Genomic DNA, 72,089 nt, shown 5'->3' on the forward strand with positions numbered 1-72,089 from the left:
CTGTGGAGAGCTGCCATTTTGAAAGCCCATATTGCATGGAAGCTCTCCATGGGGGCTGCCTTGTTTCTGCTGATGTCTGAACTTTGAGGTGATAGTGTGCTTTATTATCAGGTTTGCCACAGCTGGAAATAGAGTGCCCAGCAATGTGCAATCTGTTAGAATTTCCTCTTATACCTTCTCCAATTTACAGTTTTCTCTTCTCGTCTAAAATATAATGAAGATGGCTCTATAATTTTTTTTCCAGATGTTACACACTGCATGCTGGTACTTGATGCTAATTTTTCATCCAGCAATCTATGGAGTACAGCCCAGTTTGTATCAGATAGAGAAGCCATGCTTAGGCATATAATTTCTTTTGTTTTGCTTCCATGGGAAATGGGAAATCAGAATTAGGTTGTTCAAGCAAGGCAAAACCACTCAAGGCATTTCATCCTAGGTTGATTGAGGGACACATTTTGATATAATTTCTTTCCTAAGCCCAGCTCCATCTTTGCACAAACCCAGTAGAAACTGTTTCTCTTTCCTCTCAATCCTGACATGTCTCCAGCCAGCTTAAAGCTCTGGAGGCAGAACCAGCCCATCACAGGCAGATTGAAACAGCTGAGTTTAGATCAGCTCACGCTGAATTGGCCAAAACCCCCCTGCCTGCCTGGTGGGAAGCTAAGGACAGATAAAGCGTTTTTTTCTATCCCCACACAGAAAATGCAAGAACCTTCCCCTGACGTCACTCGATGTTTGCTCTGCAAGAACATCCACAAGGAGCCTGCTTAGTGCTGTGGCTGAGCTGGCATTCAGAGCCATCTTGAAGCTCTTGTGTATATAATTATTCCCAAGGAGCTGGGTGGCCCAGTGGAGCTCATAGGCACTGTAAGTGTTTGTACAGCCCTGCCTGGCTGTACCCAGGACAGGAAGGCTTCACCAGGATCCCAGCTGCTTTGGCGTTAGTGCCTCAAGGCATGGGGCAGCTGCTCCCTGAAGGGAGCCTGCAGAGCTCTGGGCAGCCACTCAGTACACGAGGAAGAGGGGCTTCTCTGAGAAAAAATAGGGAAGTCAGAACACACAGAAGGCCTAGGTAGGGCTCTGCTGGATTGTCTAGTAGTGCATTGGCACCTCAGAAAGAACTGAGAGCTTTTGTGACCCTCTTCCTAAAAAGGTGGCTCCACATCCTTTAGAAAGCCTCTATTTAGGCTAGGATCTAGACTCCCAGTTCAGGTGGTTCATGAAATGCTTGTTGGAGACAGATCCTGATGAGCAGTCCAAACCTTTGGGCAATCTCTGGCTGAGACATTTAAGGTTTCTCAAGCACTTACTTAATGAAGAATGCAGCTCACATGTATATAGCATTCCACATTTTTCCAGCTCAGCCATTGAGTTTTCAACTCTTTGAAAGTGTAAGCATAGTTAGAACAAGCTGCCATCCTGCAGACAAAGCTTAGCTGGCAAGATGATGTAGTTTATGCAGTATTTATGTTCTCCTGGTAAACAAAGACAAGTAAAATGCTTTACTTGTTAACATCAATTCAAAGGGAAAGCAAATGATGGCACTTGCTGTAATCATGTTCAATGTTCTGAAGGTGTCTGTGTTTTTCACCTTTATTCTAAGCTCTTGTTTATAATTTGCTTCTTCTATTTTAATAGTGTGTGACTGTTTCTGAGAATGCAGCGTACAACTTTGTTTCCAGACTATATTTAAGGAGAAGGGTTCTCTCTGGATTTTACAGTGATAATATTAAGTGCAACAGGAACATTGGTTAAATAAGCAGGAGAGGCCAGAGCTGACTGGTTTGGTGTTCATTTCGTTGTCAGCTGCCATTGGAATAGTGTTCAGATTAATGTGATTACTCTTTGCAGTGCCTGCAAGTTCACAGACCAACTGTGCACTTGTATCAAAGTCATTAGAATGATTTTAGTCCAGGTTTCCTACCAGAATTATTTATATAAAATGCAGTTGTAATTCTATACTGGCCATTTACACGTGAGGATTTCTATTTCAGGAAGCTTTGGAAATAGCCAGGATCTTCAACTGCACCCTTTCCAAAAGATACAAGATCCTTTTAACATTTAATGATGACTGAGAAGGTGCTTAAAAATAACTTAGAAGCACAAAGAACATTAGTGTGGTCCCCACCAGTTATAGGACTGGACTAAAAGTTAAATTTTGGATTCTGTTAGCTTTTCTTGTCCTTTCTTGCTTCATGACCTGAGGTGAATTGCCTAGTTTCTCTTGAAAAATGACCTTAATACTTATCTATTGTCTATATTTACGTTATTACCTTTAGGAGGTGATAGGATCTGAATTCATCTTCTCTAAGGAAAGAACTGGAAAATTCTGTGGTTGTCAGGTAGTATAAAATACATCCTTCTACTTGACTGCACATAGTGTTATCTGCTGTATAATTTGCTGGGTATCAAGTCCATTTTGCATGCAGAAGGTCCCTGGTTAATGATGGTATAAGTTCTTTTGGGAGGGATTATTCCTACATATAGATTTGTAAAACAGTCAATGTAATAGCAAGCTAATCTTGACTGTATCGTTTATGCTTTGCTAAAATTTATACAATATAGGTAATCAATTAGTCCGATTCTCCCGAATGCTGCTAAATGGAACATGAACAGCTCATAATGGGCAGCAGTAAATAGACATTTGTATGTACACAGGTACCCTGAGCAGTGAAAGGGGCATGCAGGAGACAAGGTACTGAACAAAACAGCCCTGCATAAAACCAGGCTTTCATTTAAAGGAAGAAAAATGTTGCTGAAAGCTGCAAGATTATTAGCATTATTATGCATGAGCAGTAGTCAAAAAAGGTGTTACAAGAGGAAGAGAGACATTATTCAAGTGTCTAAGAAGATGGGCCATCATCAGCAGTGGAGAGAGAAAAGGCTTCTAAAGGAATAGCATTGCATTTCAAACATTAAATTATAAGGGGACTGAGGTTTTAAAAGGTATGTTGGAGTTTCTGCATTATTTATAATTTGAGATTGCCTTTCCCCCTGGATGCTTAAGTTTTGTTCCATTCATACAGAACAGAAAAGTCCTTCTCATACGTCTCAGCTTCTGGACACTGAACCAGCTCTAAGTTTTAGGATATAATTTACTCTAAGAGGGCATTGATTACCTACAGTGCTGCACTGGGCTGAAGCTGCTTCTTGGAAAGGTTGGGAAGTGAGGAAAATTTGGCTGCCATTAGTCGGGAGCTTGGGAATGGTGAGCTTGCAGTTCTGTATTATTTTGTAATTTTATTGCATCCATACCTATGAGCTCCAGGCACTGATAGGATTGCACAGTGCTGGGTGCTTTCCTTTCCCCAACACAATTTAAGGTCTTGTGGACACCTTTTTTGAAGCTAGTGCACAACTTCACCGACAGTGCAATCACTCAGAGGGCAGAGGCTTACACTAGGAAAAAAACCTGCAAAAATATACCTTGCATCAATTGCCTGAGCAAAAGAAGCTGTATTGGCAAAAATAAAGGTTTTTTCCCCCTTTTGCTCATATTATATCTGTGTCTACATTAGGGCTTTTGCTGGCATAGCTGAAAAAAAGTCACACTGCTAGCTGACAGGGATATGCTGACAATTTTTTTAAATAGATGATGGATTAGTATGTGTTTCTGTATGTGGGGAAGGGGGAGGGGTGAACCTGATTTAAAATAGACGTTTCTAAAATTGGTTTGCACAGATACCCTTTAAATGGCAAGTACTACCACCCTTGCCAACAACTTCCTGCATCCTGGCCCTCCTTTCCTCCTTGCCATGCTCAGGCTCCAGCCCTGAATTCCCTTTCCCTTGCCCCTTCTCTGCTCCACACCCTGGTGTGCCTGGCTGGGGGCTCTTGCCTGCTGTCCTCAGTTCTCCCCCTGCTTTCTGCCCTGGCGTGTTCCCCCCTCCCTGCAGGCAAACCCCTGTCCTGAGGCTCATCCAGCACCTCTGCACCACCAGCTGCCCTCACTCCCTCAAGTGAGAGGTTCTTGCCTTCCTCCCAAGGCCTCTGCTGGGTTTGAGGGCTCAGGCTTTGCATACAAACAGAAGGGCTCCATGCATGCTGTGAATTGCAAAATGCTTAATTTTCTTCAGCCAAACTGCAAATTAAGGCAGGGAGCAGAGAGAATTTCATATCTAATGAGAAGACAAAGAATTTCCAGAACATCTAGAGACTATTTGGAGGAAGAGATGGAGCTGCCATAAGATCCCAGGTCTAGGGGCGTGAATGTTGGTTTTGCTGCTGCTTCTCCTGACTATGTTTACCTTGTTCCCTCACTCAGGCTGATTGGTCCAAAAGACATATAAAGCCATTTTATGTACTAGCTCCCAGGGAAGGAACTGATCCCAGAATTACTGAGGTATTTCTGTGTTATCTTTGGGCAGAAGTTACTGCTTTGGTGCCTCAGATTCTCTATGTATGACACTTCACAGACATGGGATATGAAACTTAATTTGATCAAATTAGGGTGAGGTCCTGTGATGGTTGAGTCTGCAAGTGCAAGGAGTAGGGATTAGCTGTTTCTCAGATGATTAACACTCCTGTGGAAGCACAACTTTGGAAAATAAGTTGCTAAATAACCTTCATATGGTGTGAGGGAGTGAGGGGAGGAAGGCAATCATGCTCCTGAGCAGAAAACAGCCTGGGCAAATAGGTCCTTGAAGCACTCCCGTGTTAGTATTTATAGCCAGCCCACCCAGAGTCCTTAGTGATGGTTATTGCAGGTAATTCCTAGGTTATGCACCTGGAAATGAGGCATATGTAATATTTTTTTCTAAGAACAGTTTTTAATTTTTTTCTGAATATGAAAGTTTAAGCATTTAAATAGCTTTTAAGTAAGTAACCCAAGCCCATTGGTATCAATTATTTGTTCAGAGTTTAAACTGACATTTCATAAGTATGTTAATTGATACTGCAATAACTTGCTATAGGTATCTTCCTAAGTGCCAATTATCTGCCTCAACATTCCCCACAATTTAAGTTTGTTAGTAAGAAGCTAATTATACTAGTTTATTGCTGATGGAATTACATGAAGAGTAGATTTCACTCTTACATACTTATTAGACCCCAGTAAGTGATCCTTAGCAGTCTGTTGCTATTCAATTAACAAGTAATAACTTACTTAATGAATCTAATTGAAATGCTTATTTCAGTCAGGCACCTCATATAAAGCGCTTTACTTTGAGCACTTTCCTGAGTGCTAGTTCTGTTTACTTAACAAGAACTAAATGGGGCCACTGAGGAGAACTCAGACTGTGATGAGAACTGAACCAGTGTTAGTAAATTCCTGCCAAACATGACCAGAAGTACCTGCCAGGTGATTTCTGTTTTACTGAAATATCACAGAAATAAACCAAGACTTCTGTGTCTCTGAGGATTTAAATCCACAGAGAGGATTCTGCGGCATGAAATTCTCCGAACACATCCTCCTGCAGTGGATGTAAACACACTGGCTGCTCTGCTGGGAGCTGCACAGCCCAGCTCTGCTGCTCTGCTGGGAGCTGCACAGCCCAGCTCTGCTGCTCTGCATGGATGCTGTCACTGAGTTCTTGTTCCAGTTCCACTCTCCTAAAAACTCACTCCTTTTCCCTGGGAGCCTGCATGTTTGGTGTGAGATTGATAGGAGTATGATGATGGGTACATTTAATGATCTAAAGCTATTGGTATAATTACAGCCCAAAAGAGGATACAGCTGAAGGGTTTTATACTGTTCCATGTCCTTCAGTGAGACTGGCACTAAGTCATGGTGAATTTAATCTTAGCTCACAAGCGTGACCTGCACTGAACTGTCTTGAGTGACCACTCCTGGGGTGAGCAAAACACAATTCCTCTGTAGAGACAGGTCCCTAACAGAAGTGTCAAGGGGGTGTGTGCAGGGGATTGGGCTGCACACACCATGCCTGGTGAGCTCTTAGGTGGAGTCTCCTTCATGGAAAGGGCAGAATTCTACTGGGATTTTACAGTCTGGAAAAGGATAACCTGCTGTGCTCATTTATGGCATGGGAAGAGCCATCAATGGTTGGCTTCTGAAGCTGTTTTTTGCTTTAGGATTAAAAGTGTGCTTTCTTCTGTAATGAGGATTTAACAGACAAGACTTGTGTTTGCGGATAAATGCCAGGAAATCTTCCAAAGCAGTGCTAACAAATTATGCCATTTGGCAATATTAGCGTATGGGCAGTAACCTTTTCTCAAGAATTTTTAGCAGATAGATTTAGTGTCAAAAAACCCCATAAAAGCTGAAATATCTTCTCCAGTATATCAGGTTTGTTACCAACCTTTTAATGTATGCCTTCTACTCATTGAATTGAAAGACCTTATTGATCTCGTTGCAGCTGAACTGATTATTGGGGTAAGAGAGAGACTTCCTGAAAGAAGCCAAGAGAAATTATTCATTTAACATATTCTCATTTTAGTAAACTTCCATTTAACCTCCAGGGTTAATTAAAAAAAAAAATTGCTGGTTGGCTGGCATAAATTTATTAAATCAGACAGAAACTGAGTTCAGGCTAGTACATTTAATGTCAACGTTTGTAATAATCTTAGGGGAAAAAGAATTCACATAGACTTATTAGTATTCCAGAACTGCTTTATTTTAAAACAACGGCCACAACAGCAGAACAACCCTGTTTGGAGGAAAGTAGCCTCCAAAATGGAAACAGATTCTGTAACCTTGGATAGCGGGGAATTTCTTAAAAAAGGTATTAAGGACTGTGTAGGTCTGTGGTTATTGGTTGAAATTCTGTTGTCATCAAGAGGCATTAGCAAGGTGGTGTCTGTAGGGCTGGGATTAGGGGATTTGGTGTGTTGTCCAGTGATGCTGTGGGTCTTCCCCATGTCTACAGGGTGAATCACATCTACACATGTGTCTACACATCAGAGCTGGCGTCTTTGTTAATGTCTGGACAGAGAGCAAGGACTAAACAGCTGAGGGGATTTTCAAAGGCATGAGAGGCATTTAGACATGGATCCTCTGCTGGCTTCTGTTGGTTTTCCAAACTTGCTTTCAGCCCCCTGGTTTGGATCTGTTGCCCCACTGCTCTCCCTGACCCTGTTATGGACAAGCTACTTTTGGGTGTTTAATGGAGATTTGGGGAAAAATTTTCAGAGAGACAAATGTCAATACCTGAGTTACACTGATGTGATGGAGGAGCCCATGCTTGACAGGAAGGAGTTAATAGAGAACCATCCTGAAGAAGGTTCTGCCTTGTCACTCATGCTGTGACAAGCTTGGAGGTGAGGCTGGGTGGCATAACAAAGGTGCAGTCTGCCATTTTGAAGCTGGACTGCTCTGATTCTGATTCTGACTTCACTTTGCATCTGAAGAAGAGGGGAGTGGGGCTGGAGTATCCTATGAAGCAGCAGTTCAGGAGAGAAGCCTTCATTGGAAGGACTTTATGAATAAACAAATGACTACTAAAATACTAAAGGGCAGCTTCATGACAGGTTAGTTATCATTCTATGCAGAACAAGTTAGACTATGTCCCAGAGAACACAAGGAGGAATGTAAAATGGTCCAGAACTGGATTTAGATAGAAACAGCTGACATTGTTAGCTGGTTGGGATTTGTGCAAGATTTTATTAGAAGCCAGCATCATAAAGCTGTCCATTCTGTCAACCAGTTTCAGGGCAAATATTTTCTCCTCCCTCCTGCCATCAAATTGAGATGACAAGTTTCTAAATGGTTTTCTTCTGAAATGTGACAAAAAGTATATTTTTGACAACTGATCTTGCTTTGTGTCCTGTGTGATATTTTGTCCCTCCTGGTCTAGAATACCTTTTGTAGTTAGAGCCTTTTGAGGCGTATCCTCTCCCTCAGAGTATGGGGAGCAATTCTACCTGGAGTTCTCTGTTCTTGTGGAAGAGCAAATCCAGTCTTTTACCAAGTACTGCAGTTTAACTGAAGCAGCAGGAGCTAGCAAGGAATGCTTGTAATATGGAACATATCATGTATAGTAAAATGTCATTTTCAAGTACTTTCTGAACTCTCGTCCCAGTAATGAAGCAGCTCTGAAATATCACGTGACTTTCTCAGTGTGTTGCACTCTGTATAACCTTGCCTTTGATCGTGATGTCATTTCAGATGAAAGACTCGCATGGAGAACGGTGTGCTGTGCATTAGGATTGGCAGATATCCTCTGGGATCTCAGCAGAGAAGGACTGTTTGAGATGTGCACTCCGTGCTTGTCAAAGAGAAGTAAGTGCTGCAATAAAAAGAGTAGTTGGATATCTAAACTCCTCTCAGTCTGGGTAGAAGGAGACTTCACCCGTCTGCAAGACCTGCCTAATCTGAAAGGTCTAGAAAGGGTTATAAGGATGAATAATCATTTTCACTGTGATTCAATCTAGGGTCCTAACTCAGGTCAGTGATTTCCTGAACTCTAAGTAAGTACTCTAAGTTTGAGTAGCTCTAAGTAGCCCTGCTTAAGCAGAGGGGCTTGAAACAGATGATCTCCAGAGGTCCCATCCAGCCTCAATCATTCTGTGATTTTGATATTTAGACATGCCTGACTTGAGTGCACCAGTAGAGGTGAAACAAACTCAAGACACCTTCTTCTGCTTCTGTTAGCACCAGCAGTGCCCTCCCAGCAGTCTCAACGAGCTCTCTGGGTACCTTCACCTGGCTTTTCTCTTGTGCCTGGGAGCTCAGCATTTGGCACCTTACATCCTAGTTGAGTCTAATATATGATGGGATTTGCTAGTGAATTTAAATCAGACTTACAGGCACACACACTGTGGTCCAGGGATCAGGAGGACTCCACACACAAAATGTCAGCTGGCACAAGCAAGCCTGTTCAGTTCCCACAGCAGTACCTGCTGGAAAACTCTCCAATGACCAGAATAAGCAAGATATTCTCACAGAGAATCTTTTTTACCTTGAAGCCTTGATCCCCCTTATCAAACACTTGTGGCCAGAGATGATGTTGGGGGCTGCATCCTGTTACAGCAAACGCTTTCCTGCAGATGTGCATCCCATTTTGCTCTGGCCTTGCTCACACCTCCTTAGCATTTGCTTTCTGGGGACGTGAGTGATTGAGGGCCAAGGCCTGGCCCCAAGCAGCTCTGCCATCTCCCTCGATGGAGTCACTATTTCACCTGTGCTAGCAGTGACAGAGACTGAGTGTTAGAGCTGCTTGCACAGGCTTTCACAGAAATCAATTCTCACTTGCAGCATTAATATTGGAAGTGCTTCTCTCACCTAATTGTTGGCCAGGCACGATAACCTGTGACTAATGTATGTTATACAGCATGGCCTGATCATAAACATTTGCCATTAGTCTCTAACAAAAAAAAAAGAAATCTCAGGCTGTTAATTGACTAACATGTATTCCTGAGGAAATCAGAGTAATCACATGGACATTCAGTGCACAGAAAAGGAAGGTGCAGCTAGCTTGTGCAATGCTTTTGTGATTCATCTGCTCTGATCTGCTTTTGATTATTTTTCCTCATGTGAGGCCAGTATTGTAAATCAAAGATTTGAGAAATAGCTCTGTGTTTGAAGTGACCCAAGTTAAAAGCCAGTTGCCACCTTTCTTCCCTTACTAGGCAGCCATCCATTTCTGTGCAGGAACATGTGTTGGAGGCTGTCAGTACTGCTGCAGCAGCAAACCAGTGAGCTCATGGACTGCCTCTGCCAATGGCTAAAGTCAGCTACTGGAAAAAGTTACAAAACAGCTCCTACAGCCAGGTATGATCCTGCAGAAGGGCCTTCATTGAGAACTGGTGTTCTTTGCTCATTTTTGTGCAGTTTAGTGAGACTCTGCTGTGGAAAACAGTTTCTCATTCTCAAAACAAGGACAGCAAGATGTGTGCGGGTCAGTTTGGGGGTTGAGATTTTTTTTTTGGCCATTATGTTTTTCTGTCATAAAATTCCTTTTATTTTGACAAACGGGGATCATTCCTGAAAATGGTCAGGACAGCTTGTCTATGTGGTAGATTTTTTTCTCCTCCCCTACCCTTAAAGCATTACAAGAGCTTGAGCAACGCTTCCTGGCTGACATGAGGGCAGAGGCACCAGTCTGGTAGGGAGGATGCAGGAATTCTCAACCCTTACCTAAACATGGGGACCCTCTGGCACCTCTGCTCTGGTCAGCAGCCTTCACTGTAGGACACAGCCTGGGATCTAGTTACAATTTTTAAGAGAAGAGTTCAGAAAAGTTATTAGTGGCTGTAGGAGAGAAGCAAGCGAGGAGACTATAAATCAGGCCCTCAGATGGATTCAGAACGCACTAATAAAATCAGAGCTTCCAATAAATTTCATTTCAGGCAGAGTAGGAGCAGCTTCTCAGTTGAGAGTTCGGGACAGATTATAATTTCAGATGTGTGTCAGGCTGATGTAATGTGCCTATGAAAATGTTTGCAAGCAGGCAGCAATGGCTGGACCAGAGTCAGGCCCTCACACCAGCTGAACTTCTGTAGGGTTGAATAAAAAGGAGAAAATCTCTACTTCTCTGAGGAAAGCTGAATCTAATTAAATATTTAATGTGGTTTTTTTCCTCCCAAATCCTTTGCTTTCTTGCTCTTTCACACTGTGATATGATGACATTTGAACAACAAATGCAGTCTTGGTACGTTGGTCTCCTGGTAGTGCTTTTTATATGAAAAGCTTGCACATCCCAGCTGAAGTCCAGATGCTGCATTTATGAGGTATTTTGTCGTGATCAATTTTTAAAAAATATTATTCCATGCCATGAAATTAATAGGTACCTGGGGAAATACCAACCAACTCTTCACTACTCCTGCAAATACTAACCTTTCCCAGATGGGAAAGTATTTCTCTTTCCCTTTATTTACCTGCAAGATGTCCTTGCTAGTGCTCAGAATCACAGAGAGAGAAGGAAGCAAAACCCACTGTATTCTGAGGAGCCATTTACTGCATAAACCCTGCATAATCTTCCCAGGGTCACAGAGTGAGTCATTAGCAAGACAGCACTAAGACAGAAGCATCCTGATTTTTCTAACTACTGTGATTACTTTAAGACCCCAATTTAAAAGGCCATAGGTCTGTTCTGGCAGTGCAGTCACAGAGATAACTACTCACGGCTTTACAAATTGGTTTTCTTGCAGTCATCTCGCTAGCACAGGCCTGCAGCCCTTTGGTGTTTTGTCTGTGTTCTGTTCCAAACTATTTTTTTCTACAAAACCCAAAGCTAGCCAGAGCTGAGCAGGAGCCTCTCCTCTGCCCTCCTGTGCCCACAGCTCTCCTGCTCCACATCTCACAGTGCTGGGACCTCCCTTTGCTGGGGTGACCCTGGCCACATCAAGCACCCTTCATGTGCTCCTTTATCAGCTGTGGCTTCGGATTGTTCTTCAAGAGAGACCTTAGGATGCTTAAAACAACTGGCTGAGGAAAGCTTTGGAGGAGAAAAACTCTGTTTTTTTCTTGCTAAGCGTTTTCTTATTGCTGAAGCTCCCTTCAGAATGGGGCTTCTGTAGGTGGCTGCTTTGGCATTATCATTGGATACAAGCCATCTCTGTTAGTAAAGAGAGACTGTTCTTGTACTTATTTTTCTAACAAATCCTTAATATTTATTTGCACAGACTTGTGCAGTGTTTGTGCTCACCATGGCGCCCAGCAGAGCATGTTGGGGGATGATGGCAGCTCCACCCACACAGCCACCACATCACTGGTCAATACAGACCAAACCATGGAGCTCCAGAAGATGTCACCTGACACATTTTAGATAAAATAGAGACATCTTCTGAACAAAAAATATCCCAGGATTTGTGCTGCAGGTGCACATTTACACATCACTAAAACAGCTATTTGTAATTTTCTCATGACCTTTAATGCCTGGCTGAAGATGACTCAGGCAGGTACAGCCCCTCCACAGAGGGAAAGCCTTCAGCCACACTGGTTCAAAGGCACAGTTAATCTGAAAGTGGGAAAGCAGCACGTTCTGAGAGCTGCAAGTGTTTGATGCTTCATCTTATGTATGAAGACATCCAATGAAGAAGCCCCTTACTAATAAAAAAGTAGAAATTTTCTTTGGTACTAGGAAAATATATAGAGAGCTGTTATAGCTTTAGAACTTTTTAAACACCATATTTCTCTTTCCTTTGCAATTCTTTTTTTGTGAGATACAACTAGTGCCATTGTAGTGTTATAATATGCACAGCAATTTCAAATGATTAATACCTTGACAACATAATCTTGTAAAAAATCATTTTTATCCACTAAAATCAACTTTTAATTAAAATAATGTTATATTTGTTTTCTGATACTAAATTACCTTGATTATTTTAAAATTGTGTGGGATGTTGGCACATACTAAATATACAGCATCTATTTTTCTGTTGGGCTGTAACGTCTGCCTGAAATGTGAGTTTTAATTATTAAGCATTAATAAGTGTTTAGGAATGTCCTGCTATGTGAGTCAACAATTAATTTGGCCAGGAATTAGCTCTATCTTTTGTAATCTACACTGTAGAAGGAACACACTACCTTCTTTCAAAAGTGTACTGTATTTGCACAAAATTGGTATTTTTTTGACCTTTATAAGAAAGGTCTGTAGGAACTCGAGCCCAGCTGAAAGCTGGACGGAGCTCCAGGGATCAGCCTCAGTGTCTGGTGCTGGTCTGGTGGGCAGCCCTGGCTCTGTACGAGCTGTGCACTGCGTGCTGCTCACTCTCACTCTGACATTCTGTGTTTCCTCAGGAGGCCCCAAGTGACCGCCAGGCCTGGCTGTGCCCCGGGACCGCGGCTGCAGCAGCTGCAGAGGACACAGGGCCCTGCTGTGCCCCACCCGCGCCCTCCCCGCAGAGCTGCTGGGGGCAGGCACAGATCCTCCCCACGGTAATCCCACAGCACATCTGCACCAACAATGCAATGACACGCTCACTACATGGGAATATTTTATTTTGACTTTACATGCGGTGTTAAAAACCCAAAGAACGTATTATTTACACATCCACAATACAAGTTTACAAGATATCTATACATGTTAAAGTACTCTATAGTAATAGAGCAGCTTCATTTAAGGGTTACTTTTTTTTATGCCGTACCATTAAAAAAGATACAATCTGCGTTTACCTTTGCACAAATGGATAAAGCATCTTTTATTATTAAATTAACAGAATAAGGACTAGGTTGAATGTTAGAAATTTCAACATAAATACTGAGAGAACTCACATTACCATCTACAAGGCAGCACAATGTTACAGGAGGTTATCAGGGTTCACATACATTTATCTTCCGGGTCACACAAGTCTGTATTAATATTTGTAAAGTGAATTCGGATCAGTTTGTGTCTTCTGACAACTGAGTACATTTTAATAGTTATTAATCTGTAGTGTTTTAGTTGCAAGACAGAAGTATTTAGGAAGAAAGATCATTGATTTTTGGATCCAGAGGTCTCAGGAAATAAATGTCCCTTACAGCCTTACAAGAAAAAAAATGACTAGTTCTATCCTTTATTCTTTGTTCTGTAACAGAGATCCAGTTTTTAGTGACTAACCTTTTCTCCCCTTTGAGCACATAATATAAATCTCCACCATCTCTGAAACCCATTGGAGTTATTTGTCCCACTAATTCATGAATATTCCTCTGCCATGGTTATTTCTATAGTTATGTTCAATAAACAATGTGGTAGTGTGTAGTTTGCAAGCTAAAATAGCCATCTGTGTTGAACATCAGCTGCAAGTGGATACTGTAAACCCTACTAAATAGCTTACACAACTTTAGCAGGTGTTCCATTACCCTGGAAACCTCATTTGATTTCACATTATAACTGTTTGATCCTTCAGAGAGCTGGAGTGGAATGTTTATCATGGTAAGGTGATTTAATGCTGCTGTCTTCTTGGATTGTAGGCTGCCTTTAGTTACCATTAATTATTCTTGCATTTTCTTTTCTTTTTTTTTTTTGGGTGCTGTTGAGAGGTTTTACAACTGGCACTCGGGAGATATGTGCTATAGTGAGAACACTTGACAGATTTAATTTTTTTTTTAGTACTTTTATCATTTGCATGAATAAGGCACAAAATGCACAGATTCAGGTAAACTCACACATAATATTTACAGAATATTGTCATTACCTGCATGACTTTGGAAAAAAACAAACCTTACTTTACACAACAAAAACAAATTGATTGCACTACTGTTGAGTTTTCACAGACTGCTTCTGCCAGGCCAATTAGTGTTTCTCCTTTTCTATTGACAAGAGTCTATCAGTGTGTAGGGCATTATTAAATGCAACAAAAACGTGACCTTCTCCAGTTACACAGGCGTTTGCCAAGTGAACTGACTATTAGCTGCCCTCAGCGAGAAGTACAGGGGCTCAAGTTCACAGTGGCCAGGTATTGGCTGGAGGCACTGTGGAAACACAGTGAAACTCCCCCTTTCCAGCCCAGAACACTAGATTTGAAATGCACAGCTCTGAATCAGTAGCAGCATAACGGAGTTGTGACGAATTAAACCTGTCTGCACTCTGTGACTGGGTGACTGTGATGCAGGCGTTGCCCTCAGAAGAGGCTGTCAGAGATGCGCAGTTCATCCTCAGCTGGCTCCGAGCTGAACCCAGCGGGCTGCAGAAGGCAGAGTCATCTGTTTGTTCAGTCATGCTCAATGTAAACAATTCCATAGCATAAAAGATGCAATGGGAATCTAAGTACATCCTAGTGTGTACAGTACACACACACACACATCCACACACACGCACAGCTTTATCTGTGGCAAAAACAAAATGCCACACACATGGAGAGAAAAAAATAATGCTACAGTTGGGCCAGAGACTTAATTCCAGCAAATTGATTATTAACCCAGCTACTCATTGAGACATTACCATTTTCTGACATTTGTGCAAGAGGCAAGGTGAATGCATACATAGTAATATGTTCACATTTAATGGGAATGACCACACTTAATGGCAGTCTAAAATGGAACCCATTTTTCAAGTATTTGCTTTCTGATTTTTTCCCAACAACTGTTTAGCTATTTAGAACAGTAACGTAGCCCCCACCCCATTGTGCTACACGTCTCCTTAGCTCCAAACAAAAGAAATGTAATGACCAGCACTTTCCTTTGTTTTTTTTTTCTTTTTGTGTTTGCTTGTAGCAAGCACACAAAGTCTTGCTACAGCTACATGTGGCAAGACACAGATGTTGCTCAGGTACAGACAGTTTCTTTGGCCACTTTGTTCTCCTTAGTAACAAGCAAGTCTCTGCCTTTTGTGTCTACCACAACATCTTTTCACAACCTGTACAGGTCAACGCCACGCTCATTTTAGCACAGACATGTCCTAGTAGCTGTATTTGTTCAGTGGTCTGACTGACGTTGTCTGAGGGACGAATGAGGGTTTTGGTGGCACGTCGGGTTTTAGGGAGGGTGTCCTCTTTATTCCTGTACGAGGCAGGGTGCCGTTGCTCGTGTAGCTGCTTTGCCTGGACAAGGAAGGCTGGAGGTGAACGCTGACAGGCGTCCCTTGCATGTAGTCCATCTTTGTGCCTGCCGTGGGAGCCATGTACCCCCCACGATTAATACTTGGCTGTCTGGATAACAAAACACCATTTGGTGAGTTCAAGTTTTTAGGAAGGGCAGATATTGAGTGCCTCTGTGAAGAATTTTTGTGATAACCCCTCTGCCTTTCCAAAGAGGTCATTGGTACTGCAGGAGTGGTGGGAACGTCCACTCGTTTTGTGGGGCTGTTTCTCGGCAGAGTCGATGGAGGAGAGTATAAAGACGCCTCCCTGTTGGGAACCTTAGGTGGGATCTCAGACATATTGCCCATTGGATCCAGCATTAAAGTCTGGTGGGCCACTTGAATATCTCCCATAATTGCTTTGGGATTATTAGTAGTTTCATTTAAGTGTTTCAGAAAATCATTCAGGGTGTTCCTGGAATCAACAGATCTCCTGTGGTCTCTTTTGCTGGATGATTTTGTTAATGGATGATCCATATGCTGCATCTTTTTGTCTGCCTTGTGCGCATTAGAATTTGAGAAAGATGTGTTGTAGTCATGGGTAGCGTTGGGAAGGACAATAGCACTGGGAATATGTCCATGGCTGAGAGGAGAGTGGGGTGGAGGACTAGAAGGAAAAAATTGAGGGCTTTTTAGTGGGGTTTCCTTTCGTGAAGCATTGAGGTTACCATGCGCCTTGTCCGACTGACTTTTCATAGCCTGCAGAGTCTTTTGTTGCAGAACCGGTGTAGATTCAGGAGTTGGAAGTGCAGCTAATTCTGGAGGCTGTCCCCTGTGGTCCATCATCATGGACTTGGTATCACCGTTTGGAGGCAGCTCCTTTCTGCTGGTGAGCAGGTTTGTGTACAGTTTGGGTGAATCCATGTTCTGCTGATACTCCTTGACAGGGCTGTCAAACAGCCCATTCAGTTTGGCAAAGCTCCCGCTGGAGTCCGTGCAGGACTGAGCCGATTCTGCATCTTTGTGTATTTTCCTGGATTTCCGTACAAATATATCCCGGTAACAGTAAACGGCCACTCCCGCGATAAAGGCTCCCAGGACAAAAGCGGCAAAGACACAAGTGATGAGGACATTCATGTGCACCATTTGGTTGGACTCTCCTGATTGTACTTCCCACCTCACACCTGCAAAAGACAGGCAGGATATCATAAATCCACAGGTATTTCATACTGACACATTTCAGAAGGCAGCCTTCCTCACAGAAGTGTCTATTAAGTGTTCTCAAGTGCTCTGGCTGTGGTGTTGGTGTAACTCAGTAAGATCCTGCAATCTACTCCCCTGGTGAATGCAAACAATTTTATAAAAATTATAAAATGACTGTGTGTGTGCTGACAAGGCTAAATGAAGACAGTCCATTTTCTGTGATAATGAGGAATGCTTGTTGTGGATTCTCTCCTTATATTTTGTTTAGCCGGTCCCCAAATTTCCTTTAAGGCTCACAAATAGTGGCCTTATGTTATTAACATTAATGATTTCTGCTGGAAAATTGAGGTTAGAAGGTCCTACTAGGCCAGACAGCAATTAATAACTTGTGGATGGATTTCTCTCTAACTTTCCTGCCCAACTCATAAATCAGAATCAAAAGAGAGACAGGATTATGCAAATGTTGTGTAAAAATGTATAACATATATACTGCATTGTTACAGCTAATGGAATACAGTAAAAAACTTGTAAACTATTTCACTCCCAGGCTGCTAGTCCTGGAGTGGTGCCTGCTGTCCTGCCATGTCCAAGTTTGAAGATAATGTGATCCTGTCAGAGCACTTTTATTTTTTACCAGAAACAAACATAAATACTTGCATAATATTATTATAAAAATAACTTAGGTTAAGTTATTAGAGGATGTTAAAATTTAGAAACTTTTAAGGCTTAGACCAAGAAATTGAATATTTGATTAATTTTTTATTTGGGTATTAACAAGCTCCCTTTGATTTTTTAGATTCTTTAAAGCAACCACAGACATCTTGCAGCTAAGACAATGTTAGTTTTTAATGAAAATAATTCTGTTGCTATCCCAGGAGATGTTAAAATGAAAGAGCAAGAGGGAAGGAACGGAGCCACTTTTTGTTAGAGGCAAGGCCTTTGAATATTGTTAATGTTCAGGGTTACAGGTTTTAATGGTACCGTGCAGAAGCAGAAGGAAAACATGAGTAAAGTTCACTAATAGCTATGACACAAAATGTGATTCAGAACCAAGAGCAGATGATGATAAAAACTTAAAGCTAAACAGAAAATAACTGCAACAAATTAAAATGACAAATGCACGGCCATAATGGCTGATAGGAAACCTGATATGTTTTGGTGAATGGTAATAAAACAGAAATGGTTTTTGGCTGGTGAGATTTTTCAGTAAATACAGAATTGTGCAAACATGTCTGTCACCTTGCTGTGCTATGCACTGAGAGAGACTTGTGTTAAATTTGGGTTATGGGAATGGAAGCTTCTCGATTCTGTGGTTGACTGCAAAAGTCAGTTACCAAAAGAGCTGATCAAAGGTTCACTTAGCTGAAAGAATGGCTAGAGAAAGATGAACTACAGGCAGAATAGGTTTCTTGTTGTGTTCAGCTTAAAACCTCTGCATGTCTCAGTATGTACTGAGATCACCTCTAGACTGATGCTCATATCCAGAGGATAAAAATTCACACTTGACCCTTGTTCTTCAAGAACATGTTCCATGCAAGCAGAGGTTGGGATTTGCCCCATTAACACATGGATTGCTCATGGAGCTTTTTGTTGTGTTCTGTTTTGCCACCACCCCCAACCCAAATGGAAAAACCCCCAAACACAGGCAACCATTTATGAGGACTAACAATGTAAGCCAAACTAGACTGGATTGAAAACTATAAACAGAGGTGCAGAGAGGTCTTGAAGGTAATTTTATTAATGTACCCAGAACTGCCATTGATTTCAATGGGAGTTTTGGACCACTCCAGGATTAAAAGACTGATCTTATTATCAGTGTTTCCCATTAGAAGCTCTAAGGAGCATTTTGTCCATGGGATAAGTAGGTATGAAAAACATGATTGCACTGTCTGCATATTCACAGGAAATGGGTGTAAAATAGAGCCCAACAATCACGGCTGTTACATTTAAGCCTTAGACAATGTGGAGACTATCAGGTTTCCATTCAGCTGCAATGTATTCCCTGGTAAGGCCTTACCCTTTGGGACACCTGATAATGGATCAGAATAATCAGAAGTGTTTGGGTCATCTTGAACTACAAATTTCCGAGAGCCAGTCACTTTAGGTTTCCAGGAACCAATCACTTTAGGTGATATAACTGGGATACTTGCCATTGTGGTAATGGAAGCTGAGGAGAACTCCATGTCTGTGGTGGCAAACAGATTTTTATTAATGTGTTTCATGGCACATCTAAGCTATAGCTGGACACAGTATTTTATGGGAGTTACATGTCAGAGCAAAATGTGACCCCCCCCTACACTCTGCAGAAGTACAGATGGCTGATTAAAATCAATTACTTCAAAACTGGAAGTATGAAAACAGTATATTTACTCTTCAACAGCTGCTAGCCAAAAAGTCAGAGAAGTCAACTGTGAAAGCAGTACAAAAGTTAAAGCAAGCAACTGTGGGGGTGAAAAGCACAACTTAGTCTACTTAATTGCTATATTCTTTGCTGGAGACAACACACTTGGCTGCCTTTTAAACATCTTAAAAAAAAAAAAAAAAGAAGTTACTTGGAATGGTACACACTCATGACAGGTTATGCCTGAGAAACCAGATCAGCACCATTACTGCTATTATGGTATACCAGGAACTGCTGAATGAGCCATTTCTGCAGGTGGGGATAAAAGGAATGTTTTTAACCCCTATTTTGTAATGGTTCCTAAGGAACAATCCTGCAGAGATTCTGGCTCCTCTGTAATATGCTTGCTGAACAGACCCACCACAGCCTACATGAAAATGCTCAGAGGAGGAAACTCATCAAATTGAGTTTACAGTTCAGTCTCATTTACACCCTTGAGTATTTTGTGTTCACTGTCCCAGTAGGTTTAGGCAGGAAGGTCTATAGCTCGAGATCAGACTTGAGAAATATACTTCAAAAGCACACTCATTCAGGACTTGAAAATAAGGTTCAATTGCATCTGTGTCATAAAATATTACTTTGAAAATTCAGTTGATAAACACTCATAAAGCCAGGCAGCATTTCTGTGTGACAGTTTTGTTTCCTTAAGTGAGTCTCTAACTTGCATTGTAGTTAGATAGATCTGGAAAATATTTGTCTCAAACATTACTTCTTGTCAAGTTACAGAAGTGAAAATGTCAGAAACCAAACCACAAATAATGTTCTTGTTGCACTTGTATGAATTTAACATACAAACAGATTATTGTCCAATTTGTCAGTCAGAAATGTGCCCTTGATTTGAAAGCAAAGACCCAAGTTCCAAAAGCAAAGACTGGAAAGTAAGGGCTGAGTCTTGCTCCTGTTGAAGTCAACACAGGTTCTGCTCTTGAGTTCAACAGAGGAGCACTGGGTGTCCCTGAACCCCAGGGGCTGGTGGTGAACACATTATTAGAAAAATCACTGGAGGAGAAAAGGGTGCAAAAGTCCATCTGACAACAATGCACAACATTTTTTCTAAGCCACTTTTGTCTACACAATTTCTCATTCAGCTACACAGTTTGTGATGTTAAATTTTTTTCCATTAGCATAAACTACTTAAAGCATTTCAAAAATAAAGAAATACACATTTTAGAAAATGTGTATTTGTGCAAAAAGCTTGCTGGGAAAGAAGGAAAAGAGAAAGGAGAGGTAAGGAGGAGGATGATGAAGTTCTGCCATTCATCTACTAGAGATGACCAAGAGGGGCATTCACAAATGCATGGCTGGGGATCGAGAGTAAAGCTCAGTGGACTTCGTGCAGTGAAGATGTCATCTATGTTAATCAGGCTCTTTAATAAAAGATGTCTCCATAAATAATGAGCTGTTAACATGCGGCTACACAGGGTGAAGTGCTGAGTGAGAAGAGTCTGACTATCTTTACCATCAGTGGGAACATGAGTAAAAGCACAAAAATGGAGGATTGCCAACTGTGCAAAAGGAAGGAAAAAAGGGCTGAAAATGCTGAACTGAAGGAAAGTAAAGGTCATTAATTCAAAAAAATTAAAAAAAACTAACCAGATGTTGGGTCGCCAAATATTTTGTAATCTGGTGTAGCTGTAGTAGGCAAAATTTCTAAAAGAATTAAAGGAACAAGTAATCAGTAAAAAGTAACGAAAAGAAAGCAAAAGATCTCAAACCTGAGTAATGGAAAATAAAAACTAAAATATCACTGGTTACAAAAAATAAATTCTTCAATACTTTGCTGTAGACCCCAAATAGCTGTAAACTGGTGAAGGAGAGAGAAAAACTCTGCCACCCAGGACTAGAAAGCTCAGCTTTGTGAACATTCACAGTAACACGGGTGACGTGTTCATCATGTTACTGAAAAGCTCATCAGAAATTTAACATCCACAGTGAGGTGTGGCCACAGACTATGGTGAGACATTCCAAAGGAGCAGCAGTGACTGTGCCTTACCGTGGCAGTCCCCAAGCTGTGCCGTGTTGCCGTATTCGACATCTTGGACGTATCCTCCAGTGCTGTGGTTGTATGAAACAAACAAAGAGAACCTGCAATTAACAGTATTAGTAAGGATACAAATGGAGATTTTTATTTTTCTGGAAGCAGCAGATGGAAACATACACAACAGCCAGTGTATGGCCCAGAGGATTGTACAAAATGTACACGATAGTCCAGCTTTAGAACTATCTCTATGTGCTTATGCCAGGAAATAGAAGAAAAACAATCCCTTTTTTTTAGCAACTACGTCATGTCTTCTTCATTGGGCATGCTCTTGGGTTTAGATACAACCATCCAATTATACCAGTTAAAGTTTGCACTGGCCTGCTACAAAGGCCTCTTTTTAAGATACAGCTGCTAGTGCACCATATATTACAGACTTGATTTGTGCAAAATGCCTTTGGTATGCATATATAACACCCCAGCTCCAGTGCAGAGACACAACCTTGCTCTTCCCACTGTGAATCCTGTGCTTTCATATCTGTAATTGCCTGTGCCCTGACCATGAGCATGCCTGGGAGGGGATACTGTGTCCTCTTGGAGCTGCTCAGGTTTGCATGCTGCAATTGCTTGCCTTCCTGCTTCCAACTGCTCTTCCTACAGGTCTGCCTGTCCTCCTACACATGTAAAACTCCCACTGAAAGCAAGTCTTCACCCAGAGGTTGCAGAATTAGGCCAGACTTTAGCATTCTGTTCTCTTACATATACAGTGCACTGAAAAAAATCTTTAAAAAACCAGATTTAGTAACTGTGTGCAAGGGAAGAGGCACAGGGCATGAGCTCATGGGGTCTGTAAAGCATATTTAGAGATGCTGAAAAGGAGTACTTACAACATGCCTGGTGTCACTCTTCCACATGCCTCATGGTCTAACCAGCCACAGTACGGGTCCCGTGAAGCAATACATGCCCTTGCAAGAGAAAAACCCAAACAAATCATGCATTTTATCCTTCCTTCCTAAGAAACATTGGTGCCCGTGCTTTAAGGGGGAGTTCAGGAGTGGAGCCGTACTTTTTGCATGACCCGTGACGCTCACACCGGCTCAGGGGAATTCTGACGACGCAGCTGGAGAACGCCACGAACAGAGCATGGTGGTCTCTGTCCAGCTGGAGGGAGATGACTCTTCTGTCTTCCTCGCTTTCTGCATTACACCTGGTCAGCAAACACAAGGGCAGGCCACTGCTTCAGACACTGTAGTACTCTGAGCAGTAAACATTTCATTTATTGTCTCTGTAGCTACTGAACAGAAGCTTTTCACATACATAAATGTAACCTGTGCTACTCTTTGCTGAGGCATTGCTAAACAAACCCCTGAGTTATCAAATGCTGGCTTCTGGCTCCTGCTAACAGCTAGGTGAGAAGTTGACTGAACGATGTAGGAAAAAAAAAATCCAAATCCACTTTCTTTGTTCTCTCAATCAGCATAAATATTGTGAGAGAGAAGAAGAGGAATCCTGTACTGGATGCCTGTAGAGTCTAATTGGAATGCTTCCACTCCCATTTTTTTTTGTGCCAAAAAATAAACAAGTTTAAAGTGATCAGATACAGGTTATACACTATCGGCCACTCTTGAGCAACCCTCAAGATAAGCACAGATCATTTCTTTTTAACATCAGCAAATCCTTCTGACGTTTCAGAAGTATTTGTGGGAGACTTCAACTGTGTCACTGACGTCACTGGAGTGGAATTAGGCTGTTCATTCAGCCCATGAAAAATGGCAAGTGACCAAATACTTTCAGGTTATTCAACATGAGGAACACTATGAAATGATCAACAAGTGATGATGTTGGTGATAATGAGCTGGTTTACCATAATCTTTTTTAACTGCGTACCAAGGACTAGATGAAGAGCCTGGATGTTCTAGTAATACTTACTTTGCAGGATTATATGCTTCAATCTCTTCCAGTAATATGCTGTCATTCAAAGAAAAAGGCCTGGTCTTTGCCAAGATTTTAAGTACTACTCCTGCTTCGGAGCCAACAAATATGACTGTGTAGTTCTGGTAGGGTCCAGCGGCGTGGTCTACAGCAATTGCTGTCAATCTGTATCTAGCAAGACAGAAGGTACATCATTAACAGCCAGATTTCTTGTTTTCCTTTTCACAGGTGTTACTTTTGAACTGTCATACCTGACACGTGTTTTGGTAAACCAGGGCTCCTCAGTGACTGAGGGAACAGCTGAGTCCATCAAAGGATGAGATTTGATGAAGGAGAGCGTTTCGTCTGGGAAATCAATGGAGGTTTTGTAAGCCTCTGCTAGGCCATGTTTTGCACAGCAGCCAGGTCTGAAATGAGAACAATATTGTTTTCCTCTTGATATTTTAGCTAATGAGAGAAGGCAGCCCGTTAATGAGCATCCCTATGGCTGAAGTGGCAAGCTCTGCTTTGGGTATTACCCAAAAAGGCACTCAAGAGTGCAGTTGATTTAAGACAGCTCTTTACAGGGACAATGCTATGACATCATGAGTGAGAACCTTTTACCTTGGCTTTGGTACTTTGTCTTCAGGTACAGCTGTCCAAACAGAGTCAGGAGTCTTTTGTTCTTTAAATCTGCCTTTGAAGACTTTCTCAATGTCATCCATACTGAAAGCACACACTGCTGAGCCAGGGATGCTGTAAAATTCAAAACAGTTTCAAGAACTCAGATTACAATGTCAGTGCAAGAGAGAACCCAAGATCTGCCTTTGCTGAAAGGCTGCTCATCTCTTACCTGTTGAGTTGTGTGGTGAATACACCCACAACAGTGGGCACTCCATTGATTTCTATTATGTCTGTGATGGACTGCAGAACATCAAAGTAGAAGAATGAATCCCCAGGAACTGAGCAGTTGAGCCGAGCTTTCAGAAAGGATGTCCAATGCTTTTCCAGGACCCTTTGGGAGCCCCCCATGTCATTTTTGCAGATGCGTGCCACACGGGAATACACAGCCTGTGAAAGGCAAAAAGAAACAAGGGAGAGAGGCTTGAGAGATGTCAGGGAAATGGTGCTTGTTTCTGAGCCCTTAATAAAACACCAAGATAATGTTGTTAACAGGAAGCTGCCATTTACCTGCACAGAGAAGATGAAAGCAAATGGTGTTCAGCTTGTAGTGCACAGGCATCTTAATGTATCACCAAGCAAATGCATCTCCACAGTTTGCTCCCACCCTTTTTGCCTTCAAAATTATATTGTTAGTGAGATTTAAAGACTTTAATTAACCATGTGTAAGGGATTTAATAATTTATTGTAGAATATCCTTCCATGGTGAGGCACGAGTATTATACTGTATACTGGCATGACTGAATTATTCAATATCCAGGGACATTAGAGAAACTTCTTTGAAACTCTCCTTTTGTGTTGTTTTCTTTTGTTTCTTTAATAAGCATGAATACACCCTCAGCTTTTCCATTACTTGGTGCAAGAGTTAAGGCAACAGCAGCACTAAGCCAACAGCACATTGAAAGACACCTGTAGTGAGGCCTGGAGAACAGAAACAGCTTTCTGGCTGAAGAATGCACTGCTCTAGTTCTTTTTCTCCCCTCCCTGTAAATTATAACCATGGTAAAACTGTGCAAGCTTTGTCCTAGTTTCTCCTTCATCTTGTGAACTGTGCTAGCTCCTGATGCTGTTTTAGGATGAGCTCTTTCTGCTATGACTCAACGCTCACGGTGACGATACCGACCTTGCCTAAAGTGTTGTGCTCTACAGCAATTTCTCGGAAGAAGAAATAGACGTAGTTTCCATATTCTATGGCATGGAGGAAGTGTGGTTCTGTAAGAAAGATCAAGGAGAAGTTACTTCAAAGAACTGCTCAATGGGCACACTCAATGGGCAGTGACACTGTGAGACCTGGCGGCTCCTCCCCAGCTCCACAGCAGCCCATGTGAGCTCCAGTGTACTTTAGGACGTCCAAATACAGATGCACTGGAGATTAAATGAACTTGAAGTCTTTAGCATTGGCTAATGGACTGTAAAAAGGCCCCACAGAAACTGTATTTCAATGAAGGTATTTTGTTACTGCAAATTCATTTATTGAAGCATTTAACAAAAATTTTGTCTGTTTTTTCTTCTTTTTTTCTCATTATGCAGCTTTTTAATATTCTGAAAGCCTCATGCATGCTGACATTGTAGCATATGTGTAAACCAGGCTGGCTGTGAATAACCTGACCTTCTGTGCCACTGCAATTACATTTGCCATGTGTATGGGAAAATACTTCCCAAATTACCTTTTATCCATTTGGAGTCATACTTTATTGTTCTTAAGGCAGATCCATCCCCCATGCTGCGATAAATAACAGCATCACTTGCCAGGAAATCTGCTACTGTTGCCGAATACAATTTTCCATCTAAAATGGAAGTTGAAAACATGGTATTAAGAGGCCTTTAATAATCTAGAGAATTCTGACTAGCCTGTATTTGTCCCCATTTCTTTACTGTCACATTTCCCCAAACTGCTGTAACCTATTTATTAACAGGTCAGCTTCTAATCCTTTGGAGGCCCTTTAAAAATTTTAAGAGCAGGGGCACCATGACACCTTTAGTTTTCCTGTACTTGCTTTAAAAGCTCTCTGTCTCCTTTGGTGTCATTAATCATTTAGACTCATTACAAGTAAAAGTTCTTACCAGCAAAGAGGGCGACATTGGTTTGTCTGGCATCAAATGGGCATCTTGCCAAACCACTAATTTCCTCCCCATCATACTCTAATGTATTCAACTAGAGAAGAAAAATAAATGGGTGATAGTGTCATTTCTATTTTGTGCACTGGCACAAAAGCAAAACATTGTCTTTCCACAAATCTTAATTCAGCACATTGGCTTCTGTCTGTTTTTATTTCACCTTGAAGCATTTTCCAGGCACACTGGATGTATTTGCTATGGCATAACCAGTGCAAGCAAAACCAGTAACAGATCAATGACACCTGCAGGACTCTTACCTGATAGTATCTGCACATGGGGTTAAATGCATTTGTTCCACAGACAAACACCATCTCATCATTTCTTGGAACAAAGACTTTAATGAAGTTGTGGCATTCATCCTGAAAAGAGAGCAAGATGTATTAATCACAAACTCCATGTATATAATAAATACTAGTGTCATTTTTCTGTAATGTGCTAAACTTACTTTATGTTTGCCTTTCATAGCACAGTTCTCTCTGTCCTGCTGCTTTGATCTCCACGTTAATTTCTGTTAAATCAGACCAGAAAGGAACATTTGAATTCCTTGCCACAGCAAATTCTTGAAAAAAAAAATTAAAACCAAAGAAAACACCTTTTCCTTCCCAGCATGCATCTGCTTACCTTGCTTGGGATAACTTCTGATTTTGGAACTTCATTTAAGTTTACAGTGTAAACCTGGTCCCTGTTTGCAGAGTAAAAAAACAGCAGTAAAGTCATTAATTCTGTGCCTCTTTAAGGCATAAAATAAGGTAAATCTATTTTCAGAATGTTATGTTAGACCAGCCACCTCTATGCTTATTTCTGTGTTTAATGCAAATGGGAGAAGGTTGTTCATGGGTAGCAGGGGTGGCTTTGATTTTTCTTGGTGTGGTTCTGAGATAACACCTGCAGGGTCCAGCTGTCCATGCCTGTCTGTCCATTCTGCTGAGGACTAACCCGGGCTGTAAATGTGCAAGTCTGTGTTATCCTCACTTCCTACAGCCCTGACGTGTCAGTCCAAGTTTAAAATGATCAGGAGAGGTTTTTATCAGGCAGGGTAGTAATATAAAAGAGGGAAAAGAGCATTTGATCATTGGTTTAAGTTTAACTACAGTAACTGCAGCCTTCAAATCCAATTTTCATGCACTGGCCATTGATATGGTATATTTCTCTGGGAAATTCTGCCCCAATTCTAATTTTTATCACATTCTGCACATTTTTCTAAATGAATTTTACACATAAATGCAAAACCAGAAGAGAAAAGAATTTTAATCTAATGAACTGAGTGAAGGAAAATTACCTGCCAGTGATATAAAGTGTGTCTCGAATTTTCAACATTAGCTGGAAGTCCAGTCTGTGCTGAGATTCATTGCCTGAAGGGCGTCCTCTAAATACTGGATATTGCCTTGAATCTGCAAGTAAAAATGGGCTACACCATCACTCAGGATTATAGAGCTAAAGAATCAATATATGGCATTGATTAGCTGTATATACTAGGTGTAGAAGGGTTTAAACTAAATTCCTTGAGTAATGTCTTGAATATAAATGAGGAAAAGATGGCTAATGTCAGCAAATGTTCTTTTTCCTGAAGTTATTGCTGTATTTCTGATTGCTTTTTTAAGAAAATGATTAAGTGTTCTATTAAAGATACAAAGCCAGTAAACACATTTCAATTTGAAAGGAATCAGATTTTTTTTTTTAATTTCCTATGGAGGGGCAAGGAAGAAGGAAAAACAAGAACAACATTAGAACTTTTCCCTGGTGCTCAGCAGCCCTTGCAGGTTACTCACAGTGGTAATCCACAACGTTGATGGGGTCCTCGTCTTCGGGGAAGCTGACGGCGCGGCAGCGGGACAGGCTCAGCAGCGTCACCAAGGCACAGAGCACGGGCAGCCTCATGGCTGGGGACAGGGGACAGCGCGGCGCCACTACCTGTGGGACAGGGACACGGCGGTGAGGCTGGCAGCACCGGATTTGAGCACTGGCAGCAGGGGACACTGATGGGAAACTGCTGCGTGACACAGCCCTGCCCGAAGCTGCTGGAAACATATTGATGTTTGCTAATTTCTAGCTGGATTTACGGGCATTTCCGAAGGAGCTGACGACTGTCAGCCCATTTAATTCACACAATCAGAAATAGAATATACAGGCTGCTGGCCTGGCAAGAAAAATTGTCAAACTTGGGATTAGAATTTTAATTAAACTGCAATCTCTTTCCATCCCCTCAATCACCGAATGTCATCCAGCACAAACCCTTTTCCCATAAAGTACCTAAATCTCATCCACAAAACGTCATGACGCACACAGTGTGTCTGAACATCCACGCAGTGTTTTAATGTCATTGCTTGTGTCCAGGCTGGGCCACCACAGTACTCAGCCCAATGTGCCCTTGTCACAGACCTGCTGCCCAGGAGCAGGCACCTGATGCTTTGCCTTGTGCGGGGACTTACACACGTGCAAAGGAAATGCCAAATGCTGCCCCTGCAGTGTGACAGCGTTGTCACACACTTCGCAGGGGTGGCAAGAGACTCAGCTGGGGATGCAATGTTGAACCACCTTCCCGAGATGCCATTTCCCCCTCGTTCTATTTCCTACTGTCGAAGGCTTCAGAGGCTTTCACCTGGGGTTGTGTGTGTGTGCTCTGTAGATCAGACAGCACAGATCACAACAGCACCACGACATCATACAACAAAGCTTTTAAGAGGGGAAGGGAAACAACTTCTTCAATTAAACCACAGGGATATTTTAGTGAGCAGAATGTAACTACTCAAGTTGCAATTTGGGTAGGATGCAAGAAAACACATCTCAAAGTGAAATGTGATCCTTAATGACTGCAAGTGGACTGGGCAGGGGTCATATTTCTCATTAGAAACCTGGCAAATGTAGTATTATTCCCTCCTCCAACCTTTTGGAGGCCTTCATTCAGCCCCGACTCACAGGTCAGAGCTCTGAGTCATCAGCTCAGTGCCTTGTAGTTGCTGAAATTGGTTATTAAATGCTTTGTCCAAACAGAAAAAAAGAGAAACCTTTCCATTTAATGTTTCAAGATTTTCAGTGAGAAGAACATGTTGCCAACACAAAGTGCCAGACCTGATCCAGCAAAGCACAAAAGTATTAATCATTTAATAATTTGAAAAGCAATTAAAGAAACCCCTTCACAACAACACTTAACCTTTCAGTAATGCTTATGGGGGATGAAAATGCTGTATTTGTTAATTGATGCTATGGCTGGCTAGGGGCAGGGCTTCCTCCTTGCAGAGGCTGCTGAGCTGTCAGCTGGGGCTGGGCTGCGAGGAGAGCAGCTGAAAGGCTGGGAACACTTGGGGTGGGGGTGGGGATGTTGTCTGGATGCCTGCCCATTACAGACTGACCTGGAAAGAAGCATTTTCCAGTGTTAATGATATTTCTGTATCTCAGTCCACCAGTCCAGAACGAATGGGCCGTGCTCTTAGTCAAGATTGATGAGTGCAGTGGTTAATAAACACTAATGATTCCTGGCACTTTCCCTCTGCTCTTCCTTGTCCTGACATGGCCTCTTCAGCTGAAGCATCTTGCGTTAAATTACTAATGAGCAAACTTAAAACAAACTGGAATTAATAAAGTTAGTCAAATTAGTTCTTTCTTGTGAAAGCACCATTAGAGCACAGTCCTGCAGCACTGTGGCTCCCAGACACAATAACAAATCATTAATGCTTGCACAATCTTTTTTTTTCCCGGCTTTTGTAAGGAAAAGCAGGCTCCAAATATCCAGCCCACTCCTTTTCCAGTGACAGAGAAAGGGGAAATGCATAAACTGCACGTTGAGTTGATGCACAGTAACATCTATAAGGTGCTTAGTAAAAGTCCTCCCTGAAGCCCTGTTTTCTTGGAGAACAAATGAATACAAATTGCCAAAGAGCAAGAAGCTCTCCCAGACATGTAGGCTGCAGTCAGCATAGAAGATGAGGCTGCTTGTGGCCCACATCATGACTCAAAGGGACCCTGGCCCGGCTTCAAATTGCACACAACTTGCAAACTGTACAAGTCCCACCTGTACTGAGCAGGGGCTTGTAACAGGAAGTTTCTTTTTCCTTCCATCTGGGAAGAACTGACTGGGGTGACAATTACAGAACTTCCGTGTCACCTGCCTTACACAGGCAGATACTGATTTCTGAACTCCAGGAAATGGCTGCGTTAAAAAGGGCAACTTGTTTTTGTTTTTAGGTCACGATTGCAAAGGGCAACTTGTTTTTAGGTCATGATTATCATGGCCAATATGCAGCAAACTGTCACAAAAGCAAACAGGAAACAACTGAAATGCCAGGTAAACAGAGTATCAGTTCTCTCAAACAGATTCAGATTTCAGGCTGGGTATCAAACTCCCTAAAAGAATGTGAAGTTTTGTAAATGTAAATCCAGAGGATGTGTTTTCCCAGAGACTGCATTCAGAGTGGAAACAAACTCACATTTACGTCTTCCCCAAAAACCCCTCAAGCATCTCAGGATACCCCAGAGATGAATCCCAAGGACATACAGGGCAGCAACAGTTATGTTCAGCAAACTTTTCTAGCTAAACATCATCTGTCACAAATCTCTATCAAAGAAAATACCGACATGAAGCACAGACCTTTGTCAAGAAAAGACAGAAAAGCAGACAGCTGCACTGGATCAGCAAACCACAGGTAATCACTTCTCACCAGCCAGGCAACAGGTACAGATTTCTTTGTTATTTTGCTTGTCAAATTATTAAAAGAATATTAACAGTAGCTCTGCTTTCCAGCTACATATGAAAAGAAAATGCACCTGCTTCAAGAGGCTCTTGAATACAGCTTTTATCTGGTTGGACACAGGCTTGAGATCAGAACCACTGAAGAGAGAATAAACTGGGAAGAACAGCTGTTTCCTGGGTAATCACAAAAATGGGCTCCATCTAGCCCTTGGAGCAGGGCTTTATGACAGCCAGGTGTGGCCTTCTGGTAGACACAGATAGACTGGTGTGAAAGTCGTAATTCCTGCCACATTCAAACCTTTTAGTGGAGGCCACTACTGGGGACTACAAATAACCATGCTGAAATATCTGTTAGGCCTGCAATAGCTGATTATGAAATGCTGGCAATGTCTACCTTCAAGAAAATGCAGAAAACATTCATACTCTGCGTTTGATTATTTTCCCCTGCCAGGATTCAGCCCAGTCTTTGATTAATTTCTCTTACAAATTGCATTCCTAGCATTTCTGCTAGAAAACAATCCATGGCAAGTGCAATGTTTGGAAATTACCATATTGCTATCCTTGTTTTGCAGCTGGGGAATTGAGGCACAGATCAAGGCTGAATTTGTGACCGGGGCCAACCACCAAAAAGCCTTTTCAAAGGTCCTGAGCTGCTTGGGGTCAGATGTGCTCCTTCCCTGCAGCACTGACCAGTGTCCCTCAGGTGAAAAGCTGCTCACAGATCAGAGCTCCTCTGGCCACGTGGCCTGTGCCATAATGAGTTGTGTCTGCCAGGAGAATGAACCAGAGGTGTAAATGTTAACTGGTGGCAAAAATCCACCTTGTTAAGGCAAGTAACCTGCCTAAAACAGGCCTCGGGGAGATGCTGTTGGTCAAATGGGAGGCAGGCAGTTGTCCCAAGTAATAAACTGGCTCTTTGTGGCTGCCACCACCTTTCAATCTCAGCTAGAAATCCCATCCTTCAATTCCTGATTGGGGGAATCCAGAGAAGCAGGATATAATTTCTGTTAAAATATGAGCCTGCCTTCAAACAATCACACACGAAGGGGAACAGGCTGGTGTTTCTTGCCCATTAATCTATTCCAGCCTTTGACAACGTGCTGGTGACGCTCCATCAATCATCTTTCCGTGCACTGCCACGTAAAAGAGAAGGGGGAAGGGAAAGGGCATTCAGCCAGCTGGGGAAAAGCAGCATCTAAAATGGCTTCAAACCAGACTGATGCAATATCTTCTACTTACTGAAAAAAGAATTCTTAAAAATTTTCCTAACACAATAAATGCTTCTCAAAATGCTAAGCACAGACAGGAGTGCAGTACAGCAAATCCAGGCTCAAGTTCAAGACAGGTCACAACAAAACATACATCCTAAAAGTTAGCTCACTTGTGGAGAGTTTGGCAAGGAAAGGAGGAAAGAGTTGCAATAATAAAAGGTGAGTAAATGACTACATCACCTTCCTCCTCCACCAGACTCAGGCTGTTTGGTGAGACCAAGGATCCCCTCTGTGCTTGGAAGTACAAGCTGGCCATAATGTTGAGGGAGACAGGCAGAATTGGTTAGTAATATACTGAGCCCAGTCAATTCATGTTGATGTGCTTTCCCACAATCTCAGCTGACTGGACTCGGACAAATGAGGAAATCCCTGCTGTCCTCTGCTTCTTCCTGCATGCAAATGGCTCCCTGAGGGCACTAATTAGTGCAAAGGCACTGACTGGTGTCTTTCTCAGTTGGTACCTTCTGAAATTTGAGCATGAAACCACTCCAATAATAAAAGTAAAGCCAAAACAAAACAATCTTTTACTGGTGCTTGTTCACAGATGTTCAACAAGTTTCTCAGGGCCTACAGCTGAGACTTCAGACACAGAGCAAGGCTGATCCTGTGCAAACCCCAGCAGCTTCCACCGAGCCCCTGAGACCAGCCCTGCTGGGGGGCACAGGGCACCCTTGGACAGCAGCTCCAGGGCCGAGCCCTTGCCTTGAAGCTCTTTAACCAGAACAACACTCAAGCAACAAAGATCTGTTGGCCAGGCTAGAGCAAGTCACAGGTTCCACCTGCACCCAAGTAAAGGCTGAATAGGAAGTTGTGTTTAGCACCTCTCCCCCCCCTCTTTTTTTTTTTTTTTTTAATGCAAAGGACTAGCATAGAAAGGTTAAAAATCTTGTTTACTGCAGCCTCAGGGATTATCTTTTGATGTACAAATCACTTATGGTCTACTAGCAGCAGTTAAAAAACACTACCTGAAAAGAGTAGGGTCCAAATTCTGGGTTTCATGAAGTTAAAAGCCTGCTGGGAGTGACTCCACTTTGGGGGGCTAAGGATTTGCACCTGAATTTACTTGCTGATGGTAACTGCTGCCAGGTGGGACAAGTTCAACTTCTTGAGGCAGCTGCAGAGAGAACACAGCTCGCCAGCCAGTGCACAGTACTGAGAGGGGGAGTGTTGCTCAATTTCGGTTTGTGGACCAGGTCAATCTTTTCAGAAGATAAAACACCCAGAAGAAAATATATGAAGGTGGTACAGGCTGCCTTCAGGGGTGCCATAGACTTGTAGAAATGTACATATTGGCAACTACAGATGCACCAGAACAGTCACCCAGAATAGCACCTCATCCCTGCTGTGACTGGAATAAAATACCTCCAGAGCAGAGCCCCACACTGGGAGGAACCAGACCAAAGTGTGTTTTGATAATCAAAATCTGCAAATGGATCCTTTTTGTACCATCTGAGTCAAAATATAAGACCAGTATGGCCCAGGGCCTGGTGCCTCAGACTCTAGAGGGGGAGCCAACATTTCTTTTCCCTATCTCCATTTTTTGGTCTTTTTTTTCTGTCTTACTGTGTGAAATGTGTATGATGAGTCATTTGCTTACAAGCCAGAAAGTATTCCACACAGAATGCAACATTTGCCTTAAAAATCTGTATCAGTATCTGGGATATGAAAGGCAGGGAATTGGATGCCCATTTTAGGTCATATCTATACATAGGTTTTCCAATGATGCAACTGCATTATAGGGTGTAAGTCCTTCCCAAACAGGGATACAATAGCCAGCATCAATGCAAGTGTGATTTTCTTTATAATTCTTTTTAATGTCATTCCAGTGTGTGTTTCTTCTAATGAAGACTGACTTCAGTAAAGTTCCTGAAGGCAATGCCTGACACAGAGGTTTACTGTACATTCAAATCTTAGAGATTCTCTATGATGTGATAAATCCATGTTGTGGAATTTGGTGACAGATTGTTCCAGCTAATTATCAAATAACACAGGAAAATATTTGTGGCTATGATGAAAGAAAGGTACTTAATTTTTGCAGTCCCTTTTAGGAAGATGAAGCATGATTTTGTATGAATGAATAGGTAATAAAAACTCCTTCTGTCCTATAAATGTACACCCAAACGTAAACTTGCAGTATGCAGCCATCCTTACTTTTTATAACAACTTTAAAGTCTTCAGCTCTGAAGAAAAAAATTTAGGATATTTAGAGCTGAGATATTAATTGAGCATGAAAGTGCAAATAACAGGTCTGTTATTTTAAGATAATACTTGACTTCTTTTAAGGATTCTGCATTAACACCTCTTGATCTATGCCTAAGTAAAAAAAGATAGTTTAATATTAAAGTGATGAAACCCTACCAGTGAGTATCACAGCTTTCATCTTAATTGGCTTATGGCACTGCCAGCCACACTTCAGTTGTTTGCAGGCTTTGAACGTTGCAGCAAGCGCACCCCTCTTGCTCTAGAACGAGCTGACAGAACTTGCTAAATGGATGGGGTGACTTTTAATGATGCAAGCGTTTAGTGCTTGATTAGAAACACTTTGAGGGCTAAATTCTCCTGTGATCAGAAATTCACTTGAACACCAGATAGTTCCAGCAGGAAAGGAAATAAAATGCTGAGCAAACTGCAAGTGATTGCCTCAATTATGGTTATTTTAAGTTAATTTTTGAGATTGAATGTTAACTACCTTCCCTTATAAGGGTGACATGAAAGTCCTGCACCTGAAACCAACCTTTGCTTTCAGCTCACATCTATGGTCAAATCTGTTCTGTTTTGCAAAGCTCCTGCAGGACATGCTTTCCCTGCAAGTTTGCCAGGGCTGGGCTATCAGTGATGGAGTGCAAGGTGCTTTAACTTAAGCAGTGCTCTGGATTTACCATTTCAGCAGATCTGCATTTCATTAATTCAAACTGCTCATGCCCAACTGGGACTGCTCTAGGATATACTAAATTTATTTGTGGAAGTGGCCATGGACTGGTGCAGAGAATGTCAGTACAGTGACATTTATTCCACACTCTGGGCACTGATCCTCCATTAATTCCTGGTAGCAGGAGCTCCTACCCTGCCCTGACCCCAGCATGGGGAAAGCACAGCCACCCTGCTGTGGGGAGCAGCTGTGGCTCACCAGGGTGAAGTCCTGAGCACCTCCAGCTCCCAGTTGTGTCAGAGGTGTCTGATGCTTTTGATTAATGTGTTTTAGACCAAGACACTTTTATCCTGGAAACCAGGGAGAACCCTTAAACCATAATGGCAAAGACCTAATTACCCCCTGAAGTACATACAGGCTTGGATGTAGGTTCAGTAAGATCCAAACTGCCCCCTTTGGCCTGAAACACAAACCTAAAACCTAGATCAAAGTATCACTTTTCCTTCCTCTGGGAGGGCTGGCTACAAGGGTGGGTCAGTGCTGGAAGTGAAGGAAGTCAGAGTTCTTCCTGGAAGCCTGCAGAACATGATTTACACAGCAAAACTGCCACTTATTGCAGCATGATTAAACATCATCTGATAAGGAAACTCTGAGACAGGTATAAACCAGTACTTGCAGGTGAGCACATAATGAAGGTCTCAGGCATAACTTGCACAAGTCCAGCTGACGCCACAGCCAAGGGAGTTGCTGGCAGCACCCCGGGCCTGCTGTCCCAGCCCTGCTGTCTGCCAGCCCTGCAGAAAGCAGCCTAAGCAGCCTTCCCCCTGAGCAGGGCTGCAGCCCTGATCCTGAGATAAGTGCTGCCATTTGAGCCCTGGCTGGAGCCCAGGAGGTCAGGGTTTGCCTACTGGATGAAGTGAATGGGATGTTTTGAAATGGAAGGGAGCTTTGGGGGAAGGAATATGCCCCAACAAGCAGGGCAGACAGAGAAAAAAGGGATTTGCACAGTGGAAAGGGCACATCTGCTGTTCAACAGGCTGTACCTCAGACAATGTTGCTGTCAACCTCACTCCAGAAAGCATCACTTCTTTCCACCCACTGCTCTCCCCTGCTACAAACATCCCTCCAGCAGCTCATCACTGCCTTGCTGGAGCATTCTGGCTTGAGCTGCTGCTGCTGGGGAAAAGGCTGCTGCATGTCACTGCTCTCACTTCAGAGAGAAAGTAAATGGCTGCGGAAAATGCAAAGGGAGAGAAGGAGAGGACTCAACTGGCAAGAAGCACATGAGATCTTAAACACTGCGCTGGTGTTCTCAGGATGCCATTCTCAGGGCTGGAAGGGTCAGCCAGCCCTGCCTGCAGGAATACTGCCTGCAGAGACTAGGGAACAACACGTTTTTAACTAGTCTTGTTTTTTCTTCACGGACAAATCTGGTAGCTGACCACCCAGTTACCTATTTGTGCATGCAAAGCATGTGCCCTGCCCCTTTCCTGGGCACCATCAATTACACGTACAAAACACAGGCATGAAAACCTGGAGGAACCTCGAGCTCAAAGTTAACAATTACTACTATCTTGTTACGATTAAAGATTAACTATGCCAGTAAAACGGATGTGTTATGAAACGTTTTTCCCAGGCTGACAGTAAATAGAGTTTTGTTTTCTTGGTTTTAGTTTGTTTCTTTTTTTTAATCTCAAAGTCTTCTCAGGATTTGGAGTAGTTGCTTAAACTGCTGCTTTTATTTACCATAATACCAAAATGTTGTCATTTGCCACGTGACTGCTCATACTTTCATTTGAGATGTCGTGCAGAAACACATGGAAATCTGGTGAAGGCAAACCAATTTTAGAACATGTTCCGAGCAATTGTTTTGCAGCACTGCCCTACAGTATGAAGTCTCTTCCATTTCTTAAATTGCTTAATCAAATGCAGACTCTGTTCCAGTCACGCTAAATTTTCACATAATGGCAGAAAAATACTTCTTTCTAGCCTAGCACTGAACAGTTGGATCACATTATCACATTTGCTGCCTTTGTAGTCTCCAAGTGTGTATTTGTAAAAGTATGTATATACATATTCACAGGGGAGAGGGGGGAACACCGGTGCTCATGCTGTGAGACCCTGGGGATGGTCAGAGGGACAGAGATTTGCCTTGAGAGGTACCTGAGCTGAGGGTCTTTTGGGGGGGACCTGGCTTACCAGAAATGCAGAGCAGTGGTAAAAAACTTATTTTTATTTATTTAGAAGTCAGATGTATTAGTGCAGCATTTGATCTGGCTGATTGCTGGCCCTGCAGTCTGTTGAAGTTATTAAACTGATATAAATGCAGCAAGGTAAACTACACCTATTCATTGCCAGCTTGGGGCTGGAGACAGGAGAGGTGAAATGTGCAGCCTTGGCTCTCCCTGCTCCGGGTCTCAGGCTTGGGCACATCCCTGTGTTGATTTGGAGAGCTCTGCACCATAGGACTGCCCACTTTGCACAGAGCAAACACAACCTGCAGAGCCCAGCCAGGCAATGTTTGCAGCTGGATGCAGCCATGCTGGGCACCAGCTCTCCCTCCCCTCTCTTTTCCTTGGGCTCCATCACCTCCCAACATTCACTCTGCAAGACAGGGAAACACTGGCATCACAACACTTTGGCATTTTGACTAGTGAGCCACAGAGAAGTCACAGATCAGACCTTTCAGAGTAAAATTTAAAAAAAATATTCAAATCAGTAACATATGGACTGCAAGTGCTTGAATCAAGGTCAGAAGGAAATCTGTGCCAAATCGGGGAATGAGACTTAGGGCTTTAAAGCTTTCTATTACAGCCTGTCCCATTCTCTCCCACACCAGCCTCCCCAGATCCCCAATACAATTACAATGTTTCCTTAAATCCTTGGGTTGTCACTGGTAATATTGGCCAGTGTAACAACATGACAAGATAATCATACCTATCCCCCACAGTATTTACATCTGCAGGTCTATTTTTCTTACCCATCTGTACCAAACATTTAGGTTTGTGCTGGCACAGCTTGCTGCTGAAGACCACCGTTTAGTCATGAGCAGTGTTACGTTTTTGGTGAGGATGAAAACCTGATGCTTTAGGGGGAGGAAAAGCCATAATCCACTCTCACAGTAAAACCTGTATAGTGGTACGCAAGACAAAAAAATTTCTATCCATACCCTTGCAGGAAATCAGATTAATCCCCAAAGCATGAGATTTGATTATTTTTGTCTGAGGTTATCATCAGGGAAAAAACCTACATAATGCTAAAAATATCCACACAGCATTTACTTTATGAAGAAAATATGATTTACTGAGCAAAACAAATTACTGACTTTTCGGTGTTAATCTTTGATAAACACGTGCTGGGTTAAAGAAACTGTCACAGAGAGAAGTTTGCAAATTGAAAGAAACCATTCAACTCTGCAAGATTATTCCCCCCTCCCTTTATTACTGCTTTCATGAGACACCTGGGGACATTGTTCACACACTGTTGACAGCTTCCCCACTACTGCCTCTCCTCTGTTATCCGCTCCCTTCTCCTCGGCACTCGTCCCCAGGTGGCGATACACAAAGGGGCTATATTTGCCAGGGGTGCCAAAGCTGGCTCTTGGACAGCTGTCAGAGAGCCAGCGGGCCCTCTCCTGCCTGCCAGGTTGGTTGGTTGAAGTTGTTTCCACGGGGCACTGACCCCAGGCAGTGCTCTGGTATTCACTCCTGGGAGCTGCTCAGGAAACGCGCACTGCCTGCACAGCCCCTTCTTGCTTTAGCTACCATCACACCCACAGGCAGGGCCACGCTCCCTCATGCTGGGCTATGTTCAAGTGCCACCTAAAATTTCAATACTGCAGCCTTAACCATACATGGACGTTTTTGTAAATGAAATATGCATTTTTCTTCTCAGTGGTCTCCCAAAACACGATGCCTACACAGCCCAGTGGGACACGTAGGGGTTCACACAACATGGGAAGGGGGTACCTAAACAGAGGCACAGCATAAACAAGGGCTTGATATACAAGAGTGAAGATTTTCTTTTGACCCCAAAGTGCATCTGTCGTAATAGACACTGAAATAGCAGCCACACTTTGTGCTGGTGCTGCAGTCCCTGCCCACCGCACATACACACGCCTGGGAAGCCAGGCAGCAGCACTCGGGGGAAATACCTTTTGTTTCACACCACAATAAAGCTCTGAGGAAGGCCCTCATAGGTGTGAGCTGGTACTTTACCACTGCTTGAGAAAGCAGAGTCCCAGCTGCCATGACCATTTGGTAAAAAAAAAGATGAACTATGTAGCTCACATTAAGGAAGCCCATTATTGCAGTTAATAGCTGAATGACCAGCTGATCAGCTCTCATCTCTTCTGAGGCTTCACTCCCACCGCTGGTGGGCAGCCAGTCTGTGATGCTGGTCCCCACCACTCACTCGTTGCCTTTCCAGATGAGCAACTCCGTGTTTGCCTCCCTGCTGTCCCTCACAGACTTGAGGAGCCCCCTAGCACGAATCTGCCAATTAACTCCTCATTCTCACCCCAGGCCCTCTTCAAAGCTCCCCTTTGCCTGTGATGCCAAACTCTGCGTGCCCCTGTCCCTGACACTCGGAGCTCAGCTGTGTTTAGGTGCCTTGTGCCCCAGCACAGCTGCTGATTGTGCAGGTCAACACAGTCCTCCTGCTCCTAGAGGCCACTGCCCGGCTGTACCCGTCTGCCATGGTTCTTTTAAACCATCCACTGTGGGAACAGCATCCATCCCTTCCATTCTGTGTTTTTCCAGTGCACATCCAATTAGAAAGCTGGGCTACAATTTGGCACTTAGATGTAAGAGTTAAAAAAAAGAAAAAAAGTAATGGCAACAACAATCCTTTTTACACCAAGAGTCTCTGTGTGCAAATACGACCTCTGTTATGTTACCAAGGTCAGGCAGAGCAAGGCCATTCTGCTGTGTGAGAATATAAATCAAAGCTGTCCAGGGACTGATTTAGTTTACAAGGTTTGTAACCATTCTGGACAGAAGAAACGTCGCTTGCTTGCCTGAGCTCCTTGCTCCTCCTCTTCCACCACCACTTCTTTGCTCCTCCACTCCCACCAAGCCCCTCCCTTCCCACTAATACCTCTTGACCTCCTTTGCTCTTGAAAGCAAAAGTTCTCTTCTTGCAAGCAAGCAGTGGCTCACACATGACAGACAGCCATGCTAGGCCAATTTATTTAAATTATGCAAGAATCTCAACAAGTAAAATTAGCAGAGAGTCACAAGTACATTCACCTGCTGGTTACCTGCCATTCACAGCACACGTCAGAATTAAAACAACAAATCCTGTAACAACTTCTTTCCTACTGCATTCATAGATCTGCAAAACAAACCAAGGAAAGCATCTGTAGCAAGTATTAGAGTCTGGGCACAGATCCTGTGAAATCACATGGTTTCCGTTGTGGAACTAAAAAGGCTTCTACAAGAATGTGTGAAATACACAGCCGAAATCCTCCATTTCTTTCTGTGCTCCTTGGCAGTTTGTGTGGCTGAAGTTAAAGTGGCAAGTTCTGTTTCTGTGGCTGGCGCTTCCCAAGCACACCCCGATCTGCACCCCGAGCACACACAGGATTCAGCCAGCAGGCTCCCTCTCACGCATGGACACAGTTAATGCCATCCCACTCCACACAACAGGTTGCTGTCTCCAAGCTGGAGCCGTGCAAAGCAGGAGTCCAGCAGTTGCCTCACTCCTTGCAGCTATTTTGCAGCCCTTCCTTCTGCAGGTGTGCACACCGAGCTGCAGCGGGGCTGGGCAGGGGGGGCAGAATGAAAGAAACTTCACGTTCTGGATGTTAACTTTAGTTACCATAGCCAGACAATGCTGCCAGTGGTGTGGAAGAAAAAATTGCTGTAGCCAGCTGTGCTGTTCACAGTCGGGTGGTTTCTGTGTAGCTCCAAATGGTTATGGAGCCAGTAGCCTGTTGTGGCCAAGGACAGGATGATGGATGGTCTACACACACTGTCCAAGCAGGGAGAATGGCAGAAGTTCACTTCAGGGTTGTTAAAATGCTAATCTGGGTTAGTTAACAAAAGCCGAATGGAATAGAAACGTTAGGGAAATAAATACTACTCATATGTTGTATATATGCACTACGGATTTGATCTCTGTGGTTAATGCAAACATTTGACTTTGGAAGTGGGACAATTCAACAGTGTTCCTGCCTGAATAAACGGAACCAATTTCTGATATTAGCTGTACTCTAATTATTGTCAAGCCACGGTGAGAGAAAGCAGGCTATGGCAGCCAACACAGAGCTCCACTGACAGCATCGGAAGGGAAATTCTCACTGCACACCTCTTCCATGTGACATGGGAACAAATCAGAACCCACTTTCTTTTGAACTTAAGGCTGGCAGCTATTCACAGAACAAGTAACAGCTTAATAAAATGGCTTAGATGGATTTTAACAGTAACTGCAGTAGCTTATCGGATGCATAAGAAGGGATCATCTGTTCGAGCAGCAGTTTTGACGAAGGCGACATTTGAACTGTTTTAATTACATACAGAGTCGCTAAGACTGAAAATAACTTGTACTACCCAATGCCAGTAATATGCTTTATTCCATCTTTTCTTAATTACTTGTGAAGCAAATTATTACTTTATCAAGTGGAAAGGTATCTGATTTTATCAATCTGGAATTAGAGGTATGTTTAACACGTAAGTATGTAATCAACCACCATCTCTGTTCAGTAAGCAAACACAGTCTGAGCCTTGAAAAATATCAGCCACTGCAACATAAGTAAGCTCCACTTCAGCTTATACAGGCACAGAAGTAACTGTTTCCTTTGTCTGTCTTACAAAGAAAGACTAGAACTGAAACAGTCTCAGTCATACCACTTTTCTACACCTGATGAAAACTGACCGTATTCACCCCTGATCTCCACTTGACTTCAGATTTCAAATTGCTTTTTATTTTTCAGAAGAACAAACAAACATAGCATTTCAACATTTCCATGCAGGTTCTGTCCATCTAAGCGGGCTAACCTGGCTTCAGGGGATTCCAAGTCCTGTGTTAACTGCTCTAATGTTTTAAAAAGAATTTAAAACACATAAAAATCCAGAACTGAAATCTGAATGTGATCAACTGTAGTAAGACCAGAAGATACATTATTACAGATGCCTGAAATACACTTAAAACTGAACTTCCACGGTGGACTTTTCCTTCACACACCTCTCATGACAGGACCGATTGGATCAAAGATCAACTTAGGGTGAAGTGCATCTATAATTAAGCATCCCGTCTAAATGTGTGCTCTTCACAAACAGACAGCAAAGTTCTGGCGGCTCCAGGGGCTGAAGTGTCTGCTCTGCCAGGCAGCTCAGCCCAGCCATCCCAGAAACGTTCAGATGTCCAGCTCAAAGGGCGCGAGAGGCTGGGGGGAAATCCCGCAGCCGTCCAGCTGGTTTGTGCAGCTCTGACAGGGCCATCACTGTATTCCTGGCACACGCTCCTGCATCACACAAAGCACAGCTAAAAATGATGTTATCTCTGTTGCATCTCACCATAAAGGAGAGCAGGTAGTGACAGACTGCAGGATATGGGGGAGGAAGGTTCACTGTAACTAAAGGTGCAGATGAAAGTGAAGCTGGTTAAATAAACCAATGTAGAGCCTCTGGGATATACTTTTTTGGCTGCCTTACTGAAAACAAATCTGAGCTACATAATTCAGAATCCTAATAAATTCTTACTACAAACTTTTTCCTCCTGATTGAAAAAAACCCCCAAGCTTTATATTAGTTACATGAAAATTGTTGAAGTTTGTAATTATATAGAGAAGAACTCAGAGCACTAAGCTGGCAATTTGTTTTTATCTAAGCCAGAGCAAATGTTTATACAATATCTGCCAACATAACAAAATATGCCCGTCATTTACTACATTAAACGTGATACCATACAGCTTAATTTACTGAAAGGAACTGAAGTAGACTTTAGAGGTGCACAGAATTTTATAGCATGAATAAAGCAGGAAAAACGTCTATTCTCTTTTGCCACAAAAGTAATTGCAAAGCTTTACAATGAGCTTCCTGTTGGACTTGGAAAAAGGAGAGAACCTCAGAAAATTCTCTGTGAAAGTATTTGTATGTGAGAGCAACAGACCAGCAGCAAACGCCTCTAAGACAGTAGGAAGCTGTTTCTTCAAATAATATTTAGGGAACATTAATAAGACCAACAACTTGAAGCACAAAGGTATCCCAACAAAGATGCATGCTTTTTTCCCCCCCAAAGGAAATAACTAGGAGAAAAAAATGCCACACATTTACAGAGCACTGAACAGTATTCTGGAGGAAGTTTGCTGTAATTCCTGCACATTATGTGTGAAGCGTGTGTGTGTGTGTACATGGATAAGCTACAATACCATCTGTACAGCAAGTGCCACATATGTGAGCATTATGAACCATCATTGCTGCTGCTATGCTCAGAAGTAAATGTATTCTAAGCCACACACACACACAAATACAAATGACTACACACAGGGCTGAATTTTGCTCAGATTACTCACAGGCTAATGCCTGTGATACCGACATAATCTTGACCAGAACTAAGAAACAACTGAGAGGTTGGCAGAAACCCACTAATTTAAGACTAGTTATATTCATGCTAACAAGTGGGATATCCACCGGAACTGCAATTTTTTCAACACATCAACCTAAAGCAGTTAATTGCGTTTTTCAACTCACAAGATAAAACACAACAACCATAAAAAAAAAACCCAAACCCTCCCCAACCACCCCACAGCCCTTTAAAACACAGACGTAACAGGCACCTAGATATGCCTGTTTGACCTTTCATTTCCATCCATTCTTATAAATAATAAACAAGGCTTTAAACCCTTTCTAATTACTCCTTGAAAGCAGCTGTATCGGTTTTTGCAGTGATGAAATTCCCCCACCCCCTCAGAAAAAAAAAAGTTTCCCCGCTCTGCACCTGAGCATTGTTTTCGGCAGGAGGGCGGGCGCGGAGCTGCTACGGGGATAATTCAGAACTGACTCCAGTATTTGTTTCCATCCATAATTGATGGGGAGCTGGAAGCGCGGCTCCTCTGGCTCCCAGCGCCCGGCTGCAGCCGGGGAGCCCGTAAATCACGCCTCGCCAGGCTCCCGCCCCGCCGGCAGCGCCGAGCCCCGCGCCGGGCCGCCTCAGCCCCCGACGCGGCGCCAGCCCCAACTCACCCCAAGCGCCCGGGGGCGACTTCGCCGGGGATAAACGCGACAGCTCCGCTTCGGCTGCCCCGTCTGCGGCCGGCGCCGGCTCCCGCCCGCTGCGCTCGGCAGCGCCGCCGCGCTCCCGCCGCTCTCCCCGGTACCTGCAGCCGCCGCGCCGCTGCCCGCGGCCGCCGCCCGCCGGCGGGGCCCGCTCCGCCCGCTGTCCCCCGCCGGGCGCCCCATCTCTGGCTGCGCCGGGGCCGGGGCGGCGCGGGGGAGGCGCGCCCGGCAGAGCCCACCCCTGCCTCCACCTCCCGCGGGTGGGTTTATTCTCGCCCGTCCCTCGCCGCGGCCCCGGCCCGCGCCCCGCCGCTACCGCGGACAACTTTTGGGTCTCACCGCAGCGGGAGCGCGGCCCGCGGCCGCCGGCGGAGCTCGGCCAGTCGCGCCATGGCGGGGCGGGGGCGGACCGGCCCCGGCACCGCCCCGGCCGCGGCCCCCGCCTCCGCCTCCCCCGCCGCGGGCAGCGCCGGGCGCCGCCCCGGCACCGGCACCGGCACCGGCACCGACCTCGGCCCCGGCCCCGGCCGGCTGCGCGGAGCGCGGGCAAACTTCGCCCGTAGTTTACCCCTGCCAGCCCACCTGGGCAAACCTGCCCCCGCCCCGCCCGCCCCGCGGCCGCGGAGGTGAACAGCTGGGGCGAAGCCATCGAGAATTTGTTTTGTTCATCGCCGACGCCACCTTCGCTCCTTAAGACAGAAATTTTCATTTCTATTTGAAAGAAAAAGTCATCGCGAGCAATGCAATTTTGCAGGCTAATGAGACTCGATTTTGCAGACGAGTACTTCGCGTGTGGTGCTGGGGGGGATGTCCTTGAAATGACATCTTTTTAAATGCCTGTCCAAAATCCCCTCAGATATTCCAGAAACAAAGGGTTTAATCCCAGAAATGAAGTCCAGGAAATAGCTGTCACTAATTCATTTTTCTTCACATGAAAGATAAATTAATTAAGGCTTAAAGTACCACAGAGTATTTTGGATGCCCCTGCAACGGGAAAAAAAGAAAAAAAAAAAAAGAAAAAAAAAGGCATTACTTGCCAAACTGTTTCATCTGTGTTTGTTTTATGGGAAATAAGAAAAAATCCAAGTAAAAGTAGCTTAGAGATTTTTGCTGGGGAATATATCCTTCATTCGTGCGCAGTTCCCACATTTCTGCCCCTTAGCTGAGCACTGTCTCCACAGCAAAGCCTGGGGCTGGTCGCTTCCCACAGCCCTCGTGGCCCTCTGGAAGACAAGCACTCGATACTCCCAGGCAGTATTTTGGGCTGATCTGGCAGGTTTTTACGCACGCACCACTCGCAGCGGGAGCGTTGCCTCTTGAGAACTGATTCATCTAAGTAAGGGCGCCAGGATTTGGCCCATAGTAAATTCTCTTTAGAGATGATGCCAACAAAATCTCCCAGCCATGGGAATAGGACGTTTTTGGCAACTCAGTCCCTTGGCTGTCTCTCTCTGATGTTTCCTAGTGGTGACAGGCTAAAGGCAAGATCATTATGGGCTTCCTCACAGCGAACACAGCACAGCTATGTGGCACCCCAGGAGCTGCTGCCTGGTTAAAGGTGTAAGGACATTATTTGCTCTTTCTCGTGAACAGCCCTAATCTGAAAAGCATCAAAATTTGCACAGTGCGTGAAAATGCTGCGATAGAGACAACTCGCTTGGTTGGGAATTGAATCGCAACCTCAGGAGAAAAAAGCTGAAAGTGCTTCCAAAAGAAGCATTTGTTTCACAGAATGGCTTGGTGGCCTTTGCGCTGGAAGTGAGACTCTCGGAGCAGACCCACTGTGGTGGGGATTTATGCTGGGGACGGATGGATGACAAGGAGCAGGCTACCCAAACCAGGGCATAAAAAATGTGGGATTTTCTTCTCGACTTTTGAAACTCCTGATGGTAGTGCCAGCCAGGAATACTGCAGTACTGGAAGAGCCACTCATATTTTCATTTAATACACCCCTTAGGTGACTGGCATGTAGAAATTACCCCTCGATGTGGCTCGGTTATCCCTGCCATGGGGCATGGGATGCCCAGCCCTTGGCACTGCCTGGGCTGTGGCTGTGTGCTCCCCTCTGCTCTGAGAAGGGCAGCCTGTGGGAAGGGACCTTTCTTCCCTGCTACACCTCCCACCCACAAGCTGACTCAAGGTTTCCATATATCAGGATGAAGGATTAATATGGTTTAAATCTCCTTCTGCTTCAATTAGGCAGGTGAAGCTATGTTGAGAATCAGATCGCGTTCCCGTTGGGCAAAGGGTTTCAGCTAGAAGTGCAGCATTTTAGGGGATTTTGGTACAGCCAAGACTAATATCTTGTGTCTGCACTTAAATATGGTAGTTTATTATCATTTCCAAATTTGCTGCATGGCTAGGAACCACTTTATGTAAGGATTTAAAGTATGTGCATTTACAATATGTGTGCAGTCAGGGAATTACACAGCCACAGGTTCTTAAACACAAGTATATGCAGGCTCCTATTGATATGATAAACTATCAGTAACATGTGCTGCAAAGCTTCTTAAATCCTCATTGACACAACAGACCACTACTGTGTCAATAGTGTGCAGATTAATGGGGTATTGTCAGGCTATTTTAGGCCTCAACTTTCATTTATCCTAAAACTTGTTCTTCATTGTAACTCTTAACCTTTGGATTCTGCCAACACATTTCTTGTCACAAATATACTAATGGAATTAAAAGAAACCTGGCTTTTAAATGTTAATTACCCCTAGAATGATTGATTTGCAAAAGAAACACATCAGCAGATTCTGAAAGTACAGAGGCAGGGTAAAATGGCCTGAGTGTCAGCCCAAGCACCAGGAGTGCCTGAGGACCAGCTCTGGCCTCAGTGAGACCCTCCCTGTGTCCCAGGTGGTAACGGGAGCACTTCCCCAGCCTGTCTCATGGGTAGGGTGGACGGGTTATTCCTACTGTCCAAAGGACTCTTCACCCTCTGAATGCTTTACAGACTTGAGCAACACTTGTTCGTGAATTTGAAAATAGAAGCAAAGTATTAAAAATTAACATACTGGTAACAGAAACCACCCTCTGTTAGAACAACCTATTGAGTTTTTTGTTCATTAAAATATGGATAATACTGAACTGTTTTTAAACCAGACATTTCATTCTGCTTGAATGCCTCCAATGGGTTTATAACCAAAGCTGAACTGATTTCAGCAAGTAGCTGTGTTGATTGACATCACCACTTCAGCCACGTGGTGATTTGGTAAGGAAGTGCCAGTGCACACAGTGCAGGGCAATTTGGGAAACCACCTTCAGATCATGGTAGCTCAGGAAAAGTTAGCTGAAATGGCACATCCTTAGAAAATACTGAGGGCAATGGAATTGATGGTTTACCCCTGGCTGAACCAGAGCTCCGTCAGTGACTCAGCATGCAAAGGCACGGACACAATGGTTTCTGAATGAAACATCAAACTTATATTTTAAGGACACATTCATTTAAGCTGTGTCATTTCCAATTAAAACAGCAAATGTCATTTACAGACATTACAGGGATGGTCAAATCACAGCAGTGCCAAGAAGTGATGATGTTATATCCTAAGAGTCATTTTTTTTAGCTAAATATTTTCCTCCCTTCTCCTTTTTGCCAGTGCATACAGACATCTGCCTACTGCAAGGCATTGCATAGAGAAACTGCTAGGTAATTTAATATGGATCGATACATAATTCCTGATGAAGTAGACATGCAGTTTTTATATTCACTGTCCTTAAATCTAAATTGCAAAGTGCGATGTTATGACTTACCTTGACTGTAATTAAGTTTGATAGTAAAAGAGAATAGAATTTATTTATTATGAGTGCATAAAATTAGTTGGACAATTTAAGGTGCTATTCAATGAGTAATGCTCCCATAGAAGGGGTAAACATTTGTCTGCCTGATAATAGTAGTTTGTATTAACAACCTAGAAAAGTTATTTTCATACAGCTCTGGTTTTATGTGTCTTGTCTTCTCAGTATCCTGGGAGCCATTGCACAGGGCAGGGCGGGCATGTATAATACGTGAATAAAAGTAGAACAATTTCCAAGAAAAACAGGCTTTTTATCTCTATTGATTGGTGAAGAATTCTCTCCTTTGGACTTTTAAGAACATAAATGTAGAAAATAGGAAGATCAAGGTGTAATGCCTGACAGCTTGTGACCAGAGCAGGGTTAAAGCCACATAAGCTGAAACAGATAGCTCATTATGGTGTCAGCCTGCACAATGCAGAATTCCATGTTTTCTAGTGCTCACCTCTGTTGGAGGGATGCCGACCATTCCTGGCATTAGCACCCGTCTCCATGAACCCTTTCTGTAGGTGTTGCCCTTCTTTAGCCACTCATTCTTCCCCATTCCCCGTGGTTTAGATCCCAAGAAGATGGGTCTTCAATCTGCCTGGAGTGCATCTCAATCATATCCCTGTTCAGTCACCTTGTTGCCAGGGGGAATATTGGTGAAAATCCCAATGTTTGGCTGGCAAAACAATAAAGCTGAGCCAACCTTTTTCCTTCTTCAAGTCCTGAGCTTGTGGCAGTATCAGTGCAAGTCAGAAGTGAGACATTTCAGAACGTTGTTGCTCATGATTTACACCAACTAGCTAAAAATAGCACATTGCTAATACAAAAAGCCTGTGCGGTGTTGATACAGACAAATAATTGTTTATAAGTCAAGTATTATTTAAAGAGGGGTAAGTTTAAGAAAAGATGTCATAAATTTATCCCTGTAAATAGTATCCAAGGTATCATATGAGCATAGTCCTTTATAATGCTTAAAGGAGAGAAGATAATTTTCTCATATTTTCCAAATGATGGGATACTCTTCTTTTTACCCTTGACAGCTGTCAGAAAATTATGTGAGGTGCTTTTAAGCAATTACAATTTTGTAAAATATAGGGAGGAGAGAAAACAATTCTAACACTTTTTCATGGCATCTTCTTGGATGCTGTGTTGAGAGTTGTGTTTAAGGTATTTCTGACTGTCCAGAATTCACTTTAACATAGAATCATTTAGGTTAGAAAAGACCTTTAAGATCATTGAGTCCAACCATTAGCAACATCACTGTTCCCTTTTTTATATTTTTCTAATCTCCTCCTCATTTAGAGGGATGTGCAGAAATCTCAGGCTGTGTGCCTGTCACTTGAAGGTGTAGTGACAATTTTTTTGCCAATACTGATGCTGGGCTATGTACCCCAACCTTGCCCATCCTCTGTAAAGGATCAGCACGTGCATGTGCTTTCATTCCAGTGATTCAGCTTTCTGCCTGGTGTAAGAAATGGGTGCACACTGATATTCATGGCCACCCACCATCACCTGACATCAGTTTGCCTTGAGAAGCCCACAGAACTCTCTTTATTGAATATTTAAGTGATAAATCTAATAGCTGCTCTCAGGCAAAGGTCCGGCTGAAATTCAATATGTTGGCTCTCCAGTTCCCCCATCTATACTCTGCAGTGGCAGATGTGCCAGAAATGAATAAAAATAACTGGAAAACAAATAAATGTTTTAAAGCTTTGCCAGGATACTGCATGGGGTCCTGCCCAGATGAACCCGAGACAGTGGAAAGGCAGAAATTCCTTCTCTGCTGAGGCTGTGGGGCTGGCAGGGATAACCCCACGTCGGCAAAGGCAGAAGAGACATAGACACAACGTTTGCAATGTGTTGTCCTGTGCATTTTACAACTTGAAATGCGCCTAGAGTGAAATCTGGATGAAATCTGCTTGGAGTGAAGTCTGGATGACTGTATGTCAGAACTAATAAAAGGGATTCTAGCAATAAACATAACAGGGCACAGTCCTGTAAAACTGGTCTTTCCTGCCTGTAAGCTCCCCATCAGGCTTAGCTTTGAAAAACCAACTCTTTTAGGCCAGTGGTTCTGGCCATGGCACTTTCGAGCAATGGTCACTGCAATAGTAAAACAGGATTAATTCCTGGTCCTTGCAAAAGAATCATCTTGTAAAATAATCCCAGTGAGAGACAGCTGTACAGAGCACAGAGCTGGCAACACCAAAGCCAAGGTGAAGGTATTGCCATGGGGCCCTTTGGGTCCAGGTATAGAGCAGTAGGTATTGCTCACTCCCCTCAGCACTTTAAATGTCTGTAGGAATGATTGAAAGCAAAAAAACCTCCATTTTCTGTACAATTATTAGCTTTTCAGTTTGGTGTATTACAGCACCCATCTTTTGATGGGGGAATTAATTCAAAACATCTAAGGTAATATCATCAAAACACTGTAATTAGATTTAATGGCACACTTCCAAGATTATTAGGTGATCTTCCTCACAGCCTACAATTTTAATTTCCAAAATTTCATTTGTCATACTGCTACTCAGTACAGATTCACCACCACAGTGTTTACCTACATTTTTCCTCACTAGTAGTAAAATGTGCTGCCTTTTTCAGGCATAGACAGATGAAAAGATGTATTAATAACAAATCTGTGTTCATGGCATATAATCACAAGATGACAAGACACTTAATGTTATCTATTTATATATTATGTATAGCAACTTCTGTTACAAAAAATCACTTTTCGGTCCCATTTTAGGGCATTACCTAATCCTGTAATTGATTCTGTATGATGAGTCCCTGTTGTCCTGTGGAGACCCATTGACCTTCAGAACAGAAACAGGCCTGAAAACATTCCAGCATTTCACTGTTTTTTTATGTGTAAATTACAAGAAAATGTAGGATGAGAGCAGATGATGTTATCTGTCTATTTACTTCACTGGGCTCAGAATTCTAAGTGTTTTATGACTTGACCAAGAAGAATTACTCCCTATCAGTAAGAATGACCAAAGACATGACTGATGTTTTCTTTAAGGTAAATCAAATATTCCCATAGAAATGTAGCCAATCACACACATTCTCAAACAGCTGGGAGCTACAGTAAAGCTTCTTTCTACTGTAACTGTCACATCTCAGGACTTGCAAAGGGATGAAGCAATTGCTCACTGGTTATAAATACCAGCAGATTAGTTTATCTATAGATCTGTATCATGTTACTCATTCCAGAGTCCATGAAATCCAACATGAATCAGCTTGACTTCGTCCACAAACAATCACATCCTATACAAAGGTGAGTCCACAGGTAGCAGCTGATGGCATTTTATAGTCATGGAGGTTTTAGTATTACAGAAAACAATACTATGGACATGTGTGCATGTGCAGACAGACACACACACAGACACATAAACCTTGCTCCTTCACTGTCCCACCAAATATAACTCCACAGATTAAGGCCTTAAATCAGTCTCTAAGAATGTAATTTAGTACAGTCTGAATCCCCCTCGGGCAAGCCTGAGGTAGCTCCTTGGGCTGTCACAGCTAAGCAGCTGTCCAGCCTAACACTGACTCAGGAGCCAAAACCCTGCCTCATTTGGGTGACAGCGAAACAGTTGTAAAGGATCAGACAGACGTTATTCATGGATGATGCAGGGAGGGTGCTCAGAAAATAGTAAATACCAGTAATTACTGAGAATAGAAAGGTAAACAAACTGCTTGCAAATTTGTAGCTGAATGAATTCTGAAGTAAAGCCTTACCACATGGTATTCCTATCCAGCAAGAGGGTAGACTCTTCTGCTAGGTTAGAGGAAAGATGATCAAACTCTACTTTTACCTCTGTGACACACACAATAAAGTCCACGGCCCACACACAATCAGTAATGACAGGAGCTGCTGCCTTTGGCATATTACCTTGAGTTTCTGTTTAGTCAGTGCCCCTTACATCTCAGTATCTGACTTCAGCCAAGGATATTTTGTTCTTGAGACATAGGTGATTACCTTTAATTAGTCTTTCGACACTTATGGCCTTATCTACCTTTGATGTACCTTTGATGTGTCCTTCTTGTGTGCCAGCTGTGGGCTGCAAAATCCTTTCTGTTGAGTAGTGGTAACAGAGCCATCCAGGAAATGCTTCCAAACCTCTGTTCTGTGCTTTGCATGTTAGTGCAGAAGAACATTTTCCACTTATGGAAGGTGAGCACACACGATTACTGTTCTCTATATATTATATAGTCTCTCTATATGTTCTCTATTCCACTATTCTCCATAGTAAGAGGCAGAAGTGTGTGCAGATTGTTTGATCCTTTGGAGTTGCTCCTTCTTCCATCAACATTTGAAATGTGCACTGCCTGGAAGCCACTGATCCAGGGACATGTCCTACTGCTTTCCTTAGGAGAATGCAAGATGACACATCTTCACCTTTGAGGTGACAGGAGGTGACAATGAGATAGGTGGCCCATTTCAGCCCCACATTGTCTCACTGATCACAGTATGCCAGCTGCTGTATGACTGTGCATGTCAGCCCACTAATCTTAAGTGATGCAAAGCTCCACAGAGTGTGGGGAAATACCATTGTCTGTGACAACTCATGCAGGAAACAGCCATGCAAAGGAGCTGTCAGGGGAGGAGGCTTGGCCTAGGAGAGGGGGGTGTGTGGGGTCAAAAGTGTAGAAAGCACTTTGGATCCAAGGCAATATAAATTAGCCATGGCACCTATTCTATCCTACAAAATCTACTATTTGCATCACATGCTGGAAAAATTAACATCGCAAAAATGTACAATAAAGCAACAACCAGTAATGATGAAGTTTTAACTAAATACCCTGGATGGTGCTTGACTTGGAAAAACAGGCTCAGGTAGGAATGCTAACACTATTATCTGACATAGCTGGAAAAAAGAGTAAGCCGTGACATCTCCATTCCTGGCAAATCACAGAGACTGCTGCAGGCACTGTGTTCCCTCTGCTGCTTGGAGTGATGCAGCCGTAGCTGCTGTCGCTGCTAGCTACAGATCTCTTCTCTTCTGTGTCTTTGTGGGGAAGAGGAGGGCATGAAAAGTGGTTCACTACTTGGGAAGCAATAGAAGAAACAGTATTTGTGGTTCCAGTCAAAGTTTTCCAGCTCCTTTTATAGGTTTGACTTTTTTTAATTAGTTGCATAACAGGGTGCCAGGATTTTAGCAGCCATGTTATAGCAAATAAATCATTTTATAATAAAGTCTCTACTGTCCAATAGCCAAAGATAACTACAGGTTATTCTCAGCTTTCTTATCAAAAGCTGTTTCAGACTTGGATATTTTATCTGAGTATTTCAGATGCTGCCTGACTAACTTTCCACGTTCAGAAGAGGCTCAGTGATTGTTTATTTTGTGCACATGTACTTTGCATGCTGGCAGAGAATTCCTAGTTGGTAATTTCTCTCCCTGCCATTATTACCCATGTGTGTGCACCAGGCCAAGAGCTCAGCACCAAAGCAGAGAGGGATGGAGAGGTCTGCACCTGTCATGTAGCCAGAGCGCACAGAAACGCTCTCCATATGTGGAGACCAGCTGCACAGGGCACAGGCTTGGCAGGCTCCTGCCACCTGGCCAGCCCTGCACTGCCCCAGGCCCGTGCTCTGCCAGGGGAGAGGAGAGGGGAGTCAGGGGGACACAGTGAAGGGGGAGTGGGAGAACGCAGACTGTCCACTGCCCAGCCAGCTGCCTGGGGCTTTGGAGAGCAGACCAGGGCCGTGGTCAGCCTTGGACTCCCATCACATCACATGGCCAGGACTCAAGCACAGATGAGCTTTGGACACATCAGAAGAGCCCACATGACTTCTTACTACAGACCCAAGCAAGGAGCTCTCTGCAAGGTGGATCATCTGTCAGTCCTGCCCATCAGTAATGTCATGGCACTGATGTCAGGCTGACAATTTAGATTCAAAAATCCTTCCTAGAAGGATCAGGATAGCACGTGTGCATGTGTTCCTGGGGTTGCTGGCCATCTGGGCTGCTCTTACAGCCATGTGGTTTTACACCCTGCCCACGTTTCAGGCGTCCTGTATCCAGAATGAACTCGGGAGAGCTGCATGTGTTAACTTGCTCTCTGATCTACACCCCTTCGTGAACTTTTGACAGTGACTAAGTCTGTGTTTTCCCTAGGATCTTTAAAAACCTTTCAGACAGACCTGATGACAGAAAGCCTGTTGATTTTTTGTTGGGACTGAGTGAAGATCCCTCTTTTCTCTCAGGTGCCAAAAAAAAAAGTGAACTATACTTTTCAAATGTCATCCTGGGGAGCCAACCCTCAAATTCTTCCTCACATATAAATTGTCCTGGCAGGATTACCATATAATATCCATTGCAGCAGTGGAAAATATCAGAGGATCACGGCTTAAAATTAAACAAAGCAGCACCCTTTCTTGTCTCAAAAGCAATACACTGTTCCTCTCCCTCTTTTTCCCTTCTCACCTGCAAATTGCCATGTAGTTCAGTAAAGTAAGATTAAGTACCCACAATAAACACTCCCATGTGAGGCTAGCAAGAGCAAATGGAAGCAATGGCTTTACTTTTTAGCCCAAACCTTCTGTTACTGTATGAAATGAGATTTTTTTTTTGCAGCTGACTAGCAGAAACTGATTTAGGCCCTTTGCACTTGCTGCCAGCAAGTGTTCCCACTCCAAAAATAGCCTATTGAAGAAAGAAGTGTCAGTTGCTGTCTTCAACAGGCTGCTTTCTAAACCCATTGTTAGAGGACACCTACTTCAAATGAAACCTGGCATGTCACCATGCTGTGGGCAAAGTGCCATTCCAGCAGATGGGCAGGGGGCAGGCAGTGCCAGCAATCCAGTCTGTATATCAACCTTGAGTAACAAGGTTGTATTCCCATCTGAGGATGTCAGAGCCTGGAGCTGTGCTCTACCTTAACCTGTGTCCTTACACACGTTGTGCTCACACACATCTGTGCAGTATTTGAAAGGTTTCTGTTTGATTTGCAGCCCATCCTGCTCTGTTTCACTGGCCCCAGGGTTGAGTTTGGGATGGGTGAGCCTGGCCTGCCAAGCTCTGCAGTTCAGGTGTGGGCAGGAGCACGTGAGCAGCGCTCGGCTTTCAGTGCCTCCCTCCCCACTGTGGCATTTGGTAGCAAATATGTGGGAAAACACCTCAGGGTGCTGCAGCCGAGGCAAAAGCTTCCAGAAACACTCAACAGCTGTGGAACAGTGAAGAACCACAATGTAGGCACCTCGGAATGGAGCTGGAGTCCAGCAGAGGTTAATCTCAGTGCTCAAGTCCCCCTACGTTTGGAGTAAACACGTGCCCCAGTGTCGGGTGGTGCAGCAGCCCTGCAGCCTCATCCTGCTCTGGTGTCACAAATGCCCTCTCTCTCTTGAGTGCCTCACAACAGCATCAGGCCTCGATGAACTGGGATTGGTATGCCACAGCCTAATGTGAGACTAATGTGACACTGAAATCTCTACCTTTCTGTGTGTCTTGGACAAAAACCCCAAATTTCCAGTGAAATGCCAGCCTGTGTGGGGAGACTTTATCTAGGGTCTTCTGTACCTTTCTTCTACCTGTTTTTGTTATATGGCTTACAGAGTCTCAAATTAATGCATGTAAACTTTACCTGCATCTTTTCAAAATCTCATCTTATATGTCCCATGAAACTATTAGTTTAGCTATCACTAGGTATTAAAATTTAAAAGGGTCACTAAATGCATACTGCTAGAAGGGAACAACATTAGTTACACATTACCAGAACAAAACTAAATTAAGAAACAGCTCATTTCCTTTGTACCATCAATATTTTACTCAGCCATAGCCTGGATGCTTGTACTCACAAAAAGGAATTAATCATTCATGTGCTAATGTACCTCCATTTTTTAAAATCATCACTTAAGTAATCATTTTTGTGTGTGCTCAGATGTGTGATGCCTGCTTATGAAAGTGCAGGAAAAATCAATACAAATTAAATAAAATTTAAAAGGTGGATATCAGTGAAACAAATGCAAAAGAGTCCTCCATGCAGTAAAATTGTAATCAAATTGCTGTAAAATTTTGTTAGTGAGTCATAATTTGAAAAAGATACCAGTCTAATGCTAAACTTATTTATTTGCTGTGCTACTCTCTTTATTTTGGTGCAAGCATACACAATGCGGTTCATCACAGATTTAGTCTTAAAACATGCATAAAACTGAAACAACAAAATCTTTATTGCCATTTAATTGGGTACTGCCATTTCCCAAGAGTTTATTTACTGAGAATCACAGTGCTCATATTGCAGCCTCATCTGTGTCTGCACATCTGGGAGGTTCCCAAACCCTTCTCGAAGTGAGGTGCAGGGAGTCTCTGGAAATGCTCCCACCTGGGGCAGGCACAGGGTCCCTGCCTGGTGTTCCCTGTCACACTCCAGGGGTGGGAAATGAGGCACCCTATGGCTCAGCAAAACCAAAATTCTCCTCTCCTGCAAAGAGTCACACAGCCTGCAACCTCTACCCAGTAGAGATCACAATAATCAAAGTTTCATTTCCCCAGCTCCCTGAAAAGAACTAACTGTATCTCCTGGGCTGGATTTGCTGCTGCCTTGAGCTTGTCATTTACACCCATGGAAAGTGCTCCAAATCAAGAGCCCTGCTTTGCTCAGATATAAATTACAGCCACTTTACTCAGCCATAAATGCCTGTCTAAGGTTAAAAGTAGCAAAGAACAGCAGTTAGTGCTGGCTGCATATAAAAAGAGTTAAGATGGTCTTGCCAGATTGGAGCCCACAGTCCCATGGAAATTAAATCAATTTTTGCTAAAGGTGTGATTGCCTCTTTTGGACTACCTACATCAGTGAAAGAATATGGCAAAGCTGTTAGATTCCTGCAAGAACAATGAATTTCACACAGCACAGTACTTGAAGTAGAATTTGGTGTAGCACTACTGTAGTCTTTTTCTTCTATTGCTTCAGTAATTTTATGGTGATATGTTTTGATGACATTTACAGAATCTCTGTGTTTATGAGACAATAGCACAACCTGCAAAATAAACTCCAAGGCCAAGTTGTCTATTAACATATGGTATGGCTTCTTGTGAATGACTAGAGATGAGCTGGAACAATGCTCAGGAAAAAGAAGAGAATGTGTACCTTGACTTCAAGATGTGAAGACTTGTGTTCCTTTTCAGCTAAGACCTGACATTCTGTCTGTGAAATGGAGAAAATGATCCAGCAGGCAATACTTCTATTTTGACTTCAGAGAAACTAACTATGGATTCCCACTCATCTTTCCACCAAAAGCCACGCTTTTGGGTATTTAATTTCGAACAAAGGACATTTTCTTTTTTTCTTTTTCTCTTTCCCTTGTTACTAGATCCAAATCTTTTCCAGCTGAAGCTTTTGTGATAACCACTGTGTCCCTCTGAACTGTTTCTCCCTCACATCATACTTGCAGCCATCTCATCTGCAAATGTCACCGAGTACATGGCAGAAAAAAGTACATGGCACTTACTGCTAGTGGATAACAGGAGCAGCACGAACTGACCATGATCTGGAGGTGTATCATGGACGGCTGTATTTTAGACTGCAAGGAACTGAGAATTTAGCTTTTCCTTAGGAGAAGTTCCCGGTGAAGCTGGGTTTGGCCACAGCTTAGGAACTCCCTGCAAAGCCAGCAGGAGCTCCGTACACGCTGCATAGGCACCAAACCAAGCACACAATTCACATCCCCTGGCAGTGCAAAGCAACCTGTTACTACAGTCCAGTACACAGATAGGAGTCCGCAACCTTGGAGAATTGGATTGGCTCTGTTTATTTGATTTTAACCCAATTAAGGGACAATGCATCATGAGCAGTGTATGAGGCAAAAAAAGATTTGCCAGATGAAGCATCCACCAGGTCTGGAAGCCAGTTAAATGTGCAGGACAAGCACTTTTGCAATTACACAAACAGTTAAATATATGGATTTAAAATTTCTCATTTTTATCAAATTCAGCTGTGGACAAGACCTCAGCCAGAGGGAGGATGGGGAATGAGAGGGCAGTGAGCTTCTCAAGCTGCAGGTGTGCCACCTGCATGGCAGGAGGAAGGGCCCTTTCCTAAAGGACATACATTGGGTTATACTGGAGGTGACATAGATTCTTTGCATGAGCTGTCTGCATGGACCTACCTGACTGCTAGACACTGAACTGCTCATAAGAATGTGAAGTTTGACCTATGATAATTTCTTTTTCTGGGTGTCTGATGGGCTAAGTGGGTTTTTTCCCAGTTCAGAAGCTGCAGGTGGGCTGGGGATCATTTAAGAGCAATTCAGCCCTGAACTCCACCACCCCCTGTGCAGAGGAGAGTCAGTCCCTGCAGAGAAACCAGTGGGAGTTTGCACAGGTGTAGAGACTTGCCCCACATCTATGTGTGTGCCTCCACTATCTCAAAACACATACACATGTGCCTTTTTTTGCCCTTGCTTAAATTTAGCAAAGTGTCCTGAAATGCACTTCATAGGATTTGAAAGATAAAAATGTCCCTGTCTTACTTGTGCCAGTTTATTGCTAATGTGGGCAGGTGATTCATCAATGGATGAAATGAGATTTTCAAGTTGTTTTAAAATGATGAGGTAGTTTTCAGAGCTTATGCAGTTTGTTACTAGATACACGATTTATTAATACATTTGTCAAATAATGTATCTGACAAGTTTTAAAAACATTTCTGGCTAATTACTTTTATAACTCATCAATCTTAAAAGGAGAGTAGCAAGATAAGATTATATTTTATAATCCATATTTTTCTAGTCTCTCCTTTATCATAGCCCAGTGAAAGGGATGGAAATGTAAACACTGGGTACATGCTTCCCCATGATTTTTCTTTGGTTTACTGTTGATTTTTTTTGTTCAGCATAGACTCAACCTTGCAAGTTAAACTAGACAGGGAGATCGGACAGTTTCAAATTTCATACTACATTGGTGTAACTGTGATTGCTTTCAGCACCATGGGACCATTTTTTGGTTTGATTTCACTCTAAACCATACCTAAATGTCCATCTATTCTTTACTGAGTCCTATTCAGAAATATAATTTTCAGGATTACATTTGCCTATTAAAGACTTGATTGAAAGATGGATTCAGGGCTCAGACACATGCTCACTAAACAAAGCAGACGCAGCCATTTCCTCAAGCTGCTTGTTTCCACCTGCTAGTCAGACCCTGTATCCCACCAAGCAGTGGGTGGAGCAGGGTGTGTGAGCCTTTTGTGGCTTCTTCAGCAGAAAGTCCTGTGGTCAGCAGAGTTCCCTGGACATTTTCCCTTCCATCTGCAGATGGAGGCCTTGGAGATGCACTCAAGGACCACTGGCACAGACTGAGCAGTTTTCCTCACTGAGAGCAGAGCTTCCAGTCCTCTGATGAGATCAGCCAGAGGATTTCCCAGAGTGTGCTGGGCAGCACTGAGGTTCTGCTGGGGCAGAGGAGTCTGCCAGTGCCAGGGCAGGCCCAGGAGCTCAGGCTGAGCACACACATTCCCTCCCATGTGCTGATGCTCATTTCCAGGCCCAGCTGCTTTTTACTGCCCCTCTGCCAAGCAATTGCTCCCCATAACTGCTGGCAGAACACAGCACGTGCCTCTCCCCTGTGCTCCCTGGGCAGTGTCAGGCAGGCAGCTTAACCACCTGCTAAACTATTTAGACCTAATGTAGTTTTAAAGCCATAAAAGCCTAGCAGAAAAACAGGGACAAGTCTTGGAGACCATTCTGCTGAATAAATGTGGGGAAATTTCTGACACTCGAGTGCTAGCTGGGAAAAGTAAAGCAGTGATGCCTTAACCGCAGTGAGGGTTTGTTAACCAACATTGTGGTTCACAACCACTTCTCTGAGGCTGCTGGGCAAGGGAGGAAGAGGAATATGGGTTACACTCAGATGTAAATCTCTGCAAGATCAGCATGCACACACCCTTCACAAACCTGCTCATGCAGCTTGCGCATAAGCCTACAAGGAGCTGCTGATTCAGGGCTTTCTTAATAACAAAAACATATTTTTTGGAATTTAAGTTTTGGAACACGATGCAGCCTGCTAAACTCTCTTTTATTAAAAAATATACTAGAGCAACATAAAAAGCATAGCACCAGCCAGTGCTGGGAAGTCAGACTATTATATTGAGAGCAAGAGCATGTACATTGAATAAACTTCATTTCTGAGATGTGCCATACTCAGACCTAACCCTGCAAACACACTCCCAGCAGGTTCACTGGCACGGGACAAAGACACTGCATGAACCAGTCCTTACAGATAAGGTCCTTCCATGGCAAGAGCTGTGTTCCCACCACTCTTTCTTAGTATTTCTCAGTAATATTCAATAGCTAGCTTTATTTGATTTGTGGCATAGTACGTTTTTGTGCTTTTACATACATTTAAAAGTAATCTTTGTCTTTAGCTGTGGTATTGTCAGCCGAACAGCTCAGAAACACAATCTGCAGCAGGAAGGGTGAACAGAGGCACTTCAGGAGCTGATGAGAGTGGGGCAATCTGCATATTGAGAGCAGGAGCTGCACACACAAACCAAGCCCCCGCCACCAATGGGTGAGCTGATGGCTGTTTATTTGAGGGGAGAGTTCCAGGAGTTCTCCGAGTTCTAACTGGCTAAGGCACTTTTGTTATCGTGAAATGCATATTTGGCTACAGTAAATGGCTTCACATCAGAAAAGTGACATTTTTGTGCTGGCTGTTTATAAACAGGATGTAGTTAGTGTAAGGCCCCCACAGCTGCAGTGGCTGCAGATTTTCAAGGCCAGACTCAAATGTATCATACTTTATCATTATTTTTCTCATATTTGCTATAGTCAAGGCCTTGCAGTTTTATAGGAAGCCAAGAAAATAACTTGTCTGGTTGGTTGGCACTTAATATTGTATGGCAGTTTATTGTTTTCAAGTGAGTTTGTATTTTCACCTGAAACTTTAATCACAGCACCACAGGCCCAGCCCTGTTTTTGATAGTCAATGTCAGTGTCATGAGCACAACTGAATTCAATTAAACAGAAACCCGGGGAACCTCTTCAGTACTGAGAGTGAGTTTAGCTGAGATGAGAGTCAGGAGCTCAGAGGCTGTTGCTGACTGCCTGACCCTGCTGGCATGGCACGTGGGAATGGGCAAGGACAGAGGCAGCAATAAGACAATGGGACAGCATCACAGGTAGAGCTTTTTGGAAAGACAGAGGTAGCTTCAATCCTGATGTCTTCCTAACACTCATGATAAAGTTGGTGGGAGTGGTTTGAGGAAAACACCTTTTAAAATTATTATTTCTTGCACCAATGTGTAACAGTAATTCTTGTTTCTTACAAGAAAAACATTGTGGAGACGAGTGGCTTTCCAGGGGGAAAAAACCCCCAAAGATGTGGCACTATAGTGAGACCTGTAAGCAGTTGCTAGAAGTTGTTCTCCAAACTGGAACACACACAGTTTGCTTTTGACTCCAGTAATAACTAAAGCAACTTATCTTCTGCCAGAAAAACACATTTCTTTCCAACAGAAAACTGCAATAGGAGTGCTGTGGTCTTCATCATTCTCCAACTTCCCCTCTGTGGACAACATTGAAAAGGCCAGCTTTTCTCAGTTGTTTTGGTTTGTTTTTCTTCCCTGTATCTGTCAGTGACAGTACTAATAAGTTTTGAAACAAAAGGACAATTTGTTACTTTAGAATTAGCACCATGACTGCTCTTTATATGGAAATAAGGTTATTCTGCTCTAATGAAATTGCTGAGCTGAATGCACAGTTTGAAGTTCATGACCCATTGAAATGATGATTTATGGAACTTCCTTGCAAATTACCTGTGTTAACATCATCTGTGATGTATTTTTATCACTAGACCTTTGGAAAGAGTTTTCTTTTGCAAGATTCGTCTTGTTTGTTGGGAATACTTTAGTTCCCTCAATACTGTCCCATAGGAAGGTTTGAATTTTACAGGGCACTAGAAACCCCTATCTGCTTTCAGATAAATGCTTGGCAGTGTCCAGGCTCAGTCCACTTGTATGGATGCTTCAGAAAGTGGCAGAAAAAAAAGCGCCTTTTTTCTGTACTATCACCAATTTATATTTGGTCTCAGCTTTGGAAACAAGGTCATGTTGTTAAGATCTGCACAGAGAGGTGACACAGAAAGAGGCAAGAAAAAAACCTGCAAGAGTTACCACAACAATTCCCCTTGTCTTCTGGACTGTGCCCAACATTAAACCTGTTACATGAGAAGACAAAGAGCATCAATGTGGGATCAAAGAATTAGGGGGAGATCATGGTACATCAAGAAGCATTTTGTTTTGGAGGATTATAATATGAAAGGCAAAAATAAATATATGGAACAAAAAATGCTGAGGAATGAGAACAGTGTGGTGTGGAATTCCCTCTTTGTCATTTCCACTGAATTTCATTCACTGAAAGTGCTCAATATATGGCAAATATTTGAGAGACCAGTGCCAGAGCAGTATTTTGTATATTTTGCAGATGGAAGTGTACTGGGAGTCTGGTCAGCAGTGTAATTGTTTATATTCATTATAAACAATCTGTGTTATTTGGCAACAAAACCTGCCTTTCTGAGTTGACTCTCATTGCTGCTGAGATAGTTCTATCAGCTGGTTGTAATTTTACTTTGGGGGCATGCAAAATACACTGTATTTCTTCCAAATTATCTGTGGGAAAAACATGAACAATACCCTGAAGGCCCCTCAGTCTTGTGGGACCTGTCTTGGCCCTTTTTCAGTAGTCTTTAAGGGCCATAAGAGGATACAGAATAGGTTTAGTTTGCATGTGTCTTGTACCACTGTTATATACATCTGCATCTTCTTTCCTGGCTTTAATGCCCAACTACTCTCAACTTGAACAATGATAGCAGATAAAATAATGATGAAAATTGCTACTGAATGTAGAATTGGACATGGAATGGGGTGAAAAGATCTTACTGTGAAAAGCTAACACCCTTCTTGGCTTAAAAGATGAAACAAATACTACAGAAGCCATTTTCTGAGCTTTCCACACAAGGCTGAGCTCCTCACAGATGTGTAAATGTGGTTTCCACAAAGTGGGACCTTGTGTTTGTCCAGGCTACCCTGCACCTGAAGAACCTCCTTGTACCTCATATAAATATGTACTTGTGCTCCTACCTAGAGCAAGGGGAGCATTAAAGACTTCCTATCAGGTATTTGGGAGGGAGATTCCCAATTATTCTCTACTATATGAGGAGGAACTACATATTTTTTTCCTCCTAGAAGAGTAGAGAGAGGGCCTGACAATGAGTTACCCAGTATGTTTATGGTTAGGATCTTTCAGCACATGGTCTCAAATATGCAAGGACTCAAACCATGAACTTTTACATTGCACATACCTGTTCTAGCTACTAGGAGCTGGTCACTTGAAAGGAGATTTTTCTGTCACTCTTGAGCTGTTCCAATTTGTAGGAATAATTAAATATTCTTTAATTTAATGAGAGATGGATTCTACAATGCAGCAAGTTTGAGCATTTGCCTTTGGTATCGATGATGCAGGTTTGAGTCTCTGCTCCAGTGACTCATCAGAGCTAACAGGCACGGCTGAACTGCTGGATGGGGATTGCTTTTGCTTGATTGATGTTTTCTAGGAAAAAAAGAAACCCTAAACCAAACTGTTGAAAGGGCTGATGAGCTCTGAATGAGCCCTACCACATCCCTGCTGCTTCTCCGGCCACAGACCCAATCACATTCATGCAAAAATATTATAAGAGCATGTCCTAGCCATGGATTTTCGAAGAGCATTTCATCAGCATGAGCAGTTTTAGCTCCCCTCCCATGCTGGCAGCCTCCACTGCGGGGGAATGTGTTTGTGCTCACACCTGTGCCTAGAGATCACAACTGCACAAGAACATGAAAGAATTTTTCCACGTACATTAGGTGCTTTGAAAAAATACCTATAATCTTCTGTTTTCAAGTCTTTCTCCCCTTGTCTGTTTTTGCTAAGCCTGTGCTTGTCATGCCTGTAGGCTTCGAACGGAGGAAGACTTTTATTCTGAAAGCAGCTGTTTCTACGACAGGAGTGCCTTCACTTTGGCTGTGATCTTCCTCCAGGAAGGTGAAGCTCTGCTCTCAGCTTACACCCAGGCTATCCCAGCTCCACTAAGTTGACCCAAGGACAGAATTTAGCTCTGTGGGCTAGAGGCTGAGCTTTTGCTCTCTTTTAGCAAGTCTGACTCTCTTGTCATCCCTTCTACTTTTGAGATGTGCCGTAGGAGCTTCTCTAAATTTTAACCGGGCGATTTCATTTGTTCAGTACTTAAAGAGCAGGATTTATTTACCGAGGATTTAAATTTCTCCAAAGTAGAGAGAAACTAAATAGCGCTGCTCTTTAAGCATGTCTCCACATTTAGAAAGCATTGGGTTACACTTTCCATTTGAAGCTTTTCTTCTTAAAAACTAATTCGGACAGTCCTCCTGAGCCTTTCCCGGCGCTGCCCCCGTAACCCGATCCGCCCCGTCAGGGAGCGCAGCCCGCTGCCTGCCAGGTGTGCGGGCGAGTTTGTCACATGAAAGACTTCAGGCATAACTGCTGGCAACATGAGCCCTGAAAAGGCATTCAAAGAGGGCTTTATATATACTTAAGTGTGAGAGATGTGCTATTTTGCTAACGGGATTCAGTATCTGTATTTTACTGTAAATGCACCTTTTTCTCTATAAGCTATGAATGAGAAATTAATTTTATTGACTTTATGGATGGCTTTGGGTTGGAGATAGATCTCTTCCCACAGGCGTCCTTTGCCATCTTTCCTTTACCTGACAGCTATCAGGACTAGTAGGGGACAACCACCACTTCTGTTTGAATGAATTCTCTTGTTATTATAGTGTCAGGCACTCAGCATTGTCTGACCCTGCAATCTAGAGGCCCAGAGTGTCTGCAGTCCTGGGGAATACTTGTGAAAAATAGTGATAACTAAGATAATAATAATTCTCAGCACTCCTGTAAAGCTTTTAATCCACTGATCTCAACCAGATACTGGCACTTACTACTAGAGGAAAGCTAAATTTGTGGCATGAGGGTTCCTATCATTTGAAGGAGGAAGCCTGCAGAATAACATACACTGGGCTGTTAGAAAGGACAATGGTCAATTGTTTTGGGTAACATGCTGATCTCACTGCACTTAATGGCAAAATGACTTCAGTGGAGCCATAAACACAAACAAGCGTTGGGAAAAATATTGTCATGGTCTCTGTATTCAAAATATGCCTTTTGTAACAAAGCACTGCAAACTGTAATGCAGATGTTTGCTATTTGATGCTTATTTTGTATGTCAGGCTAATTATTTTTGACAATTTGGCTTCTTTGTCTGTCTGATTTCTCTCAAATTTGAATATGTAGAGATACAACTTTGTAAAGAACGTGTAATATTGTAAAAGTACTTTGAAAATATTGACATTATGTCAAATTGATTTACTTGTACATCAGATTTTTTGTTTACATTTCAAGAAACGTCCCTTTTTTTTAGCACCAGCATCCGAGGCAAATAGCCTTCAAAGTGTCATTGACGAGATTTTGATGAAGAAAAATTTTACATTTGCATGTGTTCACGCTGGTATTTGCTCTAGAGAAGTAGGCAAACACATCCAAGTAGGAGGGAGACAGCTAATCATGTACCTTTCTGACAAACTAGCTAATCAATGCTATATGACTAGCAAGTACCTTATAGCCTCACAGAGAAATTACAATCAATCCAAACTGCTAAGAATTGCGGAAAGAAATCCTTTTTTTAAAAATAAGTTTGCACAGCAAACATTTCTTAAGCAGCTGTGATTTGTTTATGGATTTTCTACAAACAGAAGAAAAAACTACATTTCCTTGATAAATGACTTATTGTTAATTATTCAATGAGTGCCATTCTCCCACCTACTTTAATGAACTCTAACATAGTGAATCTTAACACCCAATACAATGAAAGTAAATTTTCACCCTTAATGCAGTGTGAATGGCACAATTGCTTTATTCTTTTATTCACAAAGTGTCAGTCATTCATTTCAGCTCTGCATCATTCAATGGAACTGAGATGTGCAGTGAATGTGATTCCAGTCATGTCATCCCGTTAGTGCAAAGTGATTCTCAATAGCACTTGACAGCACACTGCTGGATTGGCTCAGTGCATTAAAACAAACCAAATTATTCTGGTTTTATGTACATATCGGTACTTGTTGACATACTAGTAAATTGTTTTAATAGCCTGTACTTATGAAGGTGTATATCTTTGTAGTTAAATTCCAATACACTGTAAAGTATGCTTTACATAGAAAATATCACTCTCTCAGGGAAACTGTAAGCACAAAGTTTAGACTCAAAACCCCGGTGATGCCAACTGCTTTATCTGCTCTTTGAGCAGCCATCACGAGCTGAATGTGTGTGAGTGAGTCAGGAGTGAGCGGCCTGAGACGCAGCTTTGGAGCGAGGGGAGTGTAACTGCTGCCAGTTACAGCCCAATTAAATGGTGTTCTGCTTAGACATTTGTGGCCAGAACTGCAGCCTTGATGAAAACCAAACCAATACGGTTTTTACACAGTCCTCAAAAATAATTTCCTTTAAGCAGTCTTTAGACCAGATTTATATCTTGTGTCAAACAAAGGAGATGATGAATCCTTCCCTCAGTTAATACCACCTTCATGTGAAAGGTGTGCACTGGCCTAGCAAAGCAATAAATAAATCCACAGTGATGAATACTGACACTCTTTACTCCTTTTTTTCCTGCCTCTGCTTTCAGCTCCATGCTGCCATGCCAACTCAGCCGTACAGAAAATATTAGGAGTCCTGTTTAGGAAGACTGACCAGTTTCCCCTACTTCATGGTGGTCCTTAAGAAGGAAATAATTCATCTCACTAACCTTTATGGACTTCAGTGCACAGATGACTTGCTGATGTTTTTAATTGGTTCAACAGTACGAGTTTGATGTGGTTTGCTACACTTGCTGCTTCTGTTATGAAATATCAAAACACCCAGGAAGTCTTATTCTGAGGCACATCCGACCTCTCATCTACCCACACAGCTGTTACTGGCTTGTGGTTTTCAAAATTTGATCAGAGGGTTCTTTCAGTTACCAGATGAATTAAGATTCATTCACTGAGTCCAGATACTGAGGGGCAAAACATGTTGCTGATGTCAGGCAGAAACTTTGGCACTTGTGTATCTCACTGAGGTACCTATTCTTTGCTTGATTGTGTTCATTCACCTCTTTGTAGGACTTGGTGTCACCTCCCAAAACAGCTGAGCCTTTGCCACTTAAGGATGTGATCTGACTCCTTTCAGAGCAGAGGTAAAAGCCCTAGAAAACTGCTGTCATAAATTTGAATATATTCAGCATTAGAAATATATGAGCTACATCTACCTTGGGAGGCAAAGAAGGGAATAGGGTGATGGGGCATTCCAAGAGTGGGAATGGGTCACTTAGGGTCCCTTTATTTTAATATTGTATAACTTGTAGCTGGAGAACCACAGTCATGATACAAACCTTCCTCCAAGGGAGACAGATCTGAAAATGTTAAAGGAATGATCTGAAGAGTGAAGCAACTCTCAAAATTACTAATTTTAGCTGCCAGCCCATTGGTATGTTTTATTCTACAGCACTGGTTGGGAATGGCTGTATGATCAGGGAAGAGCTATACAGCTACATTGGTTTGTATTTCATACGCACTGAGCAAATCTGACATAAACAAGCAATTCAGATGTCTAAATAGCATGGTTGTCCACTTTGCCCTTCTCACCTGAATGTTTATTTCCTTAGCAAAACTTCTGACAACTGCAGAACTCTTACTAAATGTGTGCTTTCATTTGATTCCATCTGAACACTGAATTTTTTCTGTTATTTGAGAACGTATGGAGAGAATATCAAATCATTTGAACACTATGAGGGCTTGTATTACTGTTTTATTTTATTTTAAATAAAACTATAATACAAATACTCTGGAACTGCCAGGACACTGAAATCTGAGGATTTGAGGTGGTTTGCAGAACACCCAGAAATGAAACCTGATTGGTTACAGTCCCTCATGTGATGGGGTCTCTCCTTCAGGCCTGGTGGATGCTTTAGAAAATGCCCTCAAATGGCTAATTGCACACAGTGCAATACCTCACCCTCGCACAGAAACTACTCATTGGCTTCTTACGCCCAGGCAGGCTGCAAAGATGCACTCTAACCATTAACAGCACAAAGGGAAAATGGGATTTGTTTACATTTCAATCACTGATTAAACAATACCGTCTAAGATAACAATCTTACCTGGACCAGGGAAAGGGTGGAGGGTACATAATTCTGTATACTGAATGCAGAAATCAGAAGCCCTTTTGTTTGCATTTTTTATGATGGGAATTAGATAGACAAATAATAACGATAGTGGCAGAAGTGCAGTGAATAGATTCACTTCTGCAAGAAAGAAGCCAGACCACACCCAGCTTCGCTCATGCTAAAAGCACAGATTATTAGGCATATGCAATTCTTGTATGTGTGAAATAAAGTGGATACATGAGCCAATGGAAATATTATAGTTGCATTAGTATATTACACTTACTATAGACCAGTTGTAGCAGGAATATTATCTTTTTTTCCTTTACGTAAGTGTTATATCTTATTACATTTATTCTTTGAAGAATACCTAACTGATTTGACTTTGCTCTTATTTCTGTTTTTCAAAGTTGAAACTTGTCCCCACCAAAATCAGCACATTTTAATTTTGGTTTCAGTGGTATGAGTGTGCAGACCTAACACACTCTGCTTGAAGAATACTGTATTTATCCAGGTTTTGCAGACTAGTAAATACTGTTGATCTCCTCTGCATAAAACATGTGGCCAGCTAAAGGGTGCTCATCTTTATTTAGAAATGAGAACGCGTATTGGCTGAACTATTTAAAGGGTAATATATTCAAATATGTAAAAAACGTATTTAGCAGTAACAGAGACTACAAATTTCTTAGTTTCTCATTTTTTTAAATGAAAGCACACATATACTGTAACAGCAGCAATGCCAGCATCTACTGCTGCATACCAAGCTGCTCCTGTTGAATAAACTGATGGAAGGGGGAGACTGAGGGAAAAGGGACTAACAGGGTTAGGTACAGGGAAAATCACACCCTCAGCATCCTTCTGCTCTGCTCACTTGGACATGGATGAGCTTCCACTCCTGGTTCCAGAGGTAATGGCTTACTCTGATCAGCCTGCTAAGCTTCCTCAACAGTGAGCTCACACCTCTAACCCCCCAGGTCTGCACATTTTGCACAGCAAGGATTTGCTTTGCCTGAGAGCAAGGAGGGAGGCATTGTCACAGCAGCTCCACTGGCAGACTGGAGCACTTCTTGCAATCAGATTGGAACAGAAGGCTGGAGGCCATAGAGAATGTGAGCCCAGAACTGTGACTTTTAAAAAATCAGGATGGAGAAAACTAACTAAATGCAAAAAAAATTTTTCTTCTCCAGATTTTCACATAAAAATCCACTCCAAAGATCATTAAAGTAAATAGCTTCAATAATCATTGACTCAGGCAGTCTTTATATCCAGAGCTGAATCACAATCCACTATTAAAAATTTCTGGAGTGGAACCAACCCAAAACCTCTGACCCACTGCTAATAGGCTGCCTGAAAATATTATTCCATCCTACTGCCCCATACAGATCATACAACAGGGAAGCTGTTCACGTGAAAACAAAGCCTCAGAGCAACCTGCTTCTTGCATCCCTTTCTATTGTTTGCTTTAATGTTGGCTTATTTTGTTTGCTTTAATGTTCACGAAAGTTGTAACAAATTATTTGCATCTTAAACTTCTGTTGGCTCCGGAGTGTGGATAGGAGAAATTAGTCACTCTTCCTGTGAGTGATGAAGACAAAATGTGTGACTCACCTCACCTAACTTCAGCCATAGGCATTGGCCTGGTGCATCCAGCTGAAGGGATTTTACAGAAATACAGAGTCCAGGCCTGGGGGAGAGATGGGTGCCCTCAGCACAAATGGCCAAAGTCGCTCCTTTCCCCCTCCTGGAGGCTCCTCCAGGCCAGCCAGCTCAGCTGCCCCTGGGGGCTCCCCAGATTTGTGCCAATCAAAGTGAACCAGCTTAGCTTGAAAAGTTTCATTTGAGAAGGTGTCAGCCTCTTTCTCCTGCAGGTGGAGAAATGCTAGAAAAGCAAAGGTACTACAGGAGACTGAACTATTATAGCTCATATTGAAATATGGCATTGTTCTTGTTAAATTACGTATAAAGCCTCACTGATGAGTTTAATTTCCTTAACATCACTGTGAACTGAAGAAAGCTGTCTTATCTTTGTGGTCAGCATAAATGCTGGCTCTCCTTTTTTTTCCCTCATTTTCCTAATTAGTGTATTTTCACAATCTGTTAATTCCAGCTCATGAATTTCTTATTGTAACTCCACAAAACCAGCAACAGTTGCTTTCTATTGCATTCACTACAAAATGGTGGATGGAGAATTTACTGAAGACCAGAAGGATGTGAAAGAAAAGTAGTTTCTTACCCGTTCCAGCTTGATCTCTTCCCATGCAGGAAATGGAGATCTGGGCACTTTTTGTGGACAGTTTTAATTGCATGTCAAGAACAATGTGGTCAGTATCTGCTATATGCATTTTCCTATGAAAATTTGCATCATCTACTGTTGCAAAAATGTAGGGATTATTTAGACATAATTATCAATCATTAAAAATATTTAGATATCAGTTTCATAAATTAAAATGAATTATGTCTATGTGATTCTACTTTTTTCAATAGCCTTAGTAGCTTTTCAGAGAAAAGACTGCAGGGACACACACGACCGTCAGACTCTAAGCACAAAAATCACAAAATGCCTCCCAATTCAGCTGTGACCAGAAGAATGGGATATTTCTGGGAGATCTTCATCCATGGCCAGATGTTTTCACCCCCATTACTGAGAGCTTTTCTGCTTTCAGATGGCCTCAGCAAATCCCTAGGTCGCCCTCAGACTACTGGAGGATGACTTTAATTTGCATGTTAAAAGATAGGCAGGCTTGCTTTATAGGTTGTTTTTCTGCAGTCCCTCGCAGTTTGTCCCAGAGATAAGACCTTCCCTGCAGATGGCACAGTAGAAGAAATGGGAATTTCTTCTCTGCAACAGCCTCTGTTTGTTCACTACACAATCTTCCAAGTGCTCAGTACTCCTGGCAAGTGTTAATGCAGTAAATAGACACGTACATACACAGGTAAGCATATATATATATATATATGTATGCATAAATTCATGGGGAGTTTTTTCATTCAGTTGCTGATCAGACCTGCAGGGGAGCCTGACCTCAGAACCTTTTCTCTTCAATGAGCAGGAGAATGTCTCAGGGCTATAAACATTCATTGTATAACTGCATAATATTAGCTCAAGTGCCTGCATATTGCAGTAGGAGTTGAACGAGCACCTAAACGTGTCTGCTTTTGGCAGCGAAAGACAGAAAGAGCAATTAAAGAGGTTAGTGTGCAGGACATCAGGCAGAGCAACATCCCCCAGAGAGAGGGTCCCCATAAAAAACAAACCTGGCTAAGGCCAATACTGAGTCAATCACAGCTGAACACAACATTCATCTAACTGGATTCATCTGCTAATAGGACATTTACATTAATTAAACATTTTGAAAAGCATTTGTGAAGTTTGGTTGTTGACACAGTGAAAAAACAGAACCTACTCTGTATGCCTTGTATCTTCCTAAATTAGCAACTAATGAAAACAAATTGTATTTAAAGGATTTTAATATTAATTAAGTTAACGATGACATATTCCAAGTAGTACACTTAGAATCAGTCTGTAATAGCAATCTAACAGATGTTGGCATTTTTATTATTAATTATACATTTCATTATCATACCATGATTGTCAAACAACATTTGACAGCAAAAAATGTATAAATGATTCACACGTTTTATATTGTAAAGATGATACTGTGCTTGATTTTATAATATGCTGGCTTTAATATGCCAGATACAAAATATTCTTTGTTTTAGCAGTCTGGAATACAGACAGCTTCTGCAGAACACCAAAGACTGACTAATCTAATATGGGTTGAAGCTCTCAAAGCAAAACAAAACGAAACAGCTGTCACATTTGAAGGTGAAGCATGTATTTTAAGATTACCTCAAGTAGCAACAGAAGGTAAAAAATATCAATGTATATATTTAACAAGCATCGTTTGCCTCTGTCATTCATATGGTTATGAAACAAATATGTTGAGAACTACTGGTGCTAACAAGTTGCCATTCAATCAAGATAAAATTGGGGAGCAATTTATGCAATACTTGCTGTGTGAGTGCATTTTACTTGGAATTTGTTTAAAATTCACAAAATTTCATCTTTAAAATGAAGCACTGGAGTGATCTTACTGATTTCAAATCCCATTACATGTATCCTCCAGAATGTGATTTCAGCAAAGTCTGCTGTAGGTACAGTAAATATCTCCAAAAGAACACTTGGGAAGGAAGTCTAAATCTCCCCTGCATGTCTGTGCAGACAGATCAGAGCTCTCCAAGTCAAACACCAGCACACTCATCTTTATAATCACCCAGGATTTTTTTTTTTTGCTTACTGTTTTCTAGCTCAGCATAATCTTTGTTTATTGAATAAATGTTAAATACTGAAAATGACGGTTCTCTGAGGGCCAAGCAAGTCTCAAGACACCATTCAATCTAATACAATCAACCAGTAGTAGCATCTGAGATGT

The 72,089-nt window shown here is 42.7% G+C and overlaps 1 protein-coding gene across 8 annotated transcripts; it reads right to left on the reverse strand.

The window, feature by feature from the left end:
* Window positions 1–14,997: 14,997 nt before the first annotated feature.
* Window positions 14,998–44,139, reverse strand: SEMA6D (semaphorin 6D). Of its 8 annotated transcripts, none has more exons than XM_063412142.1 (19): window positions 44,012–44,139; window positions 27,397–27,538; window positions 26,907–27,018; window positions 26,249–26,309; window positions 26,073–26,135; window positions 25,885–25,986; window positions 25,574–25,664; window positions 25,177–25,296; window positions 24,633–24,721; window positions 23,682–23,899; window positions 23,453–23,584; window positions 23,101–23,256; window positions 22,847–23,020; window positions 21,984–22,124; window positions 21,805–21,882; window positions 20,933–21,024; window positions 20,533–20,589; window positions 18,556–18,723; window positions 14,998–16,519 (listed from the first exon to the last, which is right to left on the reverse strand). In XM_063412142.1, exons 2-19 carry the CDS (start codon window positions 27,503–27,505, stop codon window positions 15,216–15,218), a joined length of 3,267 nt encoding a protein of 1,088 aa, XP_063268212.1. In that variant the 5' UTR covers window positions 27,506–27,538; window positions 44,012–44,139; the 3' UTR covers window positions 14,998–15,215. The 8 variants fall into 8 exon arrangements, with proteins under 8 accessions (XP_063268212.1, XP_063268208.1, XP_063268207.1 ...); XM_063412138.1 differs by lacking the exon at window positions 44,012–44,139 and adding an exon at window positions 43,640–44,005 and having other exon boundaries at window positions 20,933–20,994; XM_063412137.1 differs by lacking the exon at window positions 44,012–44,139 and adding an exon at window positions 43,640–44,005.
* Window positions 44,140–72,089: the final 27,950 nt, after the last annotated feature.

Source organism: Prinia subflava, chromosome 15 (genome assembly GCF_021018805.1).
Source record: "Prinia subflava isolate CZ2003 ecotype Zambia chromosome 15, Cam_Psub_1.2, whole genome shotgun sequence".
Lineage (NCBI taxonomy): Eukaryota > Metazoa > Chordata > Aves > Passeriformes > Cisticolidae > Prinia > Prinia subflava.

Coding starts and splice junctions, on each gene's coding strand:
- SEMA6D (XM_063412137.1), bottom strand. CDS start 43,855: ATGGGGCGCCCGGCGGGGGACAGCGGGCGGAGCGGGCCCCGCCGGCGG. Junction 24,722..25,176: donor TGACTCCAAATGGATAAAAG/GTAATTTGGGAA, acceptor TCTTTCTTACAG/AACCACACTTCCTCCATGCC. Junction 20,590..20,932: donor ACAGCTTGGGGACTGCCACG/GTAAGGCACAGT, acceptor TAATTCTTTTAG/AAATTTTGCCTACTACAGCT.